General features: G+C 34.5%; 2 protein-coding genes and 1 long non-coding RNA gene across 3 annotated transcripts; all 3 read right to left on the bottom strand.

The window, feature by feature from the left end:
- Nucleotides 1–29,022: 29,022 nt before the first annotated feature.
- On the bottom strand, nt 29,023–29,535 carry LOC120076282 (uncharacterized mitochondrial protein AtMg00810-like). The gene has a single exon (XM_039030049.1). The coding sequence runs from the start codon at nt 29,533–29,535 to the stop codon at nt 29,023–29,025; it is 513 nt and encodes a 170-aa protein (XP_038885977.1).
- Nucleotides 29,536–38,845: 9,310 nt separating this feature from the next.
- Nucleotides 38,846–43,343, bottom strand: LOC120076283 (protein SMAX1-LIKE 7-like; the record flags this gene model as incomplete). The annotated part of the gene is made up of 3 exons (XM_039030050.1): nt 38,846–40,937; nt 41,272–41,512; nt 42,205–43,343. Coding segments are annotated over 3 exons (3,306 nt in total), but the record flags the coding sequence as incomplete, so codon positions are not given.
- A 5,517-nt stretch (nt 43,344–48,860) lies between these two features.
- On the bottom strand, nt 48,861–54,151 carry LOC120076506. The gene is made up of 2 exons (XR_005481564.1): nt 54,024–54,151; nt 48,861–51,549 (listed from the first exon to the last, which is right to left on the bottom strand). It is a non-coding gene; the product is annotated as an uncharacterized LOC120076506 (long non-coding RNA).
- Between the last annotated feature and the right edge of the window lie 17,938 nt (nt 54,152–72,089).

Here is a 72,089-nt window from a genome sequence, read left to right on the forward strand (position 1 = left end):
AGATTGAAAACACGAATTTACAGTAAACATACAAATTATGCATTCCAAGTAAAATTACAACATATTTTTTAACCAAGAAATATAGTTTAAGAGATTATACCTTTATAGAACACTTCTTCTCGTAAACCCCTTGAACTCTCATGAACTCGAACACAGCAACAAAAACTTGAAGACCCTTTTCAAGAATCTCACGAACCAAAAAGGAAGACACAACTACTTGGAGTCCTCGGTATTCTCAGGGTGAGAACCCAGGAGTTGTGGGCTCTGACTATTTTTGTTAGGAGGGAGTTTTTTAGTTTGAAGAAGGAAGACGATTGAAGAAAAAACATTATCGTATAGGAAACTTCTCAATCGTGTAGTCAAGAATGTCTATCGTATAGCCTCTGTCAATTTCGTATATTAGATTAGTAATGGAAAAATAAAATCATTTTTTTTATTCCATTTGCCATAAAGAACTGCTTAACCACCCACTAAGATGGTTAGAGAGAAAAAAGCGATTAATTATCCAAAATAATAAATAATATAAATAAATATGATAACCAACTTATCATATTATATTTATAACCTATAGTTTTAATATTGCATCATATACAATATAAACTATACACTAGAAGAATTTTGGGCTTTAATGTCAGTTTTAAATCGACATTAAAGGGGACATTAAAGATAATGTTATTAAAGCCCTTTAATGTCGGTTTTAAACCGACATTAAAGGGCTTTAATAACACAGTCTTTAATTTCGGTTGCAACCGACATTAAAGACCTTTAATGAAATTTTCAACTGACATTAAAGGGCTTCGATGTCGGTTGCAACCAACATTAAAGCCCTTTGATGTCAGTTGCAACTGAAGACCAAGAATCAAATGAAGCCCTCTAAACCGACATTGAAGCCCAGAATCTATCTGTTTTATCAATTATTGTCTGTTTTTTTTTTAAATTCCGTTGCCTAATCCATTTTTTCGGTCAAGAAGTTAAAAAATACATTATATGTCTCGTGTTGGGTCAGGAAATGTCCATCATTTTTTTTAATTAAAAAGTATAAAAAAATTTGCATGGCAAGCCATCAATATTTGTGTTCCACCTATGAATTTATCCACAAACAAGAATCAATATTTTCAATCCATTACATATACTCAACAAATATGAAATAAACACACTAATCACCAACATTTGCATAACAATAATAGACTTTCATAGAATACTTACACCAAGGTATCATTTCTTTCATTCACAAATATCAGTTAATACTAATTCCACAAATACTTAACACCAAATACCCCATGAAAACAAAAATATTATACATAAATCTTCCAATAAACAGATCATGGTTAGATAAATTTGCATTCATTCTAAGCTAGCATTTACATTCTATTGAGACAAAAAACAAGAATTACATCCTTACACAAATCGGCCAACCAAACTTGCCCATTAGGTTCGAATTGCGTCAATCTCTCATTGGGTATATGCTTTTTTGTATTGAACTACAATTAGGAAAAAAAGATAAATTCAACATAAGTTTACGTTCATATATTAAATTAAAGTTAGTATATAAAAAATAAATAATTTACATACGAGTCTAGTAATGGGAGTAGTAGGATTATGCACTATTTCGTATATATACTTTTGCACATAGTACCCACATCCTACAGAATTTAATTGACGGGGGCACTGCATATAAAGAAGTTGAAAAAAATTATTTTTATGTTCGAATGAACATAAATTGTTAAAAAATGAATACAAATTTACCTTTATAGGTTTCCATTTTGGAGAAGACTGATGGTGTTGGAGATTTTGCTTGGCTTGCCATGTTTTGAATCTATTAAATAGTTTGAAAACATTAGTTAAACATAAATACTTCAATTAAGAGCTAAGAAAGTTCAATTACACTTACATATTTATAACTCCATGAAAATCCTCTTGAACCTTACTTCGAGGAGAGTCCAAAACAGAAACACAATTTTCTTGTACATTGATTACAATCAATATCCAATGATAAATATAATAAGCAACAATTTTGAAATATTAGTACGTGTATAATGCAAATTAAAAATAACTTAAGAACTTGTATTTACTTACCTTGTGTTATATGGAATAAGGACTAATTGGTCTAAATTAGCCAATTTTAGTTGATTGGCTAAATTTCTGGATCAAATATCTTGAGACTTCACTTGTGGCGATATTCTTGATTGATCAATTATAAAAAACTTCTTCGTAATATCACGACCACATTCATCCCAAAGATACCTAAACAAAGTAAAAGTTATTATTTAAACATGAAACAAAGTATATATGATTGAATCTAGATGAGTAATACTTATTCAATGTATGTCAAAATACACTGTAGCGTATTTCAACCATATTACAATATTGGATCGATCATCGCAGCCTAAATAAATAAATTTGTCTCTTCCAAATATATGCTCGTCCAAAGTGATACGGATCATGTCTACATCATTTATGTTATGCATGGCAAGTCCGTTCAAGAGTTTGATGGTACCATTGGCGTTAGTATATTTGGAAGACTGGCCAAAACTCTTAGTTGTTGAATGGTTCTACCACAACCAAAGTTACAAAAATGCAAAGTAGGAAAAATAATAAAAAACCAAACTTATATACTGAAAAAGAGACATACTTTTTTCTCGTCAACCATAACTACAAGTTCACGAGGCCATTTTACGAAGTTGCCCATTGCTTGATTTAAGGACTCTATTTTACCCTTCACAGGAATTGGTATAGGCAAATCTTCTCCAATGACAATGTCAATCAGAACTTTAACAGTTAAGCATGACACATCATCATCAAATGTTGTGGTTACTGCAACAATATTATCTACAGTTCCTATAGCCAAGTGGCATGGTGTCCCCTTAACAAATTTAAAAGAACTTATGTCATGCATAGTTAAGCACGTACAATATGATTAAAATTTAAAAGTCACAACAAATAAATTACCTCCAAATCTTCTTTAGGCATCTTCTCAGTATCTTCTTCTTTAGATGCACTTAGTGAAACTCTTATCGCTCTATCCAAATTTAGCTTTCAAATTATATAACTTTACCAATGTAAATATTTTGGAAAAAGTTTTACAATTTGGGTACAATGATTTCTTTGCATCATCTAATAATTGTTCAAAATTATCAGATTTTTCACTAAAATAGTTATTGTAGGCAGCCTCAAACATTCCAATTGGGTCATCAACATCAATATCATCCTCATCAACTTCGTCTCTTTCACTAGTAGACACATTTTCATTGTTTCTCTTAACCAGTAATGATTCACTGTGAAAAATCCATGTCTGATAACTTTGATCTGTACCATTAAAAAATAAGTAATCTCTTATTCTGTTCACATTTAGAGTTTTTGCATTCACACACTTCAAACATGGACAACTCATGATATTTGGTATATTTGAATGTTGTAGACCATTTTTAATAAACATCTCGATCCCTAAACCATACTCAGCTGACATTCTATTCATTTTCATCCATGACTTATCCATGATTGTAAAATATGCAACTTAATCTACAAAAAAGAAAAACAATAACAAGGAAAAATTTAAAAGCATAAAATTATGATTGTAAAATATGCAACATCAACAAATTTAAAGAAGCTTAATCATGGAACAAAACATAAAATTAATTTAGCCCATTAAGTATTGCCCTTTTTGTTTTGATCTTATATTTATTCATGTACCTTATGTTTCCTTATTCTCCAAATTATGTAAAAGCCAAGCGAATAAGTATTATTTATCGATTAATATTATTCTTCTTGTTTACGCCACTTCCTGTACCATTGCCATTTCTTTCTATAAAACCAAAGGAATCCCCTTTCAAATATTCAAAACAAAGCAAAAGGGCACAACTTCACCTTCTTCTCAAGTTCTTATTTTATTTACTTGTCTCTTTGATGATCCTATAAATATCCTTAACAAGCTTTCACTACACAACACCATTGTATTCGATTTTCTTCACCATCTTTTCTCTCAAACATAACAAAAAACATTTCAAATAACACCTAATTAACACTTGAACCACACCAATCAATAATCAACAAATTTCAAGACTACCAACCAAGTATATATTCTTCAACTAATTTAACTCCAACATTTCTAAATTTCAATAAGCTTAATCATTAAAATAAAAATAAAATGAATTAAATAACTTAAATTACTAAATTGAAAGTTCATATGAAAATAAAAATTATACCTTCCAAGCAAACAACTTAAACAACCCACAAACTTAAAGAGATCCGAACTGTATCTCGAAGATTGGAACGCCGGCGAGCACCGAACCTTTGCGAACAGAGTTGAGATGGCTGATTTGACAAACGGCGAGCTGACCATGACGTCGGTTGACGCACCTCTACGACTAGAATCACCAAAAGCCCACGCGCCGACAACAAACCACACGAAAGAAACTAGACAACCGGATAACCCGCACGAAACCAACCGGACAACCAGAAAAACCACACGAAACCAACCGAAAGCCTACCGATCGAAACCCCATGAAAGCAATCGGACAAACCCCACGAAACCCACTGGACAACCCACAAAAGTAAACGGACACACTCGAACGACCGGAAACCATACGAACAATCCCCACGAAACCCCACGAGACTAATCGGACAACCAACTGGACAACCCACGCACCGACAAAGAACACTTCGAGAAAGCCCATGCGCCGACGGAAACCAACCGAAAATGACCGGAGAACACCCACGACGATGATCCACCACCGGAAGAAGCCCACAATGACAGAGATCTAAGGAAAACCGGTGATGACAACCCAAATCGAACCCACGAAAACCAACCGAAAACCCACGAATACCGGTGACGACAACCCACGAACTGATGTGCATGGCCAAGCTAAGAGCACCAGTGATGACAACCCAAGTTGAAGGCAACGCCGACCAGCTGAGAGAGGAGAGAGTTATGTTTGGGTAAAGTGTTGGTTAAGGGTTGTTTTGGTAAAGTTTTAGGCGGTGAAGATCGAGCTAAGAGAAGAGGAAATGAATTTTTAATAAAATTAAAAATAAATAAATAATGGGAGGCCTTTAATGTCGGTTTTAAACCGACATTGTAGGTCATCTTCAATGTCGGTTTAAAACCGACATTAAAGATCCGTTTTTTTAACCGACATTATACATCCGAGACTACTATTTTTAACGACATTGAAGCCCAAAATTGTTGTAGTGATAGTTCTTTTTCTCTAGTTCATGACATTTAATATAAATCATATTTATATTAAATTTAACAACTATGAATCTCATTCATGGACAATATATTTGAATCATATTCAAATATTTATTCCTCCAATTAAACTATAATGTATCAAATACATTATATCAATTATATCATATATAATCGAATTAATTTAATTATATCATATATAATTAAATTCTCTCTTATTAATTTGAACAATTCAAATTAATCCAAAAACTGATTCTCAACTAAATCCTTTTGAGCTACTAAGGGGACCTTATGGACTTGTAGTTTGAAGCTCCAACGGTATGTGAATAATTAATTAAACTCTTTAATTATATTGTCCACCATCCGTTAATTGTCGAGCACTCCACTAAAGATCGACAGCTGCACTCTTCGCACTATAGATATATTTCTGTGTCCATTGGATATAACCAATCAATACTACGATGACCCTTCACAAATTGCTCGTAAGTACAGCTGGGCCAAATTTCCGTTTTGCCCTTATAGTTACATCTAACTCCTTAAGTACCACTGATCCCTCTAATGAACAATATATCATAGTCCCAATATGACTAAACCCTTCTCGGGCCAGGAGAGGGTGTGGCGTTACATTGTCGAAATCATCCCTTAAGGGAGCACTTTATCTACTTATCTTTGCTTTGGGGAATGAGTGAATTCCATTTTGTGTAGCTGAGTTCCCAACTCCGAAATCAAACGAATCCCCAAAATTGTAGGCTTGTTGAGTCGGCGATCTGGCCATTCTCACCCATACGAATCAAAGGATTGCCTGCATAGGCAGGAGTTCACAACTCACTCAAGATTAAGGTCATGTTACCTATGGTCATCTTAGTGAAATGAAAGTCTATATTATGAACGGCGTTATATAATGAGACTAAGCATTTCATGGTCCGGTCTTATACAAATTTCTTTGTATAGAATATCCCCGCTTGCATGTCCAATACATGAATGATCAGGATCAGATCATTTGTTGCACTTTACAACATTTGTAACATCTACAAAGCGGGCCATACTCGTAGTGTCACCAGGATAAGGTACCCAACCTTATCCCTCTACTACAGACCATTTAGGTTATCACTTAAACATTATCCACTTGTATGTCTCCATATACATGTATAAGTTACAACGATAACCTTGGATGTTAATTTATTGGTTTGTGGTTAATGCGACTAAAATATAACATTATGATGTACACCCCACTAGCTTTAGGACAAGTGGGAGATTATTAAGGTTGATTTCCTAAATCTCGTGGGTTCTGTAGTTTGTAATTGTAATGTACTAACGATTTATTTATTTAATAAAATATGAGATATCTTATTCGACATTTAGTAGCATTAACCGACAAAACCAATAAACTAACATCCAAGGATATCTTCTATAGCTTAAACATATATGTAGAGACATATAGAGGGATTATGTTTAAGTGATAACCTAAATGGTTTGTAGTAGATGGATAAGGCTGGATACCTTATCCTGGTGACACTATGAATACGGTCCGCTTTGTAGATGTTACAATTGTTGTTAAGTACTACAAATGATCTGATCCTGATCATTCATGTGGAGATATGTGAGAGGGGGTGTTCTATACAAAATGGTTTGTATAGGACCAGACCACGAAATGAATAATCTCATTATATAACGTCGTTAATAGTAGAGACTTACATATCATCAGGATGACTATAGGTGACATGACCTGAATCCTGAGTGAGTTGTGAACTCCTACTTATGAAGGCGATTCTTTGATTTATATGGGTGAGAGTGGTCCGATCACTGACTCAATAAGCCTACCATTTTGAGGATTCGTCTAATTGGGGAGCTGGGAACATAGCTACAGTAGACGAAATTCACTCCTTCCCTATTGTCGGGGTAAGTAGATAAATTGCTCCTTTAAGAGCTGATTCTAGGCTTGAACAATGTGGCGCCACACCTTCTCTTGGCCTACGAAGGGTTTGGTCATAGTTAGACTATGACTTATTGTTCATTAGAGGGATCAGTGGTACTTAAGGAGGATCAGTGGTACTTAAGGAGTTAGATGTAATTATAGAGGAAATACGGTAATTTTGGCCCAACTATACTTACGAGCAATTTGTGAAGGGTCATCACACTGTTGACTAGCTATATCCAATGGACACAGAAATATATTTGTAGTGCGAAGAGTGCAGCTGTCGGTCTTTAGTGGAGTGACCGACAGTTAATGGATGCTGGATAATTTAATTAAAGGAGTTTAATTGATTATTCAAGTACCATTGGAGCTTCAATCTACAAGTCCATAAGGTCCCCTTTATAGCTCAACATGGATCATTGAAAATTAATTTTGGATTAATTTGAATTGTCCAAATTAATTGAGGGAATTAATTATATGTGATATAATTAAATTAAATTAATTATATGTGATATGATTAATATAATATATTTGATACATTATAATATAAAGTTTTTGTGAGAGGAATTAAGTATTTGAATATGATTCAAATACTAATTATATGGATGAGATTCATATAATAAATTTAGTATAAATATAATTTATATTAAATGTCATGCATTATTGAGAGAGAAACAAACTATAGTTAATACTGTATTTGATACAATATAAAAACTATAGGTTATGTGTTATATTTGATATAACATATAGTTTAATATATATTATATGATAAGGTAGTTATCATATAAATATATATATATATATTAAGTTGTATTGATTTTTTGAAATTAATATGGGAGGGAGTTGTAACTCCCCTCCCCCTTTTTTCTTTCTTAATAAAACGTGAGTGTGGAAGTTTTTTTAACACATCTTCATCTTCTTCATGAGAAGTTACAGAGGGGTGTGTCAGTGTGTTGTGCATTTTTTTGGATCTACCAAAAATTCTCCCAAGAAACCTCGTCTCCTTTCAAATCTCTCTTAAGAAACCTCGTCTCCTTTCAAATCTTTCTTTCCTCTTCCAAAAGAAGTAGAGCCCACACCATCTGCCAATTCTCTACCCAAAAGAGAATACAGAAAGCTCCGAATAGTGGTGTCCTTATCAACTTGTTCATCATCGATTCGAGGGAATACGTGAAGATTTTTGTTCTTCAAGGATAAGTTATTTTCTAACCCTAAAATTCTCTTTCAAATGCATGCTATAAAATTTCTGTAATTTGCATATTTGTCCTCTGTAATTTTATATTTTGTGAAAATTGGGAATTAAGAACGATCCGCGTTTCTGCAATTAAGCTCATGGTTCCTTCACTAACAAGAGGACCTTATGGACCTACAGATTAGAAGCTCCAATGATATAATTAGATTAATTTATTAAACTTCTTTAATCCAATTAATCAATATTCATTAACTACTGATCACTCCACTAGAGACCGATAGTTGCACTCTTCACACTGTAGATATATTTCTATGTCCATGAATATAACCAATCAATAGTGAGTCAACCCTTCACAAATTGCTTATAACTATAGCTGGATCAAATTACTGTTTTACCCCTGTAGTTATATCTAACTCCTTAAGTACTACTGATCCCTCTAATGAACAAATAGTTTATGGTCCATGGTTCAACTATAAACTAACACCTCTCGGGCTAATGAGAGGTTAAGGCCTCAATGTTCAAGACTTAGAATTAGCTATTAAGGGAGCAATTCATCTACTTCTCCTAAAGACGAGAATGAGTGAATTTCATCTTGTGTAGCTATGTTTCCAGCTCCCTATTTGGACAAATCTCCAAAATGGTAGGCTTGTTGAGTTGGCTAATCTGGCCACTCTCACCCATATAAATTAAAGGATCACCCTCATAGATAGGAGTTCACAACTCATTCAGGATTAAAGTCAAGTCACCTATGGTCATCTTAGTGAAATGTAAATCTCTTTTAGCAACAGTGTTATAAAGAGATACTATTCATTTCACGGTTCAGTCTTATACAAACTCTTTGTATAGAATACCCCCACTCGCATGTCTCCACATGAATGATCAGAATCAAATCATTTGTAGCACTTTACAATAATTGTAACATCTACAAAGCGAGCCGTATTCGTAGTATCATCAGGATAAGGTACCCAATGTTATCCATATACTACAGACCATTTAGGTTATCACTTAAACATGATCCACCTGTATGTCTCCACATACATGTTTAAGTTTCATCATATAACCTTGTGTTGGGTTTTATGCCCTAAAACTCGTAGATAGTGAATAAAATTAAATGGCCATCATTAATAAATAGTTATTAATGTTTTTCTCAATAAGTGTTATTGATGTTTTATTTAATTTTGTCTTATTAATCATAAAATCCAATAAATTAACATCTTAGGTTGTCTTATAAGTCTTGAACTGTATGTAGAGACATATAGGGATCAATGTTCAGGATACCGCCTAAAAGGTCTATAGTATAAAGGTAAGTTTGGGTACCTTATTCTGATAACACTATGGATACGGTTCACTTTGTATTTGATACAAACACAGTGATCCAACGCGTTTGTGTAGGAGACATGCGAGTAAGGGTATCCAGGGCATTGAGTTTGCATAAGACCGAACCACGAAATAGTAATGACTAGATGTAACTTCGTTGATTAATTAGGTTTCTATTTCAATAGGATAACCTAGGCAACTTAGTCTTACTCCTGAGTATATTATGAACTCTTGTTCACGAGGGATTTCCCTTTGATTTGTATGGGTGAGAGTGGCCAGTTCGTAGACTCAATATGCCTACCATTTTGGGGATAAGACCGAGTGGATAGCTAGGAACATGATCATGTAAGATGGATTTCACTTTTTCCCAATTTCAGGGTAAGTAGATGAGTGTTCTCTTAATTGGTGTCTTCGAGACTTGAACAAAGGGCCCTACCCTCTCACTGGTTCGATAGGGTTTCTATTTAATGGTTAGACCATAAACAGGTTGTTCATTAGAGGAACACTGGTAAAGGATGTAGAGGTAACCTAGGGGTAAAACGATAATTTGACCCAGCTGGTGTTACGAACACTCGTGAAGGACTAACTTGCTGTTATATATCTGTGGACACATAAACATATCTGTAGTGAGAATAGTGCAGTTGTGAGTCTTTAGTGGAGTGTACCCACAGCTAATGAATATTGATTAATTTGGTTAATGAGTTTAGCCACTTAATCTCACATCGTTGGAGCTTCTGATTTACAGGTCCATTTGGTCCCTATCCTAGCTTGTAAAGGGTATTGAGGTAATTTATCATTAAATTGAATTTGAAATGTTTAAATTCAGCATTGGAAATTTTTTAATATATGTTGATACATTTTAATATAAAGTTTAATTATTAGACTTTGTTATTAATTTTGGATATAATTCAAAATTAATAAATGAGAGAACGAAGTATTTGAAAGGAGTTCAAATATTAATTTAATATGAATAAGATTCATAATAAAAACTATAGGTTAAAAATAATGTGCATTGGATGCGCATTAAAACTATAGGTTAAATGAGAGAAATATATTTGAATATGATTCAAATGAGAAATTTAAATTAAATATGTGATATTTAATTGGATGATTAATTAATTAGAGAATTAATTAATTATTTAATTTAATTGAATTTTAATTTTAAATTTAATTAAATTGATTAAATCAATTAAGGCATATTAGATGCACATTAACTATAGGTTATGTGAGAGGGAACCATTTATTTAAATGGTTATTGGTTTTTATTTATTAAATTAAATTAAATAAATAGTTTTATTTAATTTTAATTAAATAAAATGCAATTCCCCACGTAGGGGAGTTACTAGAGACGTGGGATGACTCCCACGTCACCTCACATTCACCCTGTCTCATTCTCTCTATATCAAAACAAAAGGGAAAAAAAAGGCAATGAAGATCAATCTGATTGATGAGAAAATTCTCTGCATTTTCTTCCTTCTTTCTCCCAATTCCAAAAAGGAAAAAAGAAAAAGAAAAAAGAAAAAAGAATCCCCCAATTCCCATCTCCTCAATTTCCCTGCAAGAATAGGGAGGACTCCAAGTGGTGGTGCCCATTCCTAATTCGTACGAATTCCACAAAATTCCCCAAAGGTTTCCAATGTAAGTTTTTTTTTCTTAGGTTTTTGGGAATTGCATGCTTAATCTATTTTTCCTATTTTATTCTAATGCAAAATTGTTCTATTTTAAATGCCAATTTTAAATATGTTTGGGTTCTGTGTTTAGCTTTCGCTGTGCCTAGGGTTTTCATCCCATCACCTTGAATCTTAGTTTATTGGATTGAATTAATGCAGTCTAAACGTCAATAAAATACCTCTTATTTTATTAAATATGTAATTTGTCTTTACAAACCACAAGATACATGAGATTTAGGACATAAACTCCAACAATCTCCCACTTGTCTTAAAACAAGTGGATTGTACAGTCAAACACATTACAATGAAATGGAGTATAAATAATATCAAATATCATGAGTAGGATATACAATATCAAATACAATACAATAAAATAGGGCATACAATATACCTAACAAAATTAAACTCACTTTTAAAACATCAAGTTTTTGTACTAGTGGTCCGAACACCAGAAGGTTTCAAACCTATGGGATACAAATGGGTATTTGTGAGGAAAGAAATGAAAGTAATGAGGTCACAAGATATAAAGCAAGACTAGTTTCAAAAAAAAATTTCACAAAGACTTGGTACTGATTATGAGGAGACATATTCTCCGATTGTAGATGCAATTACATTAAAATATTTAATTAGTTTGACTGTGTATGAAAGCTTGGATTTGCATCTTATGAATATAGTCATAAAATATTAATATGGATCTCTTGATAATGATATTTATATAAAAATCCCAAAGGATTTAAGGTACTTGAAACATATAAATCAAATTTCCGGGAATTGTATTCAATAAAGTTAAAAAGATCACTATATGGATTGAAACAATCAAGACAAATGTGGTACAATCGCCTGAGTGAATTTTTTTTTCAAAGAAGGATATAAAAAACAATCCAATACGTCCATGTGTTTTTATAAAGAATCACAGTCAGGATTTGCTATTATAATTATATATATTAATGACTTAAATATAATTGGGACTTCTAAAGAGATTTCAAAGACAATAGAATATCTTAATAAAGAATTTGAGATGAAAGATCTCATAAATTTCTTTTTTACCTTGACTTCTAAATTAAGCATTTAGTAGCTGAGATATTTGTTCATTAGTCAACTTATAAAGGAAAAATTTTGAAAAGATTTTATATGAACAAAACACATCCATTGAACATTCCAATGGAAGTTCGTTCACTAAATATGAAGAAAGATATATTTCAACCTCGAGATGATAATGAAAAATTTCTTGGTCTTGAAGTACCATATCTTAGTGCAATTGGTGAACTTATGTATCTTGCTAATAATACAAGACCAAATATTGCATTTAAGTAAATTTATTAGCAAGATATAGTTCTTCTCCAATAAAAATACATTAAAACGAAATTAAGTATAAACTTCGTTATCTCCGAAGAACAATCGACATAGGTTTATCTTATTCAAATAAATCAAATTTTGATCTAGTTGGTTATGCAAATTCTAGATATTTATCTGATCCACACAAATCTAGATCTCAAACAGGTTATCTGTTCACATGTGGAGGAACTATTATATCATGGTGATCGGTGAAACAGATCATAACAACCATTTCCTCAATTCATGCTGAAATTCTTACAATTCATGAGGCTAGTCAAGAATGTGTTTGGCTAAGATCAATGACTCAGTACATTGGTGGAACATGTGGTTTGTCTTCTAGTAAAAAACTTTCAACGATATTATACGAAGACAACACAACATGCATATCCCAAATCAAAGGAGGATATATTAAAGGAGATAGTGTTGGGGTTGATGCTCTAAATCTTGTGGGTCCTGTAGTTTCTAACTGTAATGTACAAACATTTTATTTATTTAATAAAATATGAGATGTTTTATTCTACATTTAGTAGCATTAACCCACAAAATGAATAAACTAATATCCAAGGTTATCTTCTGTAGCTTAAACATATATGTAGAGACATACAGGTGGATCATATTTAAGTGATAACCTAAATGGTCTGTAGTAGATTGATAAGGCTGTGTACCTTATCCTAGTGACACTACGAATATGACCCTCTTTGTAGATATTACAATTGTTGTAAAGTGCTACAAATGTCTGATCCTGATCGTTCATGTAGAAACATGTGAGCAGAGGTGTTCTATACAAAGGAGTTTGTATAAGACTGGACCACGAAATGGCTAGTATCATTACATAACATGTCCACAATAGAGACTTACATTTCACCAAGATAACCATAAGTGACATGACCTGAATCTTGAGTGAGTTGTGAACTCTTGCCTATGAAAGCGATCCTTTGATTTGTATGGGTAAGAGTGCCAGATCTCCGACTCATAAGCCTACCCTTTTGGAGATTCGTCTGATTGAAGAGCTGGGAACATATCTACACAAGATGAAATTCACTCATTTCCTAACATCTAGGTAAGTAGATAAATTGCTCACTTATGGGCTGACTCCGGGGCTTGAGCAATGTGGCACTGCACCCTCTCTTGGCCCGTGAGGGGTATGGTCATAGTTGGACTATGACTTATTGTTCATTAGAGGGATCAGTGGTAGAAGTTAGGTGTAATTATAGGGGCAAAACGGTAATTTGGCTCAGCTGTACTTACGAGCAATTTGTGAACGATCGTCGTACTATTGATTGGTTATATCCAATGGACACAAAAATATATCTATAGTGTGAAGAGTGCAACTATCAATCTTTAGCGGAGTGACCGATAGTTAATGGATGTTGAGTTATTTAATTAAAGAAGTTTAATTAATTATTCGAGTACCATTGGAACTTCAATCTTTTCCATAAGGTCTCCTCTGTATCTCAACAGCGATTATTGAGAATTAATTTTGGATTAATTTGAATTGTTAAATTAATTGAGGGAATTAATTGTGTGATATAATTAATATAATGTATTTGATACATCATAATATAAAGTTTATTTTGAGAAGAAATAAATATTTGAATATGATTCAAATATTAATTATATGGATAATAGTCATATAATTAGATTTAGTATAAATGTGATTTATATTAAATACTATTCACGTAAGAGAGAAATAAAAACTATATATTATATTGTATTTGATACAATATAAAAACTATAGGTTATGAGTTATATATAATATAACATATGGTTTAATATATATATTATATGATAAGTTAGTTATCATATAAATATATATACTATTATTTTTTTATTATATTTGTTAAAAAAAATTAAATTTTAATTTTGAATNTGTTAAAAAAAATTAAATTTTAATTTTGAATTTAATTTTAGGGGGAGTTATAACTCTATCCCCTCTTTCTCTCGTGAGATAGACGTGTTGGTGGTCAGTTTTTCAAGTACAATTTTTTTTTTATCATCTTCTTCTTCACAGAAGAGGTGTATGCATGGCTATGTTTTTCCTGAAAAATTTCCCTTTCTCTCAAACTCTTTCCTTCATCCAAAATCTCAGAGCCCAGACACTCCTGAAAAATTCTCATCCCAAGAGAATATGGAGGTCTCATTTGTGGTGGTGGCCATTTTGGATCGTGATCAAAGACGAGGAAATTCGTTAAGAAATTGGTTTCTTCAAGGGTACGTATTTCTCCCAACCCTTTCTCTCTCTCTCTCTCTTTTCTTAAAGATGCATGTCGTAAATGTTGAGAATGTCATAGAACTTTCAATTCGTATTAAATATTCTATTTATCAATAATAATATGTTGTTGATTTTTCATTATATTATGAAAATCCAATATACATATCCGATGTTTTGAAGTGCTATGCGATGCCACTATACGATTGTCTAGCTGTGGCGCTAAGCGATGCGTTGAAGTGCTATACGATGGCACTACACGATCGTGTGGCTGCGGCGGACGCTAAATGATGACAAGAAGCGCTATACAATGGTTTTAAGCAATCGTTTTGCTCTACCCGAGCACTAAACAATGGCACTATGCGATAAATGGAAGACACTAAGCGATCGTGTACCTCTGCCCGACACTAAACGATCGTGTTAGACGATAGACTCTAGTGTTACACGATCAGCCTTAGCGAGATTTTGAGCTTGGACCGAGAGCAGCGTCCAGTCTGGTTCAGCCTTAAAGGGTTTTTGGCTGGTCTGGTTCAGACTTATCCAGTCCGGTTCAAATGGCTTGGGTTCGGATTGGAGCGGTTCAAAGATGGTTTTGAAGCTGTTTGTAATAATTAGGCTTTTGTTTGCTTGTTTATGTCAAAACTAAAACCATATCAGTTAGTGTTTAATTGTTTATACATGTGATGCATGTAATAATTAAATAAATCATGTATGTGCATACAGTATGCCATGTAGATTTAAAACCCCACCATAAGAAGCATGTTACATGCATTGAAAGTATGTTCTAAAAGGTTATAATATATAGTATGCATGTTAGAGTTATATTTAATATAATGGTATATTAGATATTGAATGCCTTTGTTGAATGTTGTGGATGTTTAGCATGTTTAAAATTTTGTAAGCTGTTATAAACTTGGGTTAGACGTTTAATATCCATAACAAAGAACAGTTGTATGCTCACTTAGGTTACCAACTAGTTTTAATCGTTAAAATAGATTGTTTGCTTATAAGATTTGGTTACAAACTCAAATCGGTTCATAAACCTGTCTAAGGCTGGGGGTACTTAAGTTGACGGTTTAAAGAACAACTCCTACCTGGGGATTATGACCGATAGATTGAGCATTGCTAACTGATTTTATGAGCTTGCGTGAGTGATTCGAGGTAGTAAAATGATTTATCACCTAGACATTGTAGGTTAAAATCCAATTATAAGCGTTATACTTGGATAAACCACTTAGACTTAGGTTGTTTAAATTTAGTCATTATACTTAAGTAAATACCCAAACACATAGAACACTTTAGTGGGAGATTAACAATATATTCGATATATAGTTATTAGCTTTCACGTCCTCGAGAGTTCACATCGTGAGATCCATGCTCGGCTTCGTGTCACTTTTACCGCGATTGCTCCGTTCGAAAAATGTTTGCATGGGTCAATAACAAGGTGAATGAAGGAAGTAGTTCATAGTAAGTGGACAAAGGAAATGTGTCATCATTGTCCTACAGTCTCCTTCATTAGTTTGAACCGTGAGATTTCTATGTTGCACCTGCTATTGTTTTTAGGCGACACTAGCTAGTCGTTAACCGCGACGATCCCCTCGAAGGATTGTAACATAGGATTTGGAACATCCTAGGCTTCAGTCAAATGAATAGGGTCTTATACTTCCGTCTTGGGTATTGTCTTCTATTTCGGGGGCATATTCATACCTTTCTATAAGATCTGAAAATGGCAGGTCACACTTATAAGAATTACTAATTGTTTAAAGATCTTGACCGAAAACGATAACCAAAAGAACTATAGGAGTAAAGAGTTATTCTGATAAATTATTTGGTCAAGAATTGTCTTGCTTTTGTGAAAGAATTCTTGACTGAACCTCAGTAGTAATTTTTCTAAATCACTAAGTTATCGTTGCAAATAAATAAAGATTTATTGGGTACTTTATTATTTTGTTAAAAATGGATTTAGATGCATAATTAATAGAGTTTCTTTAAAATGTTTCAGCAATGTTGAATTCAATCATACAATTGCTAGCTTCTGATACATTTAATGGTAATGGATATTCAAATTGGAAATCGAACATCAATACGATATTAGTTGTGGATGATATAAGGTTTGTGTTGACGGAGGAACGTCCTCCGGTTGGCAGTTCGACAGCAAACTAAAATGTTGGGGATATCTATGATAGGTGGGTAAGGGCTAATGAGAAAGCTCGAGCCTATATCTTAGCAAGTATATCTGATGTACTTTATAAGAAATGAACATTTCTGTTAGATCCTAGAACATAAGGTATCACACTGCGATCAAATCTTATGGCTTTGAACAAAATGTTGACGAACCTTGTGTTTACAAGAAGATAGTCAACAAGATTGCAGCATTCTTAATTCTATATGTTGATGATATCTTGCTCATTGGGAATGAAACAAGTTTCCTTGCTGGCGTAAAGAGATGGTTAGCAACATCGTTCCAAATGATAAATTTGGGTGATGCTCAGTATGTTCTGGGAATACAAATCTTTCGAAATCAAAAGAATAGAACATTAGCACTATCTCAGGCATCTTATATGACAAGATGTTGTCAAGATATAATATGCAAAATTAAAAAAAAAGGCATGTTACCTTTTAGACATAGAATTCATTTGTCGAAGGAACAGTGTCCTAAGACACCTCAAGATGTTGAGGAAATGACAAGAATTCAATACGTATATACAGTTGAGAGTTTGATGTACGCAATGTTATGTACATGCCCTGACATATGCTTTGCAGTTGGAATCATCAGCAGGTTCCAATCCAATCCGGGACACAGTCATTGGACTGCTGTAAAAAACATCCTCAAGTATCTAAGAAGAACGAGGGACTATATGCTTGATTATGAACCTAAGGATATATTCCTTACATGATACACTAATTTTGATTTTCAGACTGACGTAGATTCCAGGAAATCTACTTCAGGATTAGTTTTCACTCTCAATGGAGGAGCTATAGTTTGGAGAAGCATTAAGCAAAGTTGTATTTCTGACTCCATAATGGAAGTGGAATATGTAGTTTCATGTGAAGCTGCTAAAGAAGCAGTATGGCTACGCAAATTCTTCGCTGATTTAGAAGTAATTCCAGATATGCACCTGCCTATCACACTGTATTGTGACAATAGTGGTGTCGTTGCCAACTCGAAAGAACCAAGGAGCCACAAACGTGGAAAACATATTGAAAGAAAGTACCATCTCATTAGAGAGATAGTACACTAAAGAGATATGGTTGTCACAAAGATTGCCTCTGAAGACAACCTTGCTAATCCATTTACAAAGGCCCTCTTGGCTAAAGTGTTCGAGGGCCACCTAGTTGGACTAGGACTCCGAGTAGTGTAATCTAGGGCAAGTGGGAGAATATTTATGGTATTAGAGATGCCCTAGTTTATTGTATTTTTCCTTTCTGTTTCTCAACATTATATTGTATTATTTGTTCTCACTAGAGTTTTAGTCCAAGTGGGAGATTATTGGGAATGTCCTAAAACTCGCAGTTCATGTTAAACATTCTATTCATCAATAATAATAAGTTGTTGATTTTGCATTCTATTATGAAAATCCAATAAATATATCCATGGTTATAGTCTGAATACTTTAACTTTATGTGGTGACATAAATAGGATCAAGTTAACAGTATATAGCCTAAATGGTCTAATAAGTATATGGATGAAATTAGGTATCTCATCCTGGTAACACTATTGGATGCGGCCTACTTTGTAGTTGTTACAAAGAGTTGTGAAGTGCTACAAACGATGTGATCCACAGATTATTCATGTTGAGTCATGTGAGTGGGGGTATCCTATGCAATGAGTTTGCATATAGACTGGACCACGAAAATAGTCACTTTTCTTTATAACGACCGTTTACTGTTAAACCTGACTATTTCATTTATTAAGTAACCTAGGTTAACTCGATCTTAATCCTGAGCTAGCTATTAACTCTTGTTTTTTTCGAGATTATCCTTTGATCTATAAATGGGTATTGAGTAGTCCAACAGCACTACTCAATAAGCCTCCCATTTTGAGGATAAGACTGGATGAATAGCTGGGGACACAACCGTGCAAGGTGAAATTCACTCCTACCCGATCTAGGGTTAGCAGATAGGTTGTTCTCTTAAGTATTGATTCTAGGTCTTGAACAATTGGGGCCCCGCCTTCTCATGATAGAGAAAGGACTTGATTCATGGGTATTATGAATCAAAATTGTTCACTAGACGGTTAATAGAAACTGAAAAAACAAGATGTATTCACAGGGATAAAACGGTTATCTTGACCCAGCTGTGAAATTAATTATTCCAACATGCTCACAAAAAAACCACTTACCTTGGCTTCAATCAAAATTGGTTTTTCCATTACCATCTTCAACATGCTCACACAAAAACCACTTACCTTGGCTTCAATTACTCCAAGCATGAGCTGCATCTCATGAAAACATCTTCTTTGCATGTTCACCTGCAATAAATAAAGAAGATTGGAGTGAATTTGAGGCATGCATTCAAAGAGATTTTAGAGAAAATTTCATGTTGAAGAAAGAGTTCTTCAAACAAACTGGTGCACTGAGCTTCTCCCTAATGAATTGAAACAGTATATCAACATGCAGCGGAAGCAGTAAGGATCAATAAACATTCTAATTTATTAACTTTGGCAGAGACTAAAGCATGCTCATTTAATATAAGAGGGTTTGAAGTCATACCTTTGTAGAACTCTTCAAGATCTTGTTCCTTAGTAGTTGTCTTCTCCAAAACTCACTGTGAACCACCTCAAGATCTTTCCCACTATCCTCTTGGAGCTTTAGAACGAGTTGTGGGACTCAAGAATAGCTTGAACCAATGGAAAACTAGAGGAGAATATCACTGCGCTAGTTTGTTTGAAGAACTCTTTCTTCAACACGAAATTTTCTCTAAAATCTCTTTGACTGCATACCTCAATTCCACTCCAATCTTCTTTATTTACTGCAGGTAAACATGCAAAGAAGATGACTGCATGAGATACAGCTCATGCTTGGAGTAATTGAAGACAAAGTGAATGGTTTTTTGAGTGAGCTAGTTGAAGATGGTAATGGAAAAACCCATTTTTCCATTTTGTGTATTTTCCAATTTTCCTACTTTCATCAAATGATTTCAATAAATCAAATTTGATTTTAAAACTGGAAATATTATTAATTTTATAAAATTAATTTCACAAATTAATTTTCTAATAAAATTAATAATTAATAATTAATTATTTAAATAATTCTAATTAATTTAATATCAAATATTAAATTAATCATATTTAAATATAAATTCTCCTATTCCATTTAATTCTAATTTGAATGTTTCAAATGAACTAATCAAGCTACTCTAAAGCTTATCCATCTACGAGCTAGTAGGGGGATCTCACAGACCTATAGATCATGGGCTCCAACAATCCGAGATTAATCGGCTAAACTCATTAGACCGAATTAAACCTCATTCGTTAACTAATGGGTCACTCCACTATAGCCCATAATTGAACTCCCCTCACTGTAGATATATTATGTCCACTTGATATAACCATAATCAGTAAGATCCTTCACAAGTTGTTCGTAATCACAGCTGGGTCAAGATAACCGTTTTACCCCTGTAAATACATTTTGTTTCTTAAGTTCCCATTGACCCTCTAATGAATAATTTTGATTCATAATTTCTTTCTCCATCATGAGAAGGCGGGGCCCCGATTATTCAAGACCTGGAATCAGTATTTAAGAGAACAACCTATCCGCTAACCTTAAATTGGGTAGGAGTGAATTCCATCTTGCAGGGCTATGTCCCCAGCTATTCATCCGGTCTTATCCTCAAAATTGGAGGCTTATTGAGCAATATTGTTGGACTACTCTCACTGTTTGTAGATCAAAGGATAATCCCGAACAAACAGGAGTTCATAACTAACTCAAGATTAAGATCGAGTTAACCTAGGTTACTTAATAATGAAGTAGTCAGTTTTAATAGTAAATGGTCGTTATAAAGAAAAATGACTATTTTCTGGTCAAGTCTATATGCAAACTCATTGCATAGGATGCCCCCACTCACATATCTCAACATGAATGATCTGTGATCACATCATTTGTAGCACTTTACAACTCTTTGTAACAACTACAGAGTGGGTCGCATGCAATAGTATTACCAGGATGAGATACCCAATTTCATCCATATACTTATTAGACCATTTAGGCTATATACTATTAACTTGATCCTGTTTATGTCACCACATAAAGTTAAAGTATTTAGACTATAGCCATGGATATGTTTATTTGATTTTTATAATAGAATGCAAAATCAATAACTTATTATTATTGTTAAATAGAATGTTTAACATGAACTATAAGTTCTAGGACATTCCCAACAATCTCCCACTTAGACTAAAATTTTAGTGAGAACAAATATATACAATATAATGTTGAGAAACATAAAGGGAAAATACAATAAACTAGGGCATCTCTAATATCATAGATATTCTCCCACTTGCCCTAGATTACACTACTCGGAGTCTTAATCCAACTAGGTGGTCCTCGAACACTTTAGTTGAGAGGGCCTTTGTAAATGGATTAGCAAGGTTGTCTTCAGAGGCAATCTTTGTGACGATCACATCTCCTCGGTGTACGATCTCTCTAATGAGATGATACTTTCTTTCAATATGTTTTCCACGTTTGTGACTCTTTGGTTCTTTCGAGTTGGCAAAACACCACTATTGTCACAATACAGTGTGATAGGTAGGTGCATATCTGGAACTACTTCCAAATCAGCCAAGAATTTGCATAGCCTAACTGCTTTTTTAGCAGCTTCACATACAGCCATGTATTCCACTTCCATTTTGGAGTCAGCGCTACAACTTTGCTTAATTCTTCTTCAAACTATAGCTCCTCTATTGAGAGTGAAAACTGATCCTGAAGTAGATTTTCTGGAATCTACATCAGTCTGGAAATCAGAATCAGTGTATCCTGTAAGGCTCAAATCCTTACATCCATACACAAACATATAGTCCCTCGTTCTCCTTAGATACTTGAGGATGTTTTTTACAGCAGTCCAATGACTGTGTCCCGGATTGGATTGGAACCTGCTGATGATTCCAACTGCAAAGCATATGTCAGGGCGTGTACATAACATTGCGTATATCAAACTCCCAATTGCAGATGCGTATGAAATTCTTTTCATTTCCTCAACATCTTGAGGTGTCTTAGGACATTGTTCCTTCAAAAAATGAATTCCATGTCTAAAAGGTAACATACCTTTTTTTGGAATTTTACATATTATATCTCGACAACATCTTGTCAATATAAAATGCCTGAGATAGTGCAAATGTTCTAGTCTTTCGATTCCAAAAGATCTATATTTGTAGAACATATTGAGCATCACCCGAATCTTTCATTTGGAATTGTGTTTCTAACCATCTCTTCATGTCAGCAAGGATACTTGTCTCATTCCTAATGAGCAAGATATCATCAACATAAAGAAATAAGAATGCTACAGTCTTGTTGACTATCTTCTTGTATACACAAGGTTTGTCAACAGTCTGTTCAAAGCCATAAGATTTGATCGTAGTGTCAAACCTTATATTCCAAGATTTGGATGCTTGTTTCAATCCATAAATGGATCGATTAAGCTTACAGACTTTCTGTTCTTGTCCTTTTTCGATGAACCCTTCTGGCTGAGACATAAAAATACTTTCATCAAGATTGCCATTCAGAAAAACTGTCTTGACATTCATTTGCCATATCTCATAGTCATAATATGTGGCAATGGAAAGAAGTATTCTTATTGACTTTATTATGGCAACTAGAGAAAAAGTTTCTTCATAATCAACCCATTTTCTTTGGGTAAAATCTTTTGCCACGAGTATGGCTTTATAGGTTTGCACCTTGCCACTTTGGTCTTGTTTCCTCTTGTAGATTCATTTGCAACCTATAGGTGTAACCCCATATCGTTGATCTATAAGTTCCCAGACAGAGTTGAAGTACATAGACTCCATTTCATCGTCCATTGCTTTTATCCACTGTTCCCTGTCAACATCCTCCATTGCCTTCTTAAAGGTTAATGGATCCTTCAAACCATCATCATGTATGATGTTTTGAGTTTCTATTAAACCCATATAGTGTTCAGGTTGTTGAATAACCCTCTCACTACGTCGAGGCATCCTCAACTCTTGGGATGGACGTGTCGGGACACCAACAGTTGTTGATCGACCAGCTTGATCAACACCTCTTGTCGATGTTTCTATCGCATCTTTAGTCATTTCTTGCAATATTAGTTTACTGCGAGGCAGATGATTTTTTATATGATCTTCTTCCAAGAATGTAACATTTTTTAATACAAATACTTTATCTTCTTGGGGATCATAAAACAATCCTCTTTTTGTTTCTCTGGGGTATCCTACAAAAAGACATAATTTCGAACGTGTTTCCAATTTCTTAGGATTCTGTACCAACACATGTGCTGGACAACCTCAGATATGGAAATGACGTAAACTCGTTTTGCGTCCTTTCCATAATTTATACAATGTTTCCGAAACACTTTTTGAAGGAACAATGTTTAGAATAAATACTGTAGTATATACTGCATACCCCCAAAAAAAGTAAGGTAACTGAGCATAACTCATCATAGATCGAACCATGTCTAACAAGGTTCAATTTCTCCTTTCTGCAACACTGTTTTATTGTGGTGTTCTAGGTGCTGTAAGCTGGGATTGAATTCCATGATCTACTAGATAGTTCTAGAATTGTAAATCCATATACTCACCACCTTGATCAGATCGAAGTGTTTTGATTCTTTTACTTAATAAATTTTCTGTCTCAACCTTAAATTCTTTGAACTTTTCAAGAGTTTCAGACTTATGACTGATTAAGTAAACGTAGCCATATCTAGAGTAATCATCAATAAAACTGACGAAATACTGATAAGAACTATCTTCTAACTGATTTAAATGGTCGCTTTTTACCAATCTCTCAATCCTCTTGAGATTGATGTGACCAAGTCTGAGGTGCCAAAGATAGGCGTTAGGAGAAATTTTCCACTTCTTATTATGAGTCTCAATCGTTTTAAACATCTCTATATTTAAAATGGCTCTTGCTTCAGTTGGTTTTAATATATACAAGTTATTTTCGAGTCTTGCAGAACAAATATGAACACCTCTTGAATAAACAAACACTTTATTACATTCAAAAGGTACTCTGTACATATTTTCTAGCAGACAGGAAATGAAGATCAAGTTTCTTTTCATCTTAGGTACATAAAATACATTCACAAGTAAGATAAAAGAGTCTCCAAAAAACAACTCGACATCTCCCACTGCTTAAGCTGAAATGACTTCATCCGTTCCAACCTTGAAAGTCATTTCTTGTTTAGAAAATCTTTTCTAAGAACTAGTTTCCTATATAAAAGTGCAAATATGATTAGCGGTGCCTAAATCCAATATCCAGGTAAGGTGAGTATTCTCCACTAGACATGTTTCAACAATAAGTAAATCAGATTTACCTTGTTTTGCCTTTTTTGCTTTCTTTTCAGCCAAATACTTTGGGCAGTTACGTTTCCAGTGCCCAACTTCTCCGCAATGGAAACATTTTCCTTTGGCAGTTTTATTTTTGTTTTTCTTAGCAGTGGCTTTCTATTTCCTTTTTCCTTTCTTCTTCATTTGTACGGTTTTGTCTTTCGAAGAAGAAGGAACATACTTCTTATCGTCAGTGGGTTTCGTTCCAGACGTAGACCCTTTATAAAACTTCTTAGGTTTTGAAATAACATTTATTTCTTTTTCCTTCAGCTTCATCATTGACTGATATGTCTGTAACTCATTAAACAGTGTGGTCAAATTATAAGTAATTTTGTTCATAACAGCATTTGTCCTGAATGGAAGATAACTGTCTTAGAGAGATTCCAATATCATACTTACTTGACTCATCTCATCTATCATCGCCCCATGAGCCTCCGCAACATTAAAATGAACCATCATATCGAGAACATGTTCTCTTACATTGGTTCCATCCATGTGCGTAACGTAGACATACTTAATGGCTTCATGTTGAATAGAGGATGACGGTTGCCTGAACATCTCCTGAAGTGACACCATTATCTCACGGGCGGTGGGCATAACCTCATGTTTCTTATTAAGTACATCAGATATACTTGCTAAGATATAGGCCCGAGCTTTCTCATTAGCCCTTACGCAACTATCATAGATGTATCGAACATTTTGGTTTGTTGTTGAACTGGAAACCGGAGGACATTCCTTTGTCAACACAAACCTCAGATCATCCATAACTAATATCGTATTGATGTTCGATTTCCAATTTGAATATTCCTCACCATTAAATTTATCGGAAGCTAGCAATTGTATGATTGAATTCGACATTGCTGAAACATTTTAAACAAACTCTATTAAATATGCATCTAAATCTATTTTTAGCAAAATAATAAAGTACCCAATAAATCTGTATTTATTTGCAACAATACTTTAGTGATTTAGAACAATTGCTACCGAGGGGCAGTCAAGAATTCCTTCACAGAAGCAAGACAGTTCTTGACCAAATACTATATTAGAATAACTCTTTGCTCCTATAGTTCTTTTGGTTATCGTTTTCGGTCAAGATCTTTACTAACAATTAGTAATTCTTATAAGTGTGACCCACCATTTTCAGACCTTATAGAACGGTATGAATATGCCCCCGAAATAGAAGACAATACCCAAGATGGAACTATAAGACCCTATTCATTTTAATAAAGCTTGGGTTGTTCTGAATCCTATGTTACAACCCTCCGAGGGGATCGCCGTGGTTAACGACTAGCTAGTGCCGCCTAAAAACGACAGCAAGCGCAACATAGGAATCTCACGGTTGAAATTAATGGAGAAGACCATAGGACAATGTTGACACATTTCCTTCACCCACTTACTATGAATTACTTCCCTCATTCACCTTATTATTGATCCATGCAAACACTTTCCAAATGGAGCAATCGCTGTAAAAGTGACATGAAGCCGAGCATGGATCTCACGGTGTGAACTCTTAAGGACGTGAGAGCTAATAACTATATATCGAATATATTGTTAATCTCCCACTGAAGTGTTCTATATGTTTGGGTATTTACTTATATATAACGGCTAAATTTAAACAACCTAAGTATAAGTGGTTTATCCAAGTATAACGCTTATAATTGGATTTTAACCTACAATGTCTAGGTGATAAACCATTTTATTACCTCATATTGCTCATGCAAGCTCATAAAATCAGTTAACAACACTCAATCTTTCGGTCATAATCCCCAGGTAGGAGGTGTTCCGTAAACCATCAACGTAAGTACCCACAGCCTTAGACAGGTTTATGAACCGATTTGAGTTTGTAACCAAATGTTATAAGGTAACAATCTATTTTAACGGTTAAAACTAGTTGTTAACCTAAGTGAGCATGCAATTGTTCTTTGTTATGGATTTTAAACATCTAACCCAACTTTATAATAACTTACAAAATTTTAGATATGCTAAACATCCACAACATTCAACATAGTCATTCAATATCTAATATAACCATTATATTAAATATAACCCTAACATGCATACTATATATTATAACATTTATAACATACTTTCAATGCATGTAACATGCTTCCTATGGTGGGGTTTTAAATCTACATGGCATACTGTATGCACATACATGATTTATTTAATTATTACATACATCACATGCATAAACAATTAAGCACTAACTGATATGGTTTTAGTTTTGGCATAAACAAGCAAACAAAAGCCTAATTATTACAAACAACTTCAAAACTGTCTTTGAACCGCTCGAACCGCTCCAAACCGAACCCAAGCAACTTGAATCGGACTGGATAAGTCTAATCGAACCAGAAACGTCTGAGCCGAACCAGCCAAAAACCCTTTAAGGCTGAATCGGACTGGACCTTGAGAAAATCGGTCGAACTGGCTACTCTCGATCCAAGCTCAAAATCTCACTAAGGTTGATCGTGTAGAACTGAAGTCTATCGTCTTAACACGATCGCTTAGTTTCAGGCAGAAGTACACGATCGCTCAGTGTCTTCCATATATCACATAGTGCCATTGTTTAGTGCTTGGGTAGAGCTAAACGATTGCTTAACACCATCGCATAGCGCTTCTTGTCATCTTTTAGCGTCTGGAGCTAGATGATCTTTTAGCATTTAAACCTCAACGACGATTTTTGAGCAGAAGCTGAAAAACTAGAATCTGTAACTCGACCTTCTTCACTTATTTCTTCAACTCTAATGTCTCCAAATAAATTATAGACTCTTGATAACACAAATAAGCTCATAAATCAAGAGCCAATTGTAAATTTAATTAAGAAATTAAAGAGAAATAAAATGCCAAAACTCAGAAAACTATATCAGTACATCAATTTCATATATCTCATGAAAAAACACCCACTACACCAAAATTAAACCGAATTGAATGCTTATATGATGCTCTGGATACCAATTGTAAGAGTATATCATCATGCAGCAGAAGCAACAAGGATCAATAAGCATTTATATTCATTACAATTCTTTACTAATTGCATAAATTGAGTTATGTAATTTCATTGTTCTGTGAAAATAAAAATTGGGTTAAAGTGCTTCCGCCATAGAACTTCACAGTTCCTTCAAATAGAACAAAACATATTTCACTGAAGCTTTTCTACATTCATGATCTTGAAAAAAATTGCGACATCACTATACAAATTTTCTTTTTTTTGAAAGATAAGCTGGCAAACTTATTTACAAAGGCATTACCTAGTGCAACCTTTGAAAAACTAGTGTATAACATTGGAAAACGGTGACTCAGAAATCTCAAGTAATGTGTCCATGAAGGGAAGTAAATATACTTTTTAAGAGTATGAACTTATATGAATCTGTACTCTTTTTCCTTCACTAGGATTTTTTTTCTGAGAGGGGTTTTTCCTAGTAAGGTTTTAATGAGGCATATTTCATATTTAATGGGCATCTAAGGGGGAGTATTATAAATATGTTAAATTAGGTGTAATATAGATCCCCATTATTAGTGTCCATTGGTCATGTGTCACTTATCCATTACCCCATGTGTTGTCCATGTGTCTCATGACTAACACTATTAGTCTCCATGTTATCCACCTCCTACTTGTCAAATTGCCTGTAAATAGTGGCATTTGGTGAGTTTTGAAAGACACATACATATTTGTGATCAATCCAAAAAGATTGGAGAAAGTGGAGAAATTAATTCTTTGTTATTTTATATAGTTTTTGTTATTTATTTATTTATCTTATATATTTATATATTATTATTATATTATATTTATTTTAATATTTATTTATTATTATATATTATTATTATATTATATATTCTTCATATCTGTATTCTCATTGTGCACTGTTGTGCTCCTCAAATTCTCAACATTATTTCATTTTTTTGGTAAAATATCAAAGAAAAAACATATATAATTTAATCAATATAAAAGAGCCTAAAACTACTACAGTTATTGTTCTTACATAGCACACATCCAAGAGTGTAAAAAAATTTAATAAATATATAAATTTATACCTTTTAGACTTTGAGAGTTATATCAATTAAAATCTAAACTAAGGAATGTCATCGTCCGGTACAAACACAAAAACCTAAATATGATGATGTAAGAATTTAAGAAATCAACTTCTCAAAAAACAGTTAAACTTATAATACCGACATCACATTTTGATCCAAATTTGTTTTGTTTATAGAGTTATCCTTATTGAAAAATAGAGGGAAGAAGAAAGAAGACAAGATTTTACGTGGAAAACCCTAGATTAGGAAGAAAATACTACAATAGAGAGATTTTATTAATTTTGTTACATCTACACAACACCCCAGACTCAGATATAAATAGGCCCAAAACCCTAAATCAATAGACACATTGTGAAAAGAAAAAAATTCCCTTAGGGCAAATACACCATATTTCAACACTCCCCCTCAAGTTGGGGCGTAGATATCAATAAGACCCAACTTGCTAACACAAGCATCAAAGCTCTGTCTTAGTAATTCTTTGGTGAGAACCTCAACAATCTATTGGCTTGAAGGGATGTAAGGAATACAAATACTACCACTGTCCAGTTTTTCTTTGATAAAATGTCTGTCAATCTCCACATGTTTAGTCCTATCGTGTTGCACTGCATTGTTGGCAATACCGATGACAACCTTATTATCACAGTAAAGTTTCATGGGACCATAACTGTCCTGAGCAAGATCAGAACCTTCTTCAACCATATTTCTTCACATATTCCCAGACTCATAGCCTTGTACTCAGCTTCAGCGCTACTCCTAGCAACAACCCCTTGTTTCTTACTCCGCCAGGTAACCAAATTTCCCCACATAAAAGTACAGTACCCTGAAGTGGATTTTCTATTCATAACAGAGCCAACCCAATCTGAGTCAGTGTAAGCCTCAATGCACCTTTTTTCATGTTTCCTTAACATTAAGCCTTTTCCTGGAGTAGACTTCAAATACCTCAGAATTCGAGTAACAGCTTCCATGTATCTCTCATAAGGAGCTTGCATAAACTGACTAACCAAACTAATAGCATATGATATATCAGGTCTAGTACGAGATAGGTAAATCAATTTCCTCATGAGACATTGATACCTTTCTTTCTTTACAGGAACCCCTTCATCAGAATCTCCCAGTTTGCTATGGACTTCAATAAGAGTATCAGAAGGTTTGCACCCAGTCATTCCTGTTTCTTTTAACAAGTCCAGAGTATACTTTCAGTGAGAGACGGATACTCCTTCTTTCAATCTTGCTACCTCCATCCCAAGAAAATATCTCAAACTACTAAGGTCTTTTATCTCAAATTCATCTACTATCCTTTGTTTCAACTTGACAATCTCTGTTGTATCGTCACCTGACAAAACGATATCATCAATGTAGACAATCATAATGGATACCTTCCTTGATGTCGGTTTCTTAGTGAACAAGGTATGATCAGAATGCCATTGAACAAACCCTTGGGACTTAACAAAGGTAGTAAATCTATTGAACCGAGCCTTTGGAGACTGCTTTAATCTGTATAGGGATTTCTTCAGTCTACAGACTCGATTATCAAAACGTGCTTCAAAACCACGAGGAAGACTCATATAAACCTCTTCTTCTAATTCACCATTCAGGAACGCATTCTTTACATCTAGTTGATGTAAGGGACAGTCTCTGTTAATAGCAATTGAGAGAAGAACTCGAATCGTGTTAAGCTTTTCCACTGGAGAGAAGGTTTACGAGTAATTAACTCCATATGTTTGAGTAAACCCTTTCACAACCAATCTGGCCTTGTACCTATCAAGAGTCCCATCAGACTTATATTTAACAGTGAACATCCACTTGCACCCGACGGTTTTATGACCTTTAAGAATTACAACCAGATCCCAAGTCTTATTTGTTTCAAGGGCTCACATCTCTTCCATAACAGCAGCTCTCCACTCAGGAATTTCCATGGCCTTATACACATTGGTTGGTATCATCACAGTATCCAGGTTGGTAGTAAAAGCCTTAAACCCTAAAGACAAGTTATTGTAAGACAAGAAACTATTCATAGAATGCTTGGTATACGATCTAGTTCCTTTCCGTAAGGCTATTGGCATATCAAGAGTAACATCATAGTCACCTGATTTTTCAATTTGCTTATTAGTACAAGAGCGGTGACGAGGCCCATGTTTGTCCTTATGTTGCAAGTTTTCAGTCTCCTGAGTACCTCTTGGTATATTATCACCATCCATAATCTCGACCTCGTCTGAAATCATCTCATTAACCACATCACCCTCAACACACTCATTTTTACTTTCAGACCCACCATCAGAAACAGAGGTGCCTTGAGTTGGTGCCAGTTCTCATTCTTGGACAATTTTCGATGGAGCGACAGGACAACTATTTCCTTTCTAAGATTCTTCCTGTAGAATGTTATCTAGGGCACTTATTGCGTAGGAAGGACAGGGCAATTTGTATATGGGATAGGCTCAGAAAGGAGGTCTATAGGCATAGAATATGTGGATGAGTTAGCCTCTTCACCAATGGTCTCCCCCTAAAGAGGACTAATTGGAAAGAAGGGTTTATCCTCTAGAAACGTAACATCCATAGTGACAAAGTACTTCCTAAAGGATCGATGAAAGCACTTATAACCTCGCTGATGAAGCGGATAGTTGACAAATGCACAGTTTTGGGCACAAGGAGTGAATTTAGTTTGGTGAGGATCGTGGTTATGAACAAAAGCGGTACACCCAAACACCCGGAGAGGAACATCCGGAAAAAGACCTGTGGAGAAGAAAGATTCTTTAAAACACACAAGGGGTGTTTGGAATTTAAGAACACGAAAGGGCATTCGATTGATTAGGTGAGCTCAGTGAGTACAGAATCCCCCCATAGATACGAGCATAGAGATGCATGAATCATAAGAGATCAAGCAACCTCAAAAAGATGGAAATTTTTCCATTCAACCACCCCATTTTGTTGAGGAGTGTAAGCACACGAATTTTGATGGACGATGCCTTTCGAAGTCAAAAACTCACAAAGGGTGTGATTAACAAACTTCCGTCCATCGTCACTCCAAAGAATGGAAATCTTAGCATTAAACTAGGTTTCAACCGTAGAGTAAAACTGTTGAAAAGTAGACGTCACTTCTGATTTATCAGTGAGAAGAAACACCCATGTAAGACGGGTGTGATCATCAATAAAAGTGACAAACCAACGTTTGCCGGACAAGGTAGTGATGTGGAAGGACCCCAAACATCACTATGGATCAATTGGAAATGTTGGGAAGGTTTATACGGCTGAGAAGCAAAGTTAACCCTAGTCTGTTTTGCACGTATACAAATATCACAAGACAAAGAAGAAACATCTACATTACAAAACAAGTGGGGAAACAAGTACTTCATATATTGAAAGCTTAGGTGTCTAAGTCGAAAGTGTCATAACAAATAATCCTTTTCAAAAATAGTAAATGACGATAACAAACTAGTCCTAGACAAACTCCTAAAAGAAGCATCATTGGAAAGGAAATAGAGACCCATGTCATGCCGGGCAGTGCCAATTGTCGTCCTCGAGCTCAAGTCTTGAAAAGAAATAGTATCTGGTGAGAAAATAACTTTGTAGTTTAAATCTCTAGTTATTTTACTTATAGATAACAAATTGTAGGAAATCTTTAGCACATGCAACACATTCTGTAAAACCAATCCCTAAAATGGAGACAAATTACCTTTCCATGCAACAGAAGCAAAGGACCCATCTGCAATTCGAATTCTCTCATTTCCAGCACAAGGAGAATAGGAGAGGAATTGATCAGATGAGCCAGTTAAGTGATTGGTCACTCTTGAATCTAAGATCTATGATTTGTTTCCCTCAATAAAGAAACTAAAGGATTGAGAAGTACCTGATTGGACAATTGCACCGATCCCAACAGTACCTGAGTCAGCTGGACTGGCCACCTGAGATTGCGAAGCAGCTGATGGAATGAACACATAGGCAATGGAAGAAACGGATCTAAAGTACTCTAATTAGGTTAATTATAAAGGAGAAGCATACAATAATATAACAAATAAAAGGGGAAAAAGAATACAACATTTGTAGACTTTGAATCTTCTCCAGATTAGCTCCAATCTCCTCACGAACGGTTCGTAGACCATCACGAGAGTCTTTTCGACTATTCTCCAGCCTTAGAACGGGGTGATGGGATCCGGTGACTGACTAATTTGGAGAGGAAAAAGGTTAAGACTCAGAGAGAAAATTTTTAAGAGATTATCACATGATCTCATCCAATTCCACTATGTCCAAGAGTTTTTTAAATTAAAAAAACACTCCCTTTTAAAGACCATTACATGCAAAACATGCAATTTTGAGTTTGATGAGAATTTGACATTAAAAAATCCACTAACTCAAAGTAGGATTTAGTGGGGCAAGTGTCTTCAAATGAAGACACCACTTAGCAATTTAATAGTTGAAATGTCCCACTCACAAATGTTGGATCTTTCCATTAACTTGGTCAAAGTTTGACTCTCAAATTCCAAAGTCAATAAATTTGACTTTTTTACTTTCAAAAATCAGAAATCAACAATTTGACTTCCATTGCATTTTTGACCTAGTCAACAATTTGACTTTTAATGCAATTTTGACCAATACCATTTAATTACAAAATTAATTTCAAAGTTAAATTTATATTAAATAATTTAATTAATTTAATTCACTATTAAATCCGACACTAATCCTAATTTATATGAATTCCTATTCATAATCTTGATATTTAAATCTTATTTAAATATCTCCTATTTTCTCTCTCTTTATGTTTAATTCAAAATTAAACAGATTAAATATATCGTATATATTTATCGCTTTGCTCCAAAAACTGAATTTAAATACTTCAAATTCGTTCGCCACACTGTTCTAAGGTTTAGTCTGATATGAGCTAGTAGGGGGACCTCATGGACCTACAGATCATGGGCTCCAACGATCCACGATTAATCGACTAAACTCTTTAACCTAATGAACTACCATTCGTTAACTACCGGGTTGAAGAAACTTCGTTTACAGAGAACCTTTGAGCGGAAGTGGATCGTCCAAATCCCATTGTGATTGAACGCAAACATTTACAGTCAAACAGAACAGATTATGTATAAATATTAAATTACAACAAGATTTTGAAAATAAAACAAAGGATTAAGAGATTATACCTTTGAAGAATCGTTCTTCAAGTAATCCCTCGATCCAACTTGTTCACGAACGCGTCGAACAACTAGAACGTTCCTCGAACAAGTAGCAAGCAGCAACTCGATCCTCGAACCAAATAGGACACTACCACTTGGTGACCTTCGTATTCTCGATGTGAGAATCCATGAGTGGTGAGGTCTGGCTAATTTTGGTTCGAGGGAAGTTTGGTGTGGAGGAGGAAGACGATCGAGAAGAGAATAACACTGTCGTGTAAATGATGAAGTTTATCGCATAGACAAGCTTACTCGATCGTGTAGATAATGAGGCTATCGTATAGTCTCTCAAGTAATCGTGTAGCAACTCAATTGTTAATACTGTCTTTCTCTGGAATAATTAGAAAACTATTTTCATTTATCCCACTTTTTCCATAAAACCAAATAACTACCCACTAAGGGTGGTTATTAAGAAGAAAAGGAGTTAATTATCATATAATTAATAAATATAAATAAATACAATAACTAACTTATCATATTATATTTATAACCTATAGTTTTAATATTGCATTATATACAATATATAAACCATAGTTCTCTTTTTCTGTTTTATGACATTTAATATAAATCATATTTATATTAAAACTAATAACTATGAATCTAATTCATAGAAAATATATTTGAATTATATTCAAATATTAGCTCCTCCAATTAAACAATAATATATCAAATACATTATATCAATTATATCATATATAATTGAATTAACTTAATTATATCATATATAATCAAATTCCCTCTTATTAATTTGAACATTTCAAATTAACCTAAAAACTGATTCTCAACTTAAATCCATTAAGCTACCAAGGAAATCTTATGAAACTGTAGTGAAGCTCCAACGGTACGTGAATAACTGATTAAACTCTTTAATCACATTATCCACCATCCGTTAACTGTCGGACGCTCCACTAAAGACTAACAACTGCACTCTTCGCACTACAGATATATTTTTGTGTCCATTGGATATAACCAATCAACAATATGATGACCCTACATAAATTGCTCGTAAGTACAATTTGACCAATTTACCATTTTGTCCTTGTAGTTACATCTTACTCCTTAAGTACCACTGATCCTTCTAATGAACAATAGATCATAGTCCCACTATGACTAAACCCCTCTTGGGCTAAGAGTGGTTTTGCGCCACATTGTTCATGACCCGGAATCAGACCTTAAGGGAGCAATTTATCTACTTACCCCTGCTTCCGGGAAAGAGTGAATTCCATCTTGTGCAGTTGAGTTCCCAGCTCCCCAATCTAACGAATCCCCAAAATGGTACGCTTGTTGAGTCGGCGATCTGGCCACTCTCACCCATGCAAATCAAAGGACCGCCCTCATAGGCAGAAGTTCACAACTCACTCAGGATTAAGGTCGTGTTACCTATGGTCATCCTAGTGAAATGAAAGCCTCAATTATGAGCAACATTATATAACAAGACTAAACATTTCATGGTGATCTTATACAAACTTCTTTGTGTAGAATATCCCTGCTCGCATGTCTAATACATGAATGATTAGGATCAGATCATTTATAGTAATTTACAACATTTGTAATACCTACAAAGCAGGCCATACTCGTAGTGTCACCAAGATAAGGTACCCGGCCTTATCCATATACTACAAACCATTTAAATTATCACTTAGACACGATCCACTTATATGTCTCCACATACATATTTAAGTTACAATGATAATCATGGATCTTAGTTTATTGGTTTGTGGTTAATGTAAATAAAATATCATATATTTCATAGACAGAAGTGAATAAAATGTCATATATTATAAATCACAAAATGTTTGTTCATACAAGTGTTTACAAACTACAGGTCCCTACGAAATTTAGCCCAGTAGTTGCACTCCCCTCACTATAGATATATTATATCCACTCGATATAACTATGATTAGTAAGTTAACCCTTCACAGGTTGTTCGTAATAACGACTAGGTCAAAAGCTGTTTTACCCTCGAGATTGCATCTTGCTCCTTAAGTCCCACTAGCCCTCTAATGAAAAATTGATTTGTGATCCAATCATTAAACCGAGTCCCTCTTGAGCCAATGAGAGGGTGAAGCCCCTTGTTCAAGATTCAGAGTCAACACTTAAGGGAATAGCCTCTTTACTATCCCTAAAAATGGGTAGGAGTGAATTCCGTCGTGCATCCTATATCCCCAGTTATCTATCCGGTCTTACCCCTGAAATGGGAGGCTTATTGAATCGGGGCTATTGAGCCAACCCTCACCTATGCAAATTTAAGAATAATCCCGAATAAATAGGAGTTCATAGTTAACTCAGGATTAAGTTCAAGTTATCTAGGTCATCGCTTTAAAATAGTCAGTCTTAAACAGTAAACAACGTTATAAAGTAAGAGGGGCTTAATTCTTGGTCTGATCTTATGAAAACTCATTGCATAGGACGCCCCTGCTCCTCATGTCAATACATGAACGAGTCAGGATCACTTTGTTTGTAACACTTTATAACAAATCGTGACAATTACAGAGTGGGTCACATCCAATAGTGTTACTAGAATAAGGCACCCAATCTTATTCGTATACTATAAATCATTTTGACTATTTACTCGAGCCTGAGCCACTTTTATGTCTCCACATAAAATTCAAGTACTCATGTAGTAGTCATGAATCTTTTAGTTTATTGGATTTATTTCTAAAACGAAATAAGTAATTCATATATTCAATAACAACTTTATCGATTTACAGAAGTTTATTGTTTACAAACCACGAGTTTTAGGACATAAAACCCAACAGCAACATCAACAGATTCACTCATAAGAGCTTGGCCAGACTTTGACTTATCATTCGGAGGACGATGTTTGCCATTCGAAGGCCGATCATGTAGTTTTCCAGCATTAATCCTTTGTGTGCCATAGTTTTTTGCAGTGCTCACAAATCGGAGGGGTTTTACCATTCTATTTTTCATTATCAGACCTAGAGGATTTAACCCCAAAAGCAATAGAATCCACAGTAGTAACTACGGAACTATTCATTGCACTCGTTCTATCTTCCTCTAATCGGACCTCAAAGCAGACCTCCATAAGAGACGAAATCGACCTTTGTCCCAATATTCGATTTCGAGCAGTGTCAAATTTTGAGTTTAAGCCAGCCAGGAAGTCGTAAACACGGCCAGTTTCCTCAATCTTCAAATACTGAACCTCGCTGCCACATGAGCAATTCTAAACAATTTCGCGACATAAGTCCATCTCCCGCCATAGCAGAGACAATTTATTGAAGTAGAAAGTCACATCCATGGTCCCTTGCTTGCATTCATGGACCTATTTCTGTAATGTATACAGATGTGAAGCGTTCTGCCTTTTTTAATATAGCTTTTGGACCGCCTCCCAAGTATCTCGTGCAATAGCTGAATAGAATAGGGGCTTTCCGATCTGAGGTTCCATGCTGTTAATCAGAATTGAACGGAGGAGAGAGTCCTCTCCCTTCCAAACACGCTCCTGAGGATCCCTAAGTTTTGGTCTCGGTATCGGTCAGATATCCGAACTTATGTCACCCCTCGAGAACCATTTTGACGGATTGAGACCAGGAGAAATAATTCTGGCCATTTAGTTTCTCTCCTATGGTTATCCCTGCAGAACTCTCCACAGAAGAAAAAATACTTCCAGTAGGTAAATTAGAGAAAGCTATTATCGGATGTTTCAAATACAATAGAAGACTAAAAGATAAACCTGGATTGGAATTTGTCTGAAAATTCGTCGTGGTCCCAAAGACCACCCCAAGCGATGCATTCTGTTGCTGAAAACTTGCTAACTATTGTTGGATTCCAACGGGACTGCCATAACCGATTGACCCATGCTAAGGGGTAATATATGGTGTTGTCATGGGATGCTTCTGCCCATATGAACCAGAAAACGAAGCTCCAGTTGTGGGTATGGCTGAATAAAGCTACAGCTGGGCTGGAGGAACAGGTTGCAATGCGGCTGGGCAGAGGAAAAGGGCACCAAAACCAGAAACCTACCGAAGGAGGCAGCTAAGGCGAGATCACCCGGCGCGGCTGGAATGCTCGAAATCCAGAAGTGCCCATTGATCACTGTTGGACCTGATCGACTGGAAGGAGGCTGGGACGCTCGAAGCTGCACTGGACCCGATTGGTTGGAACACGGCTGGAGACTCGATCGGCTGCAGAAACAGCGTGGCTGAAGAAGCTCCCGGCTGGACAGTTTCATCTGGGTGGGTTCCAATTGGTTGAAGCTCAGGCAACGCGACCTAACTGATTCCGATCAGCTACTGTGCCTGCATCGGGCCGAGAATAAACCGGAGGTATCGATCGACAATGGCTTAAATTGTAGCATTGGTTGAGGCTTCTGTCATATTCCCATCATCTGCTAGGGTTGATGATTTAATTTCTTGTATCCCAGCTAGGGTTTCATCATCTAACTCTAATACCATATTGAAAAATAGAGGGAAGAAGAAAGAAGACAAGATTTTATGTGGAAACCCCTAGATCATGAAGAAAAAACCACGATAGAGAGATTTTATTAATTTTGTTACATCTACACAGTACCACAGACTCAAGATATAAATAGGCCCAAAACCCTAAATCAGTAGACACATTGTGAAAAGACAAAAATGCGCTTAGGAAAAATATACCATATTTTAACAATCCTAAATATATACTTAACCATACTGTCCTTCTAGAATATCAGATATAGTTTATCTAACGTGAGGAATTAGTGAGTTGAACATCATCCACTAGCACCTTTATTGTGAAGTCTCGAAATCACAGATCCAGCTAAGACAAAAATGAATAATGTATCATATCATGTATTAATGTATCATCATATAATTAAAGCGTCTTAATAATATAAATTATTGTAATTTTTCGATTTTCTTCCAAGTATAGTGTAGTATAACTGTCATTATACGTGTAACTTACTGGATAAACAACTGTGTATCTAAAGATCACATGGTAGGTCATTAGAACTCAAAATCTCATATTAAAATGTATTTGTTGAGTCCTTTTCAAGACATAATGGTGAGATTGCCCAATGAATCAGAAGGGAACCTACTAATTGATATACTTGATGTACATGTCTCTAGCTCCTGAAAAAGACATGGACAGCTGATTCTCCGATGGGTTGTCTTGTGTTTTCTAATTAATTGTATTTACTTCTCATTTCGAATGATTATATTCTTAAAGGTTGATGGTTCTATCAAACAAAGGCTAGAATCAATGCAAAGAGTAAAATATTAAACAGGGTTCAATCTCTAGTTAATGGTATTTGCGATGCAAATCCTTGTTGAATTCGTTGAAATCTAAACGTCAAAGTGAGAGGAAAGAATGCAAGCAAAAACAATGGTGAATGGCTTATAACTTGCTGAACTTCATCACGCAACTAAATATCATATCTTACAGAACATAACCTGGAAAAAGAAAACCCAACAAAATTATGGGATTTACAGGCTAGGCAAGGTTTTACTAGATTACATGACACTACATTTTACATCTTAGCTAGAACACGACTTCAGATTGAAAATGATTCTCTGGGGAAGACAGACTTCTGCTGTTTTTTCCTCCAATGAAAGCTCCTGGTCACATGTGGAAAGTTTGATAATGGAATAAGAAGAGAGTATGTGTATTCTTTTGACTTCTAAGAATTTCCTGCTTAGTACTTGCTCCATCCAATCGTCAACATCTCTGTTCCCATATGAAATATAAGCAGCTGCAAGCAATTGTTCCATGACCTTTGAGTCGATCTCAAGCATGAATTCTGGGCCAAACACACTGTGGAAGATCTTCTTAACGTCCTTTTGAATTTTCTCAGCTAGATCATCAAAATCAAATGGCTTGAACACTACTGCTTGATCAATGTGGTTACAAAAATCTTGTAACCATGTTTTGGAGATCTCAGAAGTGGAGTCGTTATCAGGGCAATCATCATCAATATCATGCCGGGCATTCTCTTCTGCAGGCCGATTCAAATCCAGGTATTTGTTGGACATTGGCATCTTATTACTCCGTTTCACCATTTCAGATATTTCATGCTGATCTGAAGATTCATCTATGACATTAAGCTTCCTTTTGCTCATAAAAAAGGGGTTAAGGATGCTCTTTCTCTCTGTATCAGAGACCGTCTTGCTTCGGTTTGTTTGATCTCCAAAGCTCGAAGCAACTTCTATGCACAATGGCCAACTTTTAGCTTTCAAGAGTCTTTCTTCAGAATACTTGGACATTTGCTTGTTGGGAAAAGTTATTCGATGATCTGTAATAAACGATGTTGACGACGTCACGAATATCGCATTTTTAATGCTAACTTCTCTTCCTTGCAGATCTGAGAGTTTACCAGTTTGAATAGCTTTTGACAATCTATTTTGATCAAGAAGTTCAGCCTTGTCGACATTTTCAAGCATAACAATGGATAAGGGTTGCTTTCTCAATTCAGCAGCGACGATATCCAGAACAGTTTTCCCTCTGAATTCTGCATTGTAACTTCTCATTTGTGGCGTATCGGGATTGATCATCCCATCTTGGGAACTCAAATCAACACAAATGAACTGATCCTTATTGCCATACAATATCTCAGCAAGTGCAATAGCGACTTGTTTTTTAGCAAACTTATCAGGACCAACAAAGTTGAACCATATATCCCCTCTCAAATTAGATCCATGGCGTTTATCGCTTCTTGTTTGGCGTTGGGATATTGTTTGACTAATGATGCTCACAGCCTGATCTTGCCAGAAAACTCTTTCCTTCAGCAATCGAAAGAGTGTCTTGACATCCATAGCATTCATCTGTCCTCTTTGTTCAGGGCTGGAACAGGATGAAGATGGGGTGAAGCCATTACAGACTTTACCATTAACTAAATCAACATTTGTAGAGCAGCAGCCTGATAAGTCAGATGGAAAGTCTGCGCTATTAGGATTTAATGGTTTCTTCAGCTTATAACTGGTAGGCAAAGAAACTATCCCCAATCCTAAATCTGTCGTGACAGAACCTGCAGACGGGGAGGATGTTCGATTTTCATCATCCACACTGGAAATAGACAGGCTGAAAGGAGAGTTGCGACCCCCTAACTCGAGATCTTCAGTTTTAGGTGTTTCTTCCTGAAGTTTGGATAGGAAATTCTCATTACTCGCCTTGCCAGATAAAGGAAATGTGTTTGATCTCGAGAGAGAAATCTTGGGCAAATCCATGAAATTTCTGGAGTTCAAATCTGCGGATGAATCCTTGTGTGATGAAACACAGGCACTGCTGCTGCAGTTGATGACAGCTGCATCTTCCCTTTTATCTTCACTGACTTGGAATCCCACAACCGTCGGAAACATGGGTGCTTCTTTTAATGGTTGACCGTGATGAAGACGCTGGCATATATTGTCCCATTTCTTTTGGAACCCTGCAATTTTGGCACTCAGTACCAGTCCATCATCTCTGGTCTGCACTGAAGACGTATGAACTAGCTTTTACACAAGAAATGCAGAGGATTCTCTAAACTAAACTACATATCAGTTTTCACAACCGTAAGTAAAGAGAAATTGGTTGTTATCAAAATCCACAATTACCAAAGCACCATGAAGAGTGCGCAATATAAACAGAATTGAAATAGATAAGTGTATAGCTTCTATCTGAAACAAACATATCTTAGAACAGCTTCTATATGAAACAAACATATCTTAGAACATGAAATGCACTGCCATAGACTTATATTTCATAAATCAAAATACTGGAGTCCTTTATAAACTGAGATTAAATTTGAAAGCAAACACTCACCTTCACATCAAATGCATCGAAGTTGCTAAGTTCAGTCATTTGCATCCAAGAAGACAGGCTAGATTGGTACTGCTCGGCAAGAGGCGGAGTAAAAACACCCTTTGAAGCAGCAATTACTTCGTCTTCACAGCTTTTGTCACATTGAAGACAGCGGGAAGGATGTTGGCACGAACCATTCAAAGGGATACTTGCATCAGGAGTGGAAAAGAATCCACCAAGTGGTACAAATGATCCCATCAAACTGCAGTGATCAATAGATCCAAGATTCCAAAATTAAAATGAAACAGAAAATGGGGGAAAAAAGGGTTAGCTTCTTCTCAGGAAGAAAAAAAAATCCCATCGATATTTGAGGTACTAATTAAATAGTTAATACCTCTTAAGTAAGTTGAATCTTCATCATCTATATTTATTTAAATTCATATTCATATCAACAATATTTCTATGATATCTAAAGAATGATCACCAGATTTCTATGTGAATTATTTTTTTAAAGTGACTTATGATCTGTAAAGTTGAGGTTCATTCCAAAACTTGTAATTAAAAAAGGAAAAAGAAAAAAAAAAAAAAACTTAAGAGATATGAGACAACATGCCATCAGCAATCTTGTTTTAATAAAATTTAAGTGGTGCTCCTCTAGAGATCCTAAACAATAGAAAACCACACAACAAAACATGTTAATTTGTAAATAATTAAATTTCACCATGAAAAGGCAAGAATGTCCATGTATAAGGTAGATTAGATCATAAAAGAGAAAAAGAGAGTGATGCAAAATGAGACAACTGCCCTTCTCCCTCCAGGTGTTTATCATATTTGAACTACCACCAGTATTGACTTTTAAGAAACAATAAAATAAACGTAATCCTTAAAATTCATGAACAAGAATGTCTTTATGAAAATTTTAAATCAAGTTCCAAGAAAGATATAAAGACTGACCTGGACCTGGGATATGATTCAGGTTTGAGAGAAGTGATGGGCAAAAGATGCAAATCCCAATCCTTCTCGATGGAAGGAAATTTAGTCACAAATCTCAAGTAAGTCTCATAGCTTGCAGCGGCGCCGATCAGCCAAACTTTATCACCGTGAACGTCGACCAACTTTTTCAATTGGCCAACAACATGGCTTGCTCGATCATCGGTAGAATTATCGCTGACAAATGCCTTCAAATCTCCGAAATTCACTATCAATCCAGACTCCGGCGACTGCTCCACCATCTGAACAACTTCCACAAATCTCATATTCAAAGACCCCATTTCGTAATTCTCAGACAAAAACCTAGAGAAATCGTTCTCTAGACAAATAGTTCTCACACCAGCCAATTCCTCCGGCAAGAAATTGTCGTTCCGTTTCTCAACAGCTTCCATGAAACCCTTGAGCGCAACGTAAGCAGATACTCCGACAAGCAGGGGATTCCTTCCTCTGTTTCTTCCCAAAACCTCTCCGATTCTGCGATTGTTCTCGTTGTTGTCTCCATCGCGAAATCCGGAAAGGGGAAACAAGAAACCCCGACGATTGGGATCGGAACAGTCCATCAAATTACAGAGGAACAAAGGGGGACCTCTAGCACGAGAGGTGTAGCGAAGAAGCTGAGGAAAAGGGCGAATAATAGCAAGCTTAATTTCGGAGCTCCGGAATCCGGCTTCACCAAAAACCCTACTGACGACAGGATCGTCAAGAATGGAGAGAAGAAAATGCTGGAGCTCGACTTTGACGCAAGCAATGGAGGACTGGTGAGATAGCTGGTGATACAAATGGAAATTCTCCGGCTGGCGGCGCTGGTTGGCCTGAGAGCGCTTAATGGCGGCCATGAGGGAGTTGGAAACCGGAGGGTCATCGGAGATTTGAGTGGAAGGGACTCGATCAAGAGAGACGCTGAGACAGAGCTCGAGTGCTTTGAATTGAAGACGAGGAGAATAGGCGGTGGTTTTACGGGCGCGTGCACAAGCGTCGCGAAGGGCGGAGGAAGGGAGAGAGAGAAGGGCGGATATGGCGTGAAGTGACGTCGTTTGAGCATGTCCACGGCGGCGCGCCACTGCTACCGCCTCGTCAAGCGCGTGTGCCGCATCTGGTGCTAAGCCTGTCTCTTATACACATCTAGATGTGTATAAGAGACAGGTGTGGGCCATACCCTTGAGAAGGCATTTTACAACATCAACAGGTATAGATAGAGGTTTGAGCATGGCATAGATTCTAGATATCTTAGGGCAAGATCTTTCCCTGTCTTTCACTTTTATTTTCTATGTTCCTTCTTTCTTTTTTTTTCTCCAAATTAAAATAATATTAATTTTGAAAGAATATTTAAATTTATATGGTTAAATTTTAAGAAATTTGTACGAATGACTCAAAAATTGGACGAAAAAATCAAATGATCCAATTTTTTTTTAAAAAATGTCGAACAACCTTTTGCTAATGTTAAATAGTAAAATTTTCAAAATATCCTCGCACACACGCAAAAAAAGCATCTCGCTCTCACTCTCTCTTCTTTTTTTCACTCACCAATCACTACTCTCTCTTGGTCTCGCTCTCTCTCGATCTTAGTCTCTCTTCCTTTCATCACTCACAAAATCACTCCTTTTTCTCGCTCTTGCTCACAGGTGTTGGTCACGTTGGAGTTAATCACATGGACTCGCTGTGCTAGAGAAGAAGAAGAAGATACGCAAAGGAGAAGAAGCCAGAGAAGAAAAAAACGACACGTAGAGGAAGAAAAAAGACAAGGAGAAAGACAAGGCATCGCTGGATAAGAAGAGGAAAAAAAATAAAGATACTAAGGACAATACTGAAACTTCATGTGGTCATGACATCAACAAAGGATCATTTGACATTTTTTTAAAAAAAAAAAACTAAGTCATTTGTCAATTTTGGTCTTTAAAATAGATTTTTTTGTGCAATTTCCCCCTAAACTTTAAAGGTTGTCGTATTAATTTAAACCATAAACTTTTATAAGTATATTAATTTCCACCCTTTATTATGTTTCAATTGGAAGAAAACTCGGGCAAAGCTTGTAATTGTATCAATTAAACCCCTAAATTTTCATAATGTATCAATTTAGGCTCTTGGTAAGAACTTTCATTTATAATCATCCATGCATTTACTCTGATCGTCTATTTTTTAAAACCGACGTTTGAGGAATCTACACTTATTTGAGATTGACACATGAATGATTGTAAAAAATAATTGTATTGAATGGTCTAAATTAGTTGGTTTATGAAAATTTAAGAGTTTAATTGTCTCAAGTATAAGTTTCACACGATATCAGTCGAACAAAATCTAAATGAGGGTATAAATTGATTCGATTTTTAATTTAAAATTTTAATTGATACAATCCCCGTTTAGGAATGTAAATTGATATTTGCCCTAATTTTAATTATATTTTACTACAAACTTTTCTATTATAAAATTATAAAATATTATGTTTTAGTACTATTTTTTTTTTTGTTTAAATCAAACTAAGTTGGTTAAATTATCATTTTGACCCTTATGATCTAAAAATTATTTTATTTCATCTTTAGTACTTTCAAATATCTAAACTTAGTCCATATATATTTTTATCAACCTCAAAATAGTTCTCACGGTTAGTTTAGAGTGAACTTTAAAAGTATAAACATATATGGCCATCTTTTATGAAAAAGATATATAGGCTGTAATCCGTAATCATTTACCAACAAAATTATGCTTGTTTTTTTCTCGAATTATTTACCATGGTTTAACCCAATCCCATCTAAATATATTAATTCTTACCCGAATTTTAGAAACAAAAATAAGATTTTAACAACTACAACCAGTGTGATGTTGATGTCATTTTTATTTTTGCTTTCAAATTTTATATAATTAATTCTTCTCAATTTTCTAAGATTTTCACCTATTTTTCTGATAAGAGATACTTAAATTCTTAGTTAAATTTAAAAATCAAAACAAAATTTTAAAAAATATTTTCTTAGTTTTCAAAATTTTACTTGATTTTTGAAACATGAGTAGAAAATGGAAACAAAATATGAAAATTTATGGATAAAAGTAATGATTTATAAGTTTAATTTTCAAAAACAAAAAACTAAATAATTAACAAATGAAACCTATTTTTTTTTATCTATTTTTTATTTGCAGATTTCAAAACTTGAATTAAATTTTAAACACTATTTAGGTAACTAAACAAATAAACTTACCTTTGAAGCAATATTTATAAGCTCAATTTATAGACGAAAACCACAATCAAGATCCTATTTGATACCCATTTTATTTTTTATTTTATATTTTTGAAAATTAAATACTTCTCACATAGTCTTCTTGCTTTTCATCACCTACACAAAATGATGTAATATATAGTGAAAAAACAAACATAATTTTTAAAAAAGAAAAAACCTATAATAGATATTGAAGAAAGTCTAACCTATAATAGATAATGAAGAAAGTCTAATTTTATGTCCGAGTGATTTTGGCATGATCAATATTATTTTTGCCATTGTAAAAGGGAAGAATGGCTTAGAGAGCCCAAAATGGAGGCCGAAGATGAAAAATTGGTACCTTTTTTTAAAACTAATAAAGTTTACCGTTATCACTATGTAAAATTACCACATTAACCCTAAATGCATTCTTCTCTTACTTTCCTCATTTTGTAGTGTTTTTTTTTTTTTTTTTTTTTTTTTTTTCATTTTTGAGTTTCTTATTTTTCCTTTTTCATTTTTCCTTTTTTTTTTTTTTTTTTTGCGTCTTTATACATTTCTTCCTCCTTTTTGATTTTTTGATTTTTGATCTTTTTTCTTCTTTCTTTATTTTTTTTCTGTTTTTCTTCTTCTTCTTTTTGTTTATATTTCTTTGCCTCGAGCATCAATATAGAGCATTTGAACATGAGTATCGAGTATCGAGCATCAAGTGAACTTCTGAATCAAACATAGAGCGCACAATATAGAAGATCAAGGATCGAGTAGCATGTAGCTATTATATAGTATAGAGCATATAAAACAACGGGCATCAAGTATCAAAAATCAAGGATCGAGGATTGAGTAGCATGTAGCTAGTATATAGCATAGAGCATATAACAGAGCATAGAGCATAGAACATCAAACATCAAGCATCAAGTATTATGTATCGAGGATCGAGAAAACTTATGAATCACAATGCACGAATGGTTCTTAGGGTCGAATGGGTAATTCACAAAATGCTGACACAAGTAAAAGGTCACTTTTCATTCAATTTTAAAAAGTTACCCATTTTTCATTTTGCCCATCAAAAAATGGTCATCCGTAAAATATTTTAAAATATTTTAAATTGAGTTTTCAATAATTAGTTGAGAGGTGATTCTTGATAAGGTGGTTGACTGAGAATCACCCAAAAGAGTTGCTCTCATTTTATCCCTTTATTGAAATACCAAATTTGTCCTTATATTTAAGATTTTTTTTTTTGCCCTTTTTAAATAATTTCTCAAACAGAAAATGCCATTTTCAATAATTTAATAATTCTAAAGTCATCTTTGAAACCAAACATAATAATTAAAAATCACTTTTAAAAGCTTGAAACCTATGAAAATCAATTTTACTTAAATATTTTTTTTTCTAAAATCACTACGTCAATTATATATCACTCTCAAACATCCACTAAATAATTATCAAACGGGATCTAAAATTTGTATCAGTGAAATTAAAGTAAAACTCAGGGTTAATAAAATTAGGGTGAGGCCAAAATATCAAGAGGGATGAGAGATGGTGGCGATTCTCAATCATAAAAATAGGGAAGAGAGAGAAGGGTTGAAAGGAAAGACGGTGTAATGTATTGTATCCACCAACTTGAAGGGTGGGGGCCAAGAGGACACAGAACATTGGTGAGTCACACTCAGTGTCTGCTTACACTCTCATATGATTTTCGCTTTTGATGTTTACTATTTTGGGTGCTTCTTCAATGAGTTGACTCACCAACCAACTTGCTACCCAACTCGGTATTCCAGGATGCTGTTTATGCCCACTCCCCAACCCACACACTATCAAAGTATAAAGTTATAACTAAAGCAACCCCTCCCTCATCTGAGTGATCGGACTAGTTTACACGTACTTTGACTAATCTCACATAACAGTCTGCAATCCTACAACATTTAGATGTCAAGAAACTTATAAGATATTAAATCTTTGGTAGTTGACTACTTTGAATTGAATCCATGACATCTTACCTTTTTATCAAAGTCATGCCCTCTATTCAACACTAAGCTAACCCAATGATGGTTACATCATATTCATATTCCTTTTCACTCTACAGAATTATAATTCAAAAAAGCTTGAAAGTGACACAATTGAGAAAGTAACACTCTCAACTCCAACCACCACCATACACATTCCATTCATATGCAACATAGGGTTTAATTCATTTTGAAACCTCCTCTTTTGGAATATGGACCCCTCCCTCCCCCTTCCCCCGCCCCTCCCTTTCTTTTCTCCCGTCCTAGTCGTCTTAAAAGTGATGCATAATAAAGACTGACCTAGATATTCTATCATCTAAATTTTACCTTCTAACTTTCTTTATTTACAGAACTCAAATAAACTACCAAAGGAAGGAATTTACCCTTTTCTTTCTTTCTTCTCTCGATTCGCCCTTCATATACATAGGGGAGTAGAGCAAAAACGTTCTCCCCTTCTTCATCGCTCCAAGAATTAGAGTAACATGCGGGGTCGATAACGTGGGAAAGGAAGGGACGTAGGGGTTAAATTTATAAAGGTGTTTGATTTGATGTTTTTTTTTTGTTCCTACCTCCTTTCCTATGCTTTTATCGCTTTTCCAAAACCTTTTCAGTTCCCCCCTTTTTTCCCCTCAATATACCAAACAACCTCTCCTTAGATCTAACCTTTTTCAGCCAAGCTCCCAACCCTCTTCTTTCTCTCTCTATCTTTGCTCTTTATTTTGCTCACCTTCATCTTTTAATATATTATAGTTGACTCAACCACTCAAATTCTTCATTCATTTTTCCTCTCCAAATAAACACACACACATATATATATATGAAGTACCAATGCCGTGTCATGCTGTATGGAACATAATATTTTCCTATGAGTTGTAAACCTGTCACAACCAGTCCCCTCCAAGATGATATTACAATCTAAAAATTAAAGGGCATGAAAACTAGGGCAAGCAAGAAGTTATTCCTCTCTCTCTAACTTTTTCAGAAAGTAAAACTTTAGAGGAAAGAAATGGAAAATGAAGACCAAAAAACATCATCGATGTAATAAGTTTTTCATTGGAACATGTGGTCTCCTATAGATGGATAGAATTCTAGTGGGTAATACACCAAAAGTTGTAAAGGAATAATATCATGTAACTTTTCTTTCTTCTGATTTCAATTTCGATGGAAGTAGGATCAAACCATCAACCTTTAGAATGGTAATTGGTCTCGTTATTTACTCTGTTTGTACCTTATAGATCACATCAAGCTCGAGATGCTATCATCTATATGAAGAAAAATCATAAATAAGAACAATTACTTCAAGAACTGATAACTATAAAAAAAAAAATGATCATTCAAATATTATCGAGTTTTGATTGCTTTATTCATCGAAGATTATGTAACCTCTAGAAGTTTTACCTATCAAGAATTGTTAGACTTCAACAGCTCCTGATTGTAAAGGATGACTTTAAATTATTTGTAAATTTCGAATTTTAACTCGTAAAAGCTTAATTGGAAGCTTTTGTAGAATACATACGTACATAAATACATATGCATGTGTATCTACACACACATAAACCACTATGCATAAATTCTTAAAACAAGACATCTGACATAAATCAAGCTCCCTTTAACCAAAAACAAAGCAAAAAAGAACGGATCCTTATCCCATTAATTGATGATATCTGCTCAAATCTATGAAAAACAATTGATTATAGTTCACACTTCAAATACAAAGTAAAAGCCAATCTCAAGCAGTCCACATGCATCTTTTGGCTACTGATGTTTGAGTCGTTAAAGATGTAGGCCCAATCAAAACAATTCTCTCTCTGCCAACAACTCATCATCAAACTCTCAGTCTACAGAATCTCATCCCATAAAGGAGGGAAAATCCTAAGCATATAATTTCTGCAATAACAGAGGGTATAAAGTATTTTTCCACTTTTGAAGCAGTGTCCATTTATTCTGCATAGAAGCTAACCAAATATAAATTCATAGGTTCTCTGCTCCCACTAAAGCAATTTGAGAGAAAGAAAGTGTGTGTGGAACTAATCAGTCTGCGATAGAGATGGGAAAAAGAGAGATTCTAGGAATAGAGGATCCACAAGACTTTGCATTATTTTCTGCAAAAAAGCATTTGGCTTTTAGCTACACGTTGTTTTCTTTTTCTTTTTCCCCTCCTTTTTCCCTTCCCTTTTCTGCTTTGCTTCTACCTTGTATCTATGTGCATAATTATCAGGCGTCAATAATTAAGGTTGGTCTGATTGAATTTTAAGGACAACTGCTTAAGCAATAAAAATTGAACCCAAGCTCACCCAACCAAGCTAAAACATAACAACTAATACTTACTCAATTTTACTAAAGTTTAAGTAGACCCAAGTAAATCCTGTTATTTCATTTTTGGATAAAGCAGTGCAGGGGAATAGCAAACGTTTTTGCTTGCTTAACCCAACAAGGGAGCAAGTTTCACTTTATTTCACACACTTCATCAAGGGAACAATTCTTTCAAACAAATTCGTGAATAATTTGATTTATGAAACTGGCAACTATTGAACGTCGAGTTGTTAATACTCGAATGGCAGAACCAGATCTACCATACCCACAAAGAGGAGGAAAAAGAAATCCAAACGAGATCTTCAGTACCATAAATTTAGGCATATAAGTAAGATAAATAGAAAGAGACAAATATATATAGCCTTTGTAAATTCTCACAACAAAAATACCTACACAATCTGCACTGGATTCTTGTTCCTGACAATATGTTAATTCATTAGAAAGTTTTGGTCATTTCTCACTGTCCGTTCACAAGAAAAGAAATGAAAAGGTTGATCAGGTAGATTTTACCTGAAGGTTTTACTTATTTAATTCTCTTGAGCTATACCTCATAAGAAAGCTATGAATTCGCCCATATGAAAACCATATGCTTTACACATCTATAGACAACAATAGTGGAGGAGAAAGGACTGAGTGAAGTGCTCAAAAGAAGTTTGAGGCTGAAAAGTGGTGGGGGAGGGGGGGACTATGCAGATCTGCAGCAGTAGCTGTCATTCATGACAATATTCAATAATGCCATGTTAAAGGAGATCAAATGGGGATGTGAAAATAAATACATATATATATTATAAAAGAAAGAAAGTTGAAAAGATAGGAGAAAATCCAACAAACACAATTGGATGAACCGTCTGTTAATCCTCTAAAAGTTTTCTCAACAATAAAAAACAAACAAATATATATTCAAAGAAAACGGGTTTACAATCTTTCATATGTTAGTTAAAGGTATATGGCCAAAGTTCAATCAATTAGAAATTCTTGAACTCGATCCTTCCTATCTCAGATAACAGTTCTTTTTAAGTCTTTGAACAGATGAGATTTTCAACAAGAAACTGTAAGAGCTAGACAATAAAATGGGGAAAATAAAGTTATACAATTAAAAGAGGGATTAGTTGCTTCTTTAGGGGACCAGCAACACTGCAGAAATTCCTTTTCAATAAGTTTCCACTCAAGAAATAAAATCAAGAGGAAAAGATGATAGAATTTTAAAATATTTTGGGAAGATATTCAACCTTCCTCTCACTTTTGCAGTTGAAAACTACATAACATCATTACTGAATAAGCTTTTTCCAATAAAGAGTGATGGGATTTGACTTTCGTCCACTAATGCACAAATATTTTATTCCTCACTCTCATACGTATCTGCTTTCTCATTAAAATTCCAAGTGGGCAATTTCCAATTAGTTATGTTGTTCAATCAGGCTGCCAACTACTAAACGTCTAATTGGTCAATTAAAAAACAGAGCTAGAAAGTAATACAAGGTGCATATCTTGTAGTAAATGGACCATTAACAAATGGGAAGGGCAATTATTCGTGCTTATCACAACTTTCATTTCTCCATGATCCTTAATTTCCTATAAATGATACTCGAAATAAAAGATAATAGTTCCTCTCAATGCATTGGCAATAGTTGAACAGTATGGTTAGTGCTGATCATACCTGTCTATGTGCATTTCCACTTACTAAGGTTAACTCTAAGAGAAATGAAAGTTCAAATGTGTCAAACGACCAAGCTGTTTTAGCCTTTCAGTGGGAAAAGATTCATGAAAAACAGTGCTCGTGCTCGTGCTGAAGGAATAGGTGCCAATGCCTAAATGAACAAAAAGAGAGAAATATGATATAATAAGAAAAAGGTAATAGTGAAGTGCCTTTCATATTGAAGTGCACGCTCAGGAGTTTATGAGTTTATGATTTATGAATTTATGGGAAAAGGAAGAAAGGTCCACCCATTAAGAGACCCGGCAAATATGCCTTGTAAAATGGAAGTTCCAAGGAGTAGTTCTACAGAACTGTGTTAAAAAATATATATACACACCAATACAGATAAAACAAATTGAATTGATATACGACCTGTTCCCCACTTTATTAGATAAACATGGTCCATAAATTAATTTATCCAAAATTATTCACTAGGTTTTGCCATAATTTTCAGTTAATAATGAGTTTTGGTCAAAGTGGCCACAAATACATTCAAACCCGTATCATCTGAAATTATGCAATCCCAGCACCATGATTTAACGTGCTTGTCGCATAAAGGGTGGTGGATATGACTTCACTCTTTCATTTCCCTTTATATGATTTTGACACTTGCAGAATTTATTTGGTATTGTAGTAATTGTTTTGATTCATAATGAGAAATCCATCTTTGCTATAAATGGATGTTCTATTTCTGACATGACACCAACGACTATAAATTTCATGAACTTTTGAACAGAATAGCCCACTAGACAATAATGACCAAGCTACAATCTACCCATCAAAACAATATTGCTTGGGGAAAAGTAAGCTTGGTAGTTTCTGGTAAGAACAGGAGGGTAACTAAATGCTAGTTCCATCTCATAGTAATTTCTAACACTAATTACAGCACATATGAATGCCAAAAGTGGTGATAGTCACGACGCCATGGTCAAAATTACTTGAGCATAAAAACTCAAAATAAAAGGACAATGATGTGTGACATGGATATATAGCATAGGCAAATTGGCATCAACAAGCTTGTCCATTGCATTTAAATAAAAAGACAGCCTATGATACGAAGATGTGTGTTCATAGGATTAACTAGCCGTTGTGCCACCAAAGGGGAGAGATAGTCAAACCTTGTCTAAGGCAAAAGGCATTGCAACTCCACACCACTTTTGAAAATTATAAATGACAATGTCAGTATGCTGGAGGGCCAAAGGACCCCTTTGATTCACAGTTATATTTCACAAATCACAACTAGTTGACTTCTAGCATTTAAATTTAATCCTAATATCTTATTATGACTTAAGTTATTTTATTTTATCAAGATCGTTTAATAAAACAATCCAGACAAAATTATATAAAGAAAGCAAATCCATATGTTTCTAAACTCATCACTGAAAGAATTCAATGTTTGAATCAAACACGTTTTTCTCTATTCAATCAATTCCATGTTTCTGAAAACACAAAAATTATATTTGAATCACAATCAAAACAAGACCTTAACCATCACTACTACCCAAACCTACATAAGATATATTTGTCTATTAGTTACTATACTTGTAAATAATTTGAACAACATAAACTCCCCACTTAAAAAAGGTGGGACAGAAGTAACAAAAAGTGAAGTAATAAGGTATATTCCACAAAGCAAATAATTTAGGGTAGAGTTGATTAACCGCACCAAAGCCTAGCCTAATATCTACACAGAACAGTGGAAGAACCTCCTCCCACTAGTATCTTCTTTTCTAAATTAGTACAGAAATATGCTGGTAGTTTGCTTTTTGGCCCACCCATGACCCATATGCTTTATAATGCTTCAATCACTACGAAAGTCTAGCAAAATACTCAATAATATNCAAAAAAAGAAACAGGAATTTCAATTATGTGATTATGGTATGTGGGGATGCCTATTCTTGAGTAGGAGATGCGTATGACTCTGTCCAAGCACAGGAAGCGATCCCTGGACTGTGGAGAAAGTTTTTTCTTTTCCACGTAAAGATGAAATTATAAAGAAGTTGAAATTATGGAAGGGAAAAAAAATTCTTTTAGAAAGAAAATAAAATTGAAAATGGAAACAAGAAGGGTATATTGGGGTGGGGTTGGTGGGTGTCTGAGTGGATTACTTTGTCTTGACCTTTGGATTTTACCATAAATAGTAAATCTGTGTGTTAGTGCTTAGTGGGGGAACCTGGTTCTTACTCCATGACCTTCCCTGATTTGGACATATTTACACTTTCACTTCAGACTCCATTCTTAACAGCGATTTCTTGTTCTCGTTTTCAAAAAGTTTTGGCCACTTCAACATAGCATTTTGAGTCTCAGAAGCAACCTAAATCGATCGAACTTTACTTTTCAACTTTCGAAGTAGTAAAGTGAGACAAAAACAAAAGGACAAAAAAAGGAATCAAATTATAACTTTGATTGAAAAATCCTTCGATTCTAGGGATAGATATTTTGTAAAATTCGCATATCAAAATTCTATTCAGTGTTGCAGAGATTTCTCATACATTGTATCAGTTAACAGGAACATGATCCAAGACGCAGCAAAAGCTCCAACCTCGAATTAGATAACCATAAAAAATTAAATAAAAACATACTAACCTTCTTGCTTCTCTGACTTCCATTCCGTCATAAAAAATCTCTAATCAATGCAGTTCCTAGAGCAATTTGAGAGATCAGTTCGCACAAATTTATGGAAAATTTTATGAAATAATTCAGATCTCAAAAACTTTTCCTCTTTCTAAAAACTTACTTTTTGACTATGTAAAATACCAATTTTACCCTTAATTTAAAAAATTCCTCCGACCGTGCCACATAAAATGCACCACTAACATTCCACAGCACATTTATTTCCAACTAATATTTTACCAATAGCATTGAATAACATTGATATAAAAAATGGAAGACCACTCTCAGTTATTCATTTTCCGTCGAACGCTTTTCATTCTCCCATTGTTCTCTCAGAGTTTCAATACAACATCCTCATTGTCGATCGTTTTCATCTTTGTTCATTTCATTATGTCTTTGGGTATAGAGGAAGATTCGTTCGTTAGATCCAGAAATGGAGACGGGAGAGAATGTAAATAATTCTACAGTATTTCTTATCCCCCAGATCGTTTAATATTGAATGAACGATCGTATAACAATATCTAGACAATCGTTCATTACAATATAAACGATCGTTTAGTATTATATGAATGATCGTTTAGTATTATATAAACGATTGTTTGGTATCATTTAAACAAATGATCGTTTATATAATACTCACTGAGCGTCTAGTATTATATAAACGATCGTTTATATTCTACTTCACGATCTTGTAGTATTATATAAACAATCGTGTATATAATACTGAACGATCGTTTAGTAGTATATACGCGATCACGTATACAATTTTAGGTGAACACTTATAAATAATTGATAAAAAAATTCTTTTGGAATATCTAGCTAGGTATATGTCATTAAAGGAAGCTATGGACATGACCTTGGACTTAAAGGGGTTAAAGCAAGGTATTATTTGTTTAGGTTGAAGGATTATTTTAGTATACCTAGACTAAACACAGAGCCTTATTGTGTTGAGAAGATCAAAGTTAGACGGTTTTGAAGAAACGAAAGTCTTTTGGAGTTTAAACGTATGCAAATTAGCAAAGAAGAATTCTACAAGATGGAAATTCTTAGTGAGAGAGATAAGATTCATGGAGGAGTTAAGTAAAATATAATCTAGTAAAGAGATTATGTTCCACATGGAAAGTGGAACAAAAAAGGGGAGGTGTCTTGAATTTAGTGGTTTTATCAGAGATAAGTGTGAATGAGATAAAAGTATCCAAGAAATTTTACTCTTTTGGAAAGAGAGAATTTAATGTGCTCGAAACTCCTAGTTAAGTATGGTTTGAAGGCTTGATAAGAGGGGTTACAAGGTATTTGTTTTGGTGTAAAAGAAGAATACCTCATTATCTTGTGGAACTTTAGGACAATATATGTTAGATGGAAAGATAGCGTATGTACGTGATTGGTATGGAACTTTGTTTTAACACAAGAATATGTTACCGAAATAGAAGGTTGAGAAGGGATAAGTTAAAATAGAGTTACTAGTAACAGTAGATGTTCGAGAACTATTGATATGGTATGTTGAGGCTTCATTAGTTAAGATGTAAAACATTGATGGCATTAGTAAGATTTAAGGGATTTTGACTTTGTGTGCAAGTGTTGGAAACATGAACTAGCAAGACCATCAATTTGATTGAGAAAAGAAAATAATCCAACTCGAGGTAGACAATAATGATATATGCACAAAAGTAAGTAAGTTGGATCTAGGGATAGACTTGGCAATAAAGTTGAGGTGAAGTTACAAAAAGTGGGTTTGGAGCATTACAAGATAGTATGTAGTCTCTTGCATGGGCAATGAGTTAACTAGCTTTAGGGAGTACGAGTAATCCAAGCTAGGACTTATGAATCAAGAAGGTTTTATCGTTAAAAGAAAATGACTTCAAGGAACAATTACGGTTATTACGAGGTTATGAGAATGTGTTATCAATTGACTTATGCTTTAGCATCCAGGGACTTCAAAACCTCGTTTTTGGGGGGAATTATGGACTCGTTCGTAACGGGGTCTAAGTAATGATATGTGATTGTTTCAAGCCTAAAGAATAATATGAGGATGGCTCAAGCAAGTTTTATAGCTCATGATAGCATAGAGCCTCATGATGAGTTTCTCATGAATGTGAGACTTAATTAGACAAAGTTATTCTCAGACATGTAACCCGCTAGGAAAGACATCACAGTTGGCGCTTCTAGAGTAGAAGCAGTTTTTAGTTGACTAGATTTGTTATGGTACGTATCTTCAAATGACGAATTATATAGTATGACCAGTTTCTTCACTGCACATATGAAGTTTTCCCTGTGACATGGTAGGCTCAGATATATGTTTTAGTATATAAGACTTTCTAACTTCAGACCGTTTTCCAGTTCTCAGCTCGGACGTGTAGAAGTGTTGCTGATTTTTAACATCTTAAGTTTCATAGTTATTTATGGAAGGTTTGTTACACCTCTTTTGGTACTTAGTTTTAGCTATGTCAAAATGATGACCCTCGTTTGCATCTAGTTTTTTGAAGAGTCTCCAGTTAGCCATTGGGTACTCGATTGGATTTTGGTACAAATTTTCACCCATAGACTGATGGTCAAATAGAACGTCTGAACCAGATATTGGAAGATATGTTGTGCGCTTGTGCACTAGAGTTTTCAGGGAGTTGGGACTCTCACCTGCATTTAATGGAATTCGTATACAATAATAGCTATCAGACTGCCATTGGCACATTGCCATTGAGACCCTATATGAAAAGAGTTACAAGTCTCCAGTATGCCGAAGTGAGGTTGGTGAGAGGAAGTTGCTAGGTCCTGAGCTAGTGCAGACCACGAATGAGGCAAACAGAAGATTAGAGCTCGTATGCAACCAGCTCAGAGCAGACAAAAAAGCTATGTCGAGTGAGACGTAAAAACCTGAAATTTGAGTTTGGTGATAAAGTATTCTTAAGGGTGGCACCTATAAAAGGTATTATGAGGTTTGGTAGGAAAGGGAAGCGAGTTTGAGGTTCATTGGGCCTTTCGAGTCTTAGAGCGAATTGGCCCTGTAGCTTACTGATTGAACATTACCCTCAACACTGTCTTCAGTTCATAATGTCTTCCATGTTTCGATGTTAAGGAAGTATGTGACAGACCTGTCTCAATGTAGTTACTTTGAGCCATTGCAGTTGAATGACAACTTGAGCTACGAGGAAAAGCCTGTAGAATTTCTCACCAGAGAGGTAAAGACGTTTGCCGCAGGGAAATTGCTTTTTGTGAAGTCCTTGGCAGAATCACCAGTTCAAGGAGGCTACCTGGGAGCGAAAGGATGAGATGAAGGCCCAGTACCCGGAGCTTTTTCAAAGAATGAACTTTCGAGGACGAAAGTTCTTTGAGGAGGGAAGAATGTAACACCCCGGAGTTTTTTTTTTTTTCAAGAATGAACTTTCGAGGATGAAAGTTCTTTGAGGAGGGAAGAATGTAACACCCCGCACATTTTTTTAGTAATAATGTAATTTCAGTAACTTTATTATTTGGAATTTCAGTAATTGTTATTAGTTGGAGGGCATTTTTGGAATGTTGAACTTCAAGTGTAAGTGTGGGAATTTAATTGTTGGCGTGAAATTATTCAAATTGAAAATTAATGGTAGGAATTAATTTTCTTTTGAAACGGAAAAGAATTTAATAGTATAAAACGGAAAGGAATTAAATGTAATTATATTTATTTCCTTTTTTGTTTTATTATTATTATTATTACTATTGTTTTTTTTTTTATAAGAAGTCAAACCCCACCCCTCTTTTCTTCCTCACGTTCGTGAGCCCGTCCGACGCCGCCCAAAGCCGCCGCGTCATTTTCTTCTTCATGACCTCCGTCCACCACTACTCAAGCGTCGTTCGCTTTTGCCATCACTGGATCTATCGATTTGGGTAACATTTCTGTCGTTTGGGTTTGTTTTAGGCTGATTCTTGAATACTCATTTACTTTTGGCATCAATTGTTTGATACCCATTGTGTTTCAACTTTGGATTCAAGTTTGTGAAGGTATTGAGGTGTTATTCAGTGAAGTTGGAGTTTGTTTTAGCGAGTTTTGGTAAGTTTTATGCTTTGATTACTCTCTTGTGGATTAATTTTGGTTGTTGAGAAATTTTGATAAAGTCATTTAGAAGTGATTTTTTTGCGAAGCTACATATGGATAATTTATTTGAGACATTGGTAGTGAAGTATGTATTTGATTCAAGCTTTAATCATGTAAGCCTAATTTCAAATTATGATTAGGAATGATGATTCAAGAATTTCATTCAAGATGAAGAAGAGTTTGGTTTGCTAATTATTTGGGCTTAAAATTGGAGGTTTGGAAGGCGAATTCAAATTGGACCACACCTTAGGTAAGGTTATCTGGAAATATTTTGTAATATTTAGGTGTTTGGAATTTGGCCTTAACTATTAATTTTAAAGCTTGGTTTATGTTTAGGCTTGATTAAGGATTCAAGAATTTCACAAAGATTCAATTGCTTTTTGGTTCGACCTAATATCAAGGTAAGTAATCTTACTACTGGAACTGCCCACGGGCCAGGCATTAGATGTATGCTAGCATGATAAACGTACGTTATGGCAGAATGTTAGCATGATAGACTGATAGTATAATATGATCAAAGTATGTTCTGGTACGAGATCAGAATTATTTATTTATGCACATAGACACTTGAATGCTAGTATGAGATGGTATGTGCTTCCATATGGTTGTATTTGATCTGATGATGTCGAGGTACACATGTATGTTGTAGAACCATGATGTTGAGGTATATGTGTATGTTGTAAAGCCATGATGTTGAGGTTTATATGTATGTCATAGATTCGTACAGTGATGATTATGATCTTGAGACTGTGCAAATGTCCTTACTGATTAGTTAGATGCCCATTAGATTTTGTGATTCCTTCGGGATTCACCAGTTTGTGTTTCCTTCAGGATTCACTAGTTTGTGTTTCCTTCGGGATTCACCAGTTTGTGTCTCCTTCGGGATTCATCAGTTTGTGTCTTCTTCGGGATTCATCAGAGGTAGTGAGGATACTTAATTACAGTAGGATGGGACTTAGTCTTCTTCTTGTTTCATGTGCATATGTGTCCCATGAGGACTAGAGCAGTTTATATGTTTCACCAGAGGTGGGTATCTAGAGGACATAGTTGCCCAGCCTGGCCCCAGTAGTGGGGTTACTTACTGAGTAATTTATACTCATTCTTTCTCATGCTGTTGTTTCAGGTAAAGGTAGAGATGCACTGGTGATGGACAAGCGGAATTCGTGATCGAGCCACTAGGACTAGTTTTTATGCTTCCGCATATGAAATTTAGAGTTCTTTTCATGTTTCTCTTAACTTTTAGTTTTGATGTTTAAAACTTACTTTAAGAATAATTTTTCAGACTCATTTACTATCCTTTATGATTTATGGGTACCCTACTATTATTTTAGTATTTGAATTTAATGAAAGTCTTTTGAACTTACCTTATTTAATTAGCATTTATTTTGCCATAACCGAGTGTCGTTTTGAGTTCCATGCATGCATGTATTTAGTAACGCCCTAACTTAAGTCCTAGGGGGTCGGGTCGTTACAACTTAGCCATTTTCTAGCCTCCAACGCATAGTTCTTTTTGGATTCATACTTAACCAAATTTTCACTAGTTACAGCTTATTTCAAAGCTACTGAACAATCTATTTAAACACTTAGAATTTTCCTTCTCTTTAACATAGGATTTAACTTTCACTTAGTTAATTCCTTTTATCAACCGTTTAAGTAGGGAAAATGGAAATCCGGGTTTCACAACTTGTCAATTAAATTTTCAATACTTGCAAACAAAAAGAACTTTTACTACTGTATAAAGAAGTCAACGAAGAGCTTCCTAACTCTACGACGTTCAATGGAAGAATGCAAGTGGAGGATCTGTGCAAAAAAATTGAAAGAAAGCCATTTCTTCAAAGACACGAAATATCCAAGTGAACATACATGTTCTCTTGAAATGAGAATGGGTAATCATCGACAAGCAAAAAGTTGGGTTATTAGACACTTAATCATGTCCAAATATGAATAAGTTTGTCGAACATACTGCCTGAGGGATATCATTGAGGACGTTCGACGAGATTTTGGAGTGAATTTAAGTTACGAATGGGCTTATCATGCTAGAGAATATGGATTGATGTTTGCGCGAGGGTCGTCGGAAGGATCATATGCTATTGTTAGGGCATATGGCAAGGCACTTAAGATTGAAAATCTGGGTACGATATTTGAGGTTGAAGTTGAGGACGCACATTACTTTAAGTATGTCTTCATGGCACTTGGTCTGTGTATTAGGAGTTTCTTGAAATGCATACGCCTTGTAATCGTTTTCGATGGGACACATCTATACTAGAAATATAAAGGTATGTGCTTAATTGCAACATGCCCTGATGGCAATAACAACATGGACGATGATACATCGAAAACGATACATCATGGAATTGGTTTATGACTCATTTGAAGGCTTTGGTAGGAGACATTTCGAATTTAGTGATTATATCAGATCGTCACATCTTAATTGCGAAGGCTATCTCAAGTATATTCCCTGATGCATTCCATGCCCTATGTATATACCATATTTAGAACAATTTGGTGGACAGATTCAAGAATAAGGACATAATTCCACATTTCTACCCAGCAGCGAAAGCTTATAGAATATTTTAGATATCTTGGGCTAAGCTCCATCAATATCTTGGGGTGACAACCTATCTTGAGGAGATTTGACTTCAACGGTGGGCAAAGGTTTATCAAGTCCATTATAGGTATGACAAGATGATGAAAAATATAGTAGAATGCTCAATGGAGTGTTGAAAGATGCATGAAAACTACCAATCACAAAGTTATTGGAGCATATCCGTGAGTGGCTACAAGGTTGGTTCTATGTCCGACGTACACATGCAATGACATGCACAAACATTGTAACTGGTTACGCAATAAGTGTTATTAAGGAATCATAACTATTGTCTAGAACATATCGTGTTTCTCCGATGAGCATGCATATAACTAACATGGACGATGGATAGTTGGGTAGTTGGGGGGGGGGGGTTGTTGATCTTCATTCACGGACATGTACTTGCATGGAGTTCAATTGCATAGAGATCCCATACTCCCATGCAATATTTGTGACTACCCTTAGAAACATTAATGTTCAAACATTATGTACAAAATGGTTTATAGTTGAATGTATGCTTACTGCTTATACATAACCAATCTTCCCTGTTGGATATAGACAAGAATGGAGTCGAAGATCAGATTTTGAAGACTTCGAATTTCTACCACCACGAAAGGTACTAAGTGTGGGTCGATGTCAAACGGTTAGGATACCTTTTGTTGGAAAAGAGGCACGAAAAATCCATAGGTGTACATGATGTGTCTAGAGAGAACATAACAAGAAAACGTGCAGACAAACATTAATAACACCTGACATTGGCCCAACTAGGCTTGATGATATCTAATTGATGGGCGATCATCTACTTGTGTATATGTGATCATGTACTTATTTCTGTGAGGTTGTTTACTTTTTTATTTTTTATTTTTTATGAACAATCGTTGACTTATATATATGTGATCTTTAGTTATTTATAACTGATTGTTTAGTTTTATATAAACGGTCGTTTAGTTACTTATAGACGATCGTTTAGTTATTCTATACGATTGTTTATTCATATTATTTTTTTGTTCTTCATTGTATTTTTTTAATGTTATTCGGTTCAACATAGATATACAATGAAAATTCTTTTCAAGAAATTCAAGTATAGATTACCACACATATTGATTAGCCCACAACTAGGCAACGTAGTTTCCTAAACAATTCTATATTGTTCTGTTCTAAGCTATCCCTATCTGTACCCATTACAAGATATTCTATAAACTTAGCACAAAAAATGCCACAGTCAAGAGACTTGCCTTGTTGGAGAGGCATCTTCGATTTCTTCACTTCTCATGGCCCGTACTTGAACTTTCTATGTCGCTTGTCATATCCGACGGAAATCAACATCGAAGGTATTAATCTGACCACTAGCTGAAGATAACCATCAAGTATATCATTGCCTATGTAGTTAGGCATTGAGTCAAATACATAAACGATGCACGATTCTAAATTGATAGAAAGCATGAGCCAGTGTTGTTTGATGTTGATTGGCCCAAATATGAAGTCAACCTTTGTCCATGATGGTTTATATTCTTTGTGTTGTCCAAGTACGTAGTCAATGAAGTAAGACGTCCCTGCCCAAAACCTCATGCATCTTAATCCAACCAACCTACAATTTTTCCATCTTCCATTTCCACACCTTCTGGCTGGATCTTAGAAGAAATTCCTTCTGGCGACATTATTGCATCCTTGGGCAAAGCAATACGTAAATATGAAATTGAATGAAGAGTTATTATTGATGTGAATTTTTGCATACCGTGAAGCTGGAATCGACCACTGTGAATTGATACTTGCATAGATCAGGTTTTGACTGCAACTTATGATGTACGTGTACCAATAAGAGATCCATATCGATAAAAAAATATATAATTATAAATCCGATTTTACTAGATGATCGCTTAGTTGTTCTTAATCGATCATTGAATATTTACTACAAGATCGTTTAAGCATTTCTAAACAATCGTTGACAATTGTCTAAACAATCATACACTATTTACTAAATGATCATTTGGTAATTTATAAACGATCGTTTAGGATTTTTTTTAGCAATCGTTTAACATATTCTAAATGATCGTATAGAAATTTCATAAGATTTATAGAATTACTCACATCCTTAATCACCCATGTGTTCTGCTCAAGTGTCCTAAAGAACTCCTTGGTTCGGAATGTATATACAACTGTTCACTCCACATTTTTAGTTTTTGAATGGATTTTCTATTTTTTGTATGCATTCCATAGCTCATCCGGGATTGGGAACAACAGGTCATATTCAGTAATGGTTCTTATAGGAAAGTCCGGTATCGGGACCAAGGGGTTGGGATTGATAACACTTATTGCTGGTTTCAATTCCACTGCAGGTGCTTGTGGGTGAGGCTCAATTACATGTGATTGAGCTTCTTGATGAGATTTTGAGGTGATTGAGGGTATTAATTCCTCTATGCTTAGTACAAGTCTCGTTAAAACAATAGTCTGTACATAAGCGAATGAATAAGTCAGAATGCATGAAACTATGATAGATGCCAATAAATACTAAGCGACCGGTTACTCACTTTTTTTTAGCCAAAATGCATTCTTACTCAACAATTTAAAATATAGAGCACGAGAAAAAGTCCATCTAAGAATTGTAGGAATTGCAGCCTTGTTGACTTTGGTGGCTATGAACTTACTTGACGTGGATAAAATTTCATAAGCCCAAACCTATAGTATGAATTACAGCCTTGCTTTTGTTACACATACAGTATTAACACACAGATTAAAGTGAAATGGAAATGAAAGTACATACCTAGAATTCAAGTGCAAATCTCTTTATACAGTAATATGAGGCATGATGAACATTCTCTGCTTTCTTTGCTTCATGTGCCTCTTTCTTATCGTACATGATAGTCTTTATGCTATTCAAGGTACGTTTGTAAAAGACGGACGTGTTGGGGTTGATGCCCTAAATCTAATAGGGTTCTATAGTTTGTAATTGTAATGTATAAACATTTTATTTATTTTATAAAATATGAGATGTTTTATTCAACATTTAGTAGCATTAACCCACAAAACCAATAAACTAACATCTAAGGTTATCTTTTGTAGCTTAAACATGTATGTAGAGACGTATAGGTGAATCATGTTTAAGTGATAACCTAAATGGTCTGTAGTAGATGGATAAGCTGGGTACCTTAACCTGGTGACACTACGAATACGACCTGCTTTGTAGATGTTACAATTGTTGTAAAGTGCTACAAATGTTCTAATCCTGATTATTCATGTAGAGACATGTGAGCGGGAGTACTCTATACAAAGGGGATGTATAAGACTGGACCACGAAATGACTAGTCTCATTATATAATGTCGTTCATAATAGAGACTTATATTTCACCAAGATGATCATAGGTGACATAACTTGAATTCTGAGTGAGTTGTGATCCTATGAAGGCGATCCTTTGATTTGTATGGGTGAGAGTGGCTAGATCGCTGACTCAATAAGCCTACCATTTTAGGGATTCGTTTGATTGAGGAGCTGGGAACACAACTATACAAGATGGAATTCACCCATTCCCCGATGTCGGGGTAAGTAGATAAATTGCTCCCTTAAGGGCTGATTCCGGAGCTTGAACAATGTGGTGCCACATCCTCTCTTGGCCAAAGAGGGATTTGGTCATAGTTAGACTATGACTTATTGTTCATTAGAGGGATCAATGGTACTTAAGAAGTTAGATGTAACTACAGGAACAAAATGGTATTTTGACCTAGTTGTACTTACAAACAATTTGTGAAGGGTCATTGCACTGTTAACTGGTTATATCCAATGGACACAGAAATATATCTGTAGTGCGAAGAGTGTAGCTGTCATTTTTTAGTGAAGTTCTCGACAGTTAATGGATGTTGAATAATTTAATTAAAGGAGTTTATTCATTATTCAAATATCATTAGAGTTTCAATCTACAGGTCCATGAGATCTCCTCTGTAGCTCAATAGGGATTTAATGAGAATTAATTCAGAAATTTAATTTGAATTGTTCAAATTAATTGAGAAAATAAATTAATTATATGTGATTTAATTAATTTTACTTAATTATATATGATATAATTACTATAATGTATTTGATACATTATTTGAGAGGAAATAACTATTTGAATATGGTTCAAATATTAATTATATGAATTGGATTTATATAAGTAAGTTTAGTATAAATAGAATTTATATTAAATACCTTGCATTGTTTAGAGAATTCAAACTATATGTTATATTGTTTTGATACAATGTGAACTATAGGTTATATATTATATTTGATATAATATATAGTATAATATATATATGTCATATATTAAGGTAGTTAATATATATATATATATATTAAATAAATTGAAATATGTTTTAATATATTTAAATTTATTTTATATTTTTGAAATTTAAAATGGAGGGAGTTATTTTCTAACTCCCTCCCCCTAAATCTCTCAATCGCTCTCAGACGTGTGAGTGGGTTTCAGTTTTTCATGTCTTTTCTTCTTCAACATAGAATGTCTGTGTGTGGGTGTTTTTGCTAAAGAAAATCTCCCAAAAAGTTTTCTCTTCTCCTCTTAATCTTTCCCTCTACCAAAATTCACAGAGCCACCACTCCTATGATTCCCATCCCAAAAGAGAATACATGAGGCTCCAATTAGTTGTGGCCATTTTAGATCGTTCATGTTTTGTTCGTGATGAATCTGGGGAAGGGAATTTTCATGAAGACTGTTAGTTCTTTAAGGGTAAAGTCCTCTCTAACCCTTTTTCTCTCTTTTCCATTTATTAAACATGCTGTGAATTTCACTATTAATGCATATTTTCTTCTATTACTTTTCGATTATGTGAAAATTAAAAATTAGGATAATCTACATTTCCACTCAGAGCCTTCAACAGGTTCCTTCAGTTAGTATCAGAGCATGGTTTTGGTCCCAATTTTTCTTATTTTCCAAAATTGAATTACAGTAATGGTGGGTGTGATGGGGTTCGCATGCAAATAGAGAAAGAAATCAGGATCATTAAACATTCTAATCCATCAATTTTAGCATCTTAGAAAGCATGTTCATGAATAAGAATAGGGTTTCATAAAACATACCTTTGAAGACTTCAAATTCTTCAAGTTCTAGCTTGAATTTCTACTCCAAAATGTTGTAAACCACCACTTGATCTTCCCTACTATTCTTTTGGACCTTAGATTGGGTGCTGAAACTCAAAATGAGATTGAATTTTAAGGGAATTTTGGAGAGAGTCTATTTTGAGTTCAAAGGATTGAAGGAGCCAAAATACCAAAAATTGCTTAAATTGCATGCTTCTTCTTCAGCTGTAGTGATTTTGATTCTTAATTAAAATCCATACAAAATTGAACTCTTTTTAATTTTACACCAAGTCTCTCTTATTTTGTGAAATTATGTGGTGTAATAAAGTTAGTTCAACCTTTTAAGTTTTTCCACCAACTTGGTCAAAGGTTTAAGTTCAACTCTCAAAGTCTAGTCAACAAATTTGATTTGTTGACTTTCAAAGTCAAAAGTCAACAATTTGACTTTCATTGCATTTTTTATTTAGTCAATAATTTTGACTTTTAATGCAATTTTGACCAATTTCATTTAATTTCAAAATTAATTAAAATAATTAATTTTAAAATTAAATTAATATTAAATAATTAATTAAATAATTTAATTAATTTAATTTAATATTAAATCCAACACTAATCCCAATTAATACGAATCCCTATTCATAATCTTGATATTTAAATCTTATTTAAATATCTCATATTTTCTCCCTCTTTATGTTTAATTCACAATTAAACATTATGTTAAATATATCGTATATATTTAACGCTTTGCTCCAAAAACCAAATTTGAACACTTCAAATTCGTTCGTCACACTGGTCTAAGGTTTAGTTCAATATGAGCTAGTAGGGGACCTCATGGACCTATAGATCATGGGCTCCAATAATTTTAGATTAACCAGTTAAACTCTTTAACCTAATTAACCACCATTTGTTAACTACTAGGTCACTTCATTTGTAGCACTTTACAACAAATTATAACAACAACAGAGTGGTCCGCATCCGATAGTGTTACTAGAATAAGGTACCCAGCCTTATTCGTATACTATAGACGGTTTTGGCTATTTACTAAACTTGACCCACTTTTTTGTCTCCATATAAAGTTCAATTATTCGTATAATAGCCATGGATCTTTAGTTTATTAGATTTAGATTCTTTCTAAAACAAAAATGAGCAATTCATATATTCAATAACAACTTTATTGAATAAAACCTCAATAACATCTTTATTGATAATAAAATAAATTTATTGTTTACAAACCACGAGTTTTAGAGCATAAACCCAAACACCAATCCTATTGAGATTAATGTGACCCAATCTTAAATGCCAAAGATAGGCATTAGGAGAAATTTTCTACTTTTTGTTTTGAGTTTCAACTGTTTTAAACGTCTCTATATTCGAAACAGCTTTTATCTCAGTCAGTTTTAGCACATACAAGTTATTTTCCAGTTTTGTAGAACACATTTTTTACCTTCATTATTTCAAAAGAAACTTTATACTTTTGTTCTTGCAAATATGAGATAGATATTAAATTCTTCCTCATGGAAGAAATGTAATAAACATTTTCATGTAAAATGAATCTATCTTCAATAAATAACTTCATACCTCCCACTGCTTTAGCTGAAACAACCTCTCAAGTAAAATGAATCTATCTTCAATAAATAACTTCATATCTCCCACTGCTTTAGCTGAAACAACCTCCCCGGTCCCTGCCTTAAAGGTTGTTTTGCCTTCTGTAAGCTATCTCCAGGAACTAGTTTCCTGAGCGAAAACATAGATATGATTAGCGGCATCGAAATCTAAAATCCAGGTTAATTTATCATTTTCCACTAAACACGTCCCAATGACAAGAAAATCATATTTACTTTGTTGTTCTTCTTTTATTTGCTCATATATGACATTTAATATTTTTAGATGAGTTGGGAGATTAAGAACATTTCTTTGTTAAAACAGAATTTAAATCATCATCTGCTAGTATTATGTTTATATTTTATGTTGTATAACTAAGACTGTTATTTTTATTAGAAGCGAGTGATTTTGAAGAAGTCGACATGCTGAAATTATAAACAAATTCTAATTAGTAATTTTCTTTTTAAACCCAATTCAATTTTAGCAAAAAGTAATAATGTACCAAAAATTCATTATTTATTTGCAATGATACTTTAGTGAGTCAGAATAGATTCTACTGAGGGGCAATCAAATACTCCTTCACTGAAGCAAGAAAATCTTGACCTAATACTATCTCCATAATCACTCTTATTCCTATAGTCATTTAGTTACCGTTTTCGGTCAAACATACTAACACTTAGTAATTCTATATGTGTAACCCTCAATTTTCAGACCTCAGAGGTTAGCCCTAACGATGCTACCGAATTGAAAAATCAAGGTTGGGAATCAATTTGAGAAATCCTATTCATTTTTGGAGTTTGAGTTGTTTCGAATCCAATGTTACAGCCCTCCGAGTGGATAGCCATCGTAAAATAACTAGCATAGGTCACATAAAGTTGACAAGCAGTCGCAACATAGGAATCTCATGGTCCAAACTAATTGAAGAGACCACAGGACACGTTGACACACATCCTTCACCCACTTACTATGAACTACTTCCCCTATTCACTTTGCTGTTAATCCATGCAAACACTTTCCGAATGGAGGACACTTCTAGGGTGACACAAAGTCGAGCATGAATCTCACGGTGTGAACTCTTAGGGACACAAGAGTTAAGAACAACATATCATATATATTATTAATCTCCCACTTAAGTGTTCTATTTGTTTTGGGTAAATATTTACTTAGGTATACTTTGGCTAATAAAACAACCTAAGTCTAGGTGCTTTATCTAAGTATAACATTTATATTTGGATTTAAACCTACGATGTCTAGGTGATAAACCAGTTTTAAAATCTCATATCGTTCATGCATGCTCATAAAATTGGGTTAACAACGCTCAATTATTTGGTTATAATTCCTAGGTAGGAGGTGTTTCGTAAACCATCAACTTAAATACCTCCAGCCTTAGATAGGATTATAGACCGTTGAGTTTGTAACCAAATTTTACAAGATAATGATCTGTTTTAACTATTAAAACAAGTTGTTATTTCTTGACCTATGTGAGCATGCTTTTTATCTTTGTTATGGACTTTAAATGTCTAATCTAATTTTATAACAACTTATAAAACTATAGACATACTTTGCATCTATAACATATATCAAGTATTTCAGAATTTAATATTACACCTTATATTAAAAACTTAAAACCCTAAACGTACATACTATATATTATAATTCTTTATAACATACTTTCAATGCATGCAACATGCTTTCTATGGTGGGATTTTAAATCTACATGACATACTATATGCACATACAAGATTTATTTAATTATAACATACATTCATAATACATAAATAATTAAACACACACTGATATGGACCAGTTTTGGCATTCTAAGCAAGCAAATGGCCTAAATTATTATAATAATAATACAAAATAAGATTAAAAAAACTTCTAGACCGCTCGAACTGACCCAAACCACTCGAACCAAACCTCCAAAGCTCCAAATGGTATTGAACTGGACCTAGAATGGTTGAAGCAGACCTCCAACTAACTAAATCGGTCAAATTGAACCAACCCCACGAACTGACTCTTCGCGCACGTGCATTTCTGGGCTGAGATGAACAGCGTTGCGATGCTTCATCCCAGCGTTGCAACGCCTCGGACTCTTGAAGAACAACGTTACAGTGCTCTGTGGGCAGTGTTGCAATGCTGCCTGACAAAAGCTTCACTTCTAGTTTTCTGCTGTTGACCTTCTTTACTTCTTTCTTCAATTACAACCTAATTGCAACTCTATTGACTCTACCAAATTTACAGACTCTTAATCACACATTAAGGTCCATAAACAAAGAGCCAATTACAATAATTAACACTTAATTGAAGAGAATTTTAATTCCAATACTGAAAACATCCATATCAGCTACTATTTTCATACAACCTATGAAAATCACCCACTAAGCTAAAATTACCACGAATTGAGTGCTTAAATGATGCTCTGATACTATTTGATGGAGTTAGCATATAATTAGCGGAAGAAATCAGGATCATTAAGCATTCTAATTCATTAATTTTAGCATCTAACAAAGCATGTTCCCGAACAAGAATAGGTTTTCAAAAAACATAACGAACAATAATAGGTTTTCAACAAATATACCTTTGAAAACTTCAAATTCTTCAAGTTCCAGTTTGAATTTCTACTCCAAAATGTTGTAGACCACCACTTGATAATCCCTATTATTCTATTGGACCTTAGATTAGTTGGTAGAACCCAAAATGAGGTTGAATTTTAAGGGAATTTTGGAGACGGTCTATTTTGAGTTTAAATGGTTGAAGGAGCCAAAATTCTCGAAAAATTGCTCAAATTGCATGCTTCTTCTTCAGCTGATGTGATTCAAATTCTTAATCAAATCCATGCAAAACCGAACTCTTCTTAATTTGACACAAAGCCTCTCTTATTTAGTGGAATTATGTGGTGTAATAAAGTGGAAAAACCCACTTTGACTTTTTTATTTGAATTTTAAATAAATTTCAATTAAATAAGTTTTTAATATTTAAATAAATTAAAACAAAATTGATTTATATATTTGAATTTTTATAAAATTCAAAATTTTAGTTTTAAATAAAATTAATTCAAATAATTAATTTTAAATTAAATTTATTTAAATAACTAATTAAACAATTTAATTAATTAAAATATTTTAATATTCAATATTAAATTATTCAAACACCAATTCCACAACCATGAATCCCTATTCATGTAATTAATATTTAAATCAAATTTAAATATTATTCAATTCTCCAATTTCGTTTAATTCGCTAATTAAACATGTAATTATATCACATATAATTACTATTTTCCTTAATTCGAATTTGAACATTTCAAATTAAACTCATCACTCTATTCTAATGTTTATTCTGTTTTGAGCTAGTAGGGGAACCAAATGGACCTACATATCATGGGCTCCAACAATCGAGATTAATCGGCTAGACTCTTTAAACCGAACTAATCAACATACGTTAACTACCGGGTCACTCCACTAAAGCCCAGTAGTTACACTCTCCTCACTATAGATATATTGTGTCCACTCGATATAACCATAATTAGTAAGCTAATCCTTCACAGGTTGTTCGTAATAACGGCTGGGTCAATAGTTGTTTTACCCCCGAGAATACAACTTGTTCCTTAAGTCCCACTGATCCTCTAATGAACAACTCGTTTGAGATCCAATCATCAAACCAAGTACCTCTCGGGCCAATGAGAGAGTGGGGCCTCTTGTTCAAGACTTGGAATCAGTACTTAAGAGAACAACCTCTCTACTAACCCTAAAAGCGAGTAGGAGTGAATTCTATCTTGCACCTTATATCCCTAACAATCTAACCGGTCTTACCCCTGAAATGGGAGGCTTATTGAGCCGACGCAGTTGAGCCAACCCTCACTCATGCAAATCTAAGGATAATCCCGAATAAACAGGAGTTCATAGTTATCTCAGGATTAAGGTCGAGTTACCTAGGTCATCGTTTTGAAATAGTCAATCTTAAACAGTAAACAATGTTATAAAGTAAGAGTGACTTGTTTTTTGGTCTTGGTCTTACGCAAATTCATTGCATAGGATGCCCCCACTCACATGTCTCCACATGAACGATTCTGGATCACATCGTTTATACTAAATACAACGTGGGCTGCATCCGATAGTGTTACCAGAATAAGGTATCCAACCTTATTCATATACTATAGACCGTTTTGGCTATTTACTTGAACTTGATCCATCTTTATGTCTCCACATATAGTCCAAGTATTCATATAATAGCTATGAATCTTAGTTTATTGGATTTAGTCTTTACAAGTACATTTTATATATTCAATAACAGTTTTATTGAATAAACCTAAAAAATATCTTTATTGCAAATAGAATATGTTTAATATTTACAAACTATGAGTTTTAGGACATACAACTCAACAAGGGGTTCATTTTGTAAAATTATTTCATGTGACGAATGTTTTGTTGAATGATAATTCGTGATTATTGGATGTTTTCAGGATTGGCCATATAGATTTATCACTTTCAATTTTCAAATTGGTTTGTCAAGGGCCCGTGTTTTGGGCATAAATTTTACGATAAAGTCTGTAATTTACTACTTTTGAGTTGCTCGTGTTGTTCCCAATAAGTTTCTGGAGAAAACGAGGCCTAAGTTGGAGCTTTTTTTTTTTTGAAGATCGCAGCTGTACAATGTCGACTTGGTACAACATTTCAACGCTCCGAGACGAAAAGAACAAATCGGTTCATGCGTGATTCAGTT

The sequence above is a fragment of the Benincasa hispida genome, chromosome 4, assembly GCF_009727055.1.
Source record: "Benincasa hispida cultivar B227 chromosome 4, ASM972705v1, whole genome shotgun sequence".
NCBI lineage: Eukaryota > Viridiplantae > Streptophyta > Magnoliopsida > Cucurbitales > Cucurbitaceae > Benincasa > Benincasa hispida.

What these genes read in the sequence shown, in the direction of transcription:
- LOC120076282 (XM_039030049.1), bottom strand. Translation starts at nt 29,535, where the DNA reads ATGACTGGGTGCAAACCTTCTGATACTCTTATTGAAGTCCATAGCAAA.